At 41.8% G+C, this 72,089-nt stretch overlaps 1 protein-coding gene across 1 annotated transcript; it reads right to left on the reverse strand.

Annotated features, from left to right (window-relative positions):
- Nucleotides 1-29,402: 29,402 nt before the first annotated feature.
- On the reverse strand, nucleotides 29,403-37,338 carry LOC138870668 (uncharacterized). The gene is made up of 2 exons (XM_070148495.1): nucleotides 36,758-37,338; nucleotides 29,403-29,610 (listed from the first exon to the last, which is right to left on the reverse strand). The coding sequence occupies exons 1-2, from the start codon at nucleotides 37,336-37,338 to the stop codon at nucleotides 29,403-29,405; spliced, it is 789 nt and encodes a 262-aa protein (XP_070004596.1).
- Between the last annotated feature and the right edge of the window lie 34,751 nt (nucleotides 37,339-72,089).

Here is a 72,089-nt window from a genome sequence, read left to right on the forward strand (position 1 = left end):
AGAAATCAGGCGTCCATCTGGAGAATAAGGATGAAGAAGTTAAGAAGAAATCAGACGTCCACCTGGAGAATGAGGATGAAAAGAATTAAAGAAGAAATCAGGCGTCCACCTAGAGAACGAGGATGAGAATTACAGAAGTCAGGCGTCCACCTGGAGAATGAGGATGAGAATTAAAGAAGTCAGGCGTCCACCTGGAGAACGAGGATGAGAATTAAAGAAGTCAGACGTCCACCTGGAGAATGAGGATGAGAATTAAAGAAGTCAGGCGTCCACCTGGAGAATAAGGATGAAGAAGTTAAGAAGAAATCAGGCGTCCACCTGGAGAACGAGGATGAGAATTAAAGAAGTCAGGCGTCCACCTGGAGAATGATGATGAGAATTAAAGAAGTCAGGCGTCCACCTGGAGAATGAGGATGAGAATTAAAGAAATCAGGCGTCCACCTGGAGAATGAGGATGAGAAAAGAAGAAGTCAGGCGTCCACCTGGAGAACGAAGATGAAGAATTAAAGAAGGAATCAGGCGTCCACCTGGAGAACGAGGATGAGAATTAAAGAAGTCAGGCGTCCACCTGGAGAATGAGGATGAGAATTAAAGAAGTCAGGCATCCACCTGGAGAACGAGGATGAGAATTAAAGAAGTCAGGCGTCCACCTGGAGAATGAGGATGAGAATTAAAGAAGTCAGGCGTCCACCTGGAGAATAAGGATGAAGAAGTTAAGAAGAAATCAGGCGTCCACCTGGAGAATGAGGATGAAAAGAATTAAAGACGAAATCAGGCGTCCACCTGGAGAATGAGGACAAAGAATTGAAGAAATCAGGCGTCCACCTGGAGAATGAGGACAAAGAATTGAAGAAGTCAGGCGTCCACCTGGAGAATGAGGACAAAGAAAAAAAGCAGTCAGGCGCCCACCCGGAGAACAAGGGAATACAATTAAAGCAGACAGAAGTCAGGCACCCACCTGGAGAACAAGGGAATACAATTGAAGTGTTGAAATCAAAAACCCGCTCATATGAGAAAAGAGCACATTTAGAGTCAATAAAGCAGAGGAGTCCAACAAAGTCCCCAGCAGGAAACAACAAGAATCCCAAACAGATAAAGAAAATACGGGACACAATGAAAAGGAATACGGAATAAGCCAAATGCCCAAGAGTCACCAAGATATCAAGACAACAAGAAACGCAAGGGCATGATCAAGATAAGATTTTATAATTCATGTACCATAGTCTAGTTTAGCTTTTTGTATTACCTTTGAAGTAAGGTGTAATAAGGAGGTCAGCAAGCAGTAAAAACAGCACGAAGCAGCAGTAACATCACAGTCCCACGGTAGTCCCAGCTACCCAAAACTTCCCGAACTACATTGACCTGATTCCTTTATAGCCAAGGATATGTAGGAAACCTTTGAAGCAGAGGTTCGGTCAAATCTTTCAAAAAATGCTTCCCACGGAGTATTTGAACGGGCAAAAATCGCTCGTATCCGCTCACTTTATCTTTGCACGAAAACTCTTCGAGTTTCCGCACAAAGAGGGGCAGCTGTGAGCACGTGATTTTTGCCTTACGAAAACTACTCCAAAATAAATCAAAAATAAAATAAATTTCTTTTACTGTGCAATTTTTGAATTTGCGTGGTGTTTGTTAAATATTTGTCTTATATCCGTAAATGTTTACTTTGTCATAACAAAATGAAAATAAAAATAAAAATATATGTTTCATGCATATCTAGGATTTAATTATGCATTTAATAATTGATTCAAAATAAAATCACAAAATATGCATTTGTTCTATTTCACTGTGTGATAATGTTTGGTCTGTGTGTTAAATAATTGTTAAAAGGTAATTAATATCTTTGGAAGGGTAATTTTTGTTTTTATAATTTTAATTAAGATTTTAATGATTAATAATAAAATTAGAAAATAAAAAATATAAGTTGTAAAAAGAAAATCAGACCTGGACCTAAATCCAGGCCCAAACAAAATGAGCCCCATAAGCCCAGTCCAAACAAGCATGTCCGGTCCAATTTACACGAGCCAAAACGACAACGTTTGGTCACGCTTCATCAAGGACCGTTGGATTGAATCAATCCAACGGCGGAGATCTCACCCCCTTACCCGTAACCCTTTACCCGACCCTTTGACCCGATCCAGCCTGACCCCAAATTTCAACCAAACGACAACGTTTGGTTAAGTGGATTGATCTCAACTGTGCATCTTAATTGATCCAACGGATGAGATCAATCCACCCCACCCCTATATAAGGCCCAAACCCCTACCCCGGCCCCTAACTGAACACCCCCCTCCTCTCTACTGTTCATCATCCCTTCCGAAACCAAACCCCTAACCCTAGCCGCCCTTATTCCCCAAATCACCCCTAGGCTTCCCTCACCCTTGTGTCGTCTTTGGTTCCCTTCGAATCTACCCGAAAATGTTCGGATTTAAAATCCAAGATCTGAAACCCTAAATTTCCAATCTTGGAATCTTTTTCAATACAAATGAAGGATTGAGGTTTAATCGACCTTAGTCAAAGTATTTTCAGTTGAAAATACTTCGACTAAGGTCTGTTTGATTTCAAAAAGTCAAGTGGAATTCTAGTCTGAATAAATTTGAAGGATTCAGAGGTATTTTTCTATTTCTTTTGTGTATTCTACGTGTATTTTTGTTTGTTTTAATAACCTGTTAATTTTTCATATTTTTGTTTGATTAATTCTGTCATTTCTGTCTCTTGCCAGTCTACTTAATCAAATAAATGAATTGTTTCTGTTGGTTATGTTTGTTCACAATGTGTGTAATCGACTCGATTAAATTCGTCGATTAGTTATATTATGAATTCCCATTTGTGATAATACTGATTGAAATAATCTGTTTCTATAGACTGTTTGTTGACAATTGTTGTAAATAATCAGCTTAAGTTAATACTCGTCAGTGAAATCACCCTTGTTTGTAAATCAATAAGTCTGTCAGAATAATTGTTGTATGTATATTGTTTCCTGAACATTAAGTTTCAGGGCATTGTCAGTATATTGACAATGCTCCTGTTTGTTTGATCTTAGTTCAAAAGCTGAAGTTCAGTTTGAATTATTGTACGGAGTTCAGTGTAATGTTATTGTGATGCTAGGTTTAAACTCCATTTCACAAGTATTGATTAGATACCCTTGTATTAGAAAGAGTATATTCTCAGTTAAGATTCAATTCAGAACTTAAGAGAATTAGTTGTAGCTGTCTTAAATCAGATTAATAATCAGGTTTAAACAGATTTTAAAATCTGTATTGTTAGATTCTGATTTTAAGTTTGAAAGCAGTAATAACAGTAATTACAGTAGGATTTCTGGGGGCATTTCTGGGACAGAACAGTAAGCGTAATGTGATAGTATAGTGGGCTGAAAGTGGAATGTTAATGACTATAGTTTAATATGATAATGGGAAACAAATGGTAATGGGGCTGCTTAAAATCAGGATAAGATCACTTAAAGTATTTAAAAGCAGATTTTAATGGGACTTTCTGATTTTTAAAGAGGAAAGGGGTCCAGGCAGCACTTAAAAAGAAAGGGGCAGGCCTGTATAAATACAGGGAGCTGGACAGAGATAGAAGAGGAGAAAAAAATAAGGAGATATTAGGAGAAAAATCTGATTTGAAGGACAGATTTTAAAAGGGACTGAAAATCAGTTTTCAGAGAGAGTTTTTAAGAGAGGGAGAGAGATTTTGAGAGTCTGATTTTAAGGCATTAGAGATATACACAGAAATACATATACATAGAGAGAAATCTGGATAGAAGAAGAAAAGAAAACAGAAACAGAAAAATCAGAAATAGGAATCAGAAACAGGAAGAAACTGAAATCTGAAAAAATGTTATTCTTCTAAAATATATCCGTTGTTTGTTTGTGGATATTGTTCAGTTTGAATCTGAAATCTTTCTCTCAAGTTTTTGTCACTGTTCATCTGGGTTAACGGGTCTTGTTCAAGACTTGCTGTGTTATTGGTATATCTTGCCGGTATTTTGTTACTGCTGAAACTGCTGAAATTTACTCCTTCTATCTTCATTTCCAGGTACATATCTTTTAAATTCTATGTTGGAAAGAGATTCAGCATGACAAATCAATGAAGCTTGAATTGCAATTCTATTTTTATTTTGTCTAAGTTCATTATTTTAAAAGTTCAGTCTTGTTTCATGTTTGGTTAATATAGTAGTATGTTTGACATGATAATTAGTAGTTGATCATTCTCTTTTAAAACTCATATAAGTGCTGTAATAGTATTATCTATACCAGAATTTCTCATTAGTATAGTCATATTTGAGTTGTCAAAACAGGGAATATGGCATAAAAATGGGTCATTGATTACATCCCGTAATACCTTTAGCTAAATGTAAAGTAGAATGGAAGTATTAAGAAATTACATTATTAGTATATCTTGTAAAAATATGATTTTGTTTAGATTGATATAAGTTATATGTTCATATATGACATGATGACAGGTATATTTATAATCATACGAGTAAGGTGAGTTGGTATAGCTCGTTACGATGTTAAGAATATTATGAATGTTTAGGCGCACAACTATGTTGCATGTAATACAATTTTATTGAATCAATTCGAATAATAACCCCTTTCTCATCAATTTGATTATTTATCGTTATAAATAAATTAACTAAGCAATTATAATTTTGGATTAAAAACAAGCATGTGAGAATGAGATGATATGTATAAGCACAAATTGCAACACTTTATATCAATGGTAAGTAGAAATAAAATTTGCACTAAATAAAAATAATGAAAATTCTTGAAAAATATTTCTTCCCTTTATAAATCATTTTTTAGTTTCATATGCAATTCATTCTTTGGTAAATATATATTTTGTATTTTCCAAAAATAGCGTTAATCATATTTTTATTCTTTTCTTTGAACTTGAATAGTCTGGTTGAATATAATTTATACGCGGAAATTATAATCGACGGTCAACATTTAATAAATTGTGAATTCTTTTAAAAGAATTTAAAGGCATCCCTTGAATGTGAATTTCTCATGATTTTCATATAAAATGTGTAGTTATAATAAACAATTTGTGGAAAATCCATAATATTATTAAAAAGATTTTGCGCAATTAGGGATGCGTTCGCGTACCCTGATTATATTTTAAAAAGCAAATTCGGATTATGCGTACGCGCAATTTCGAGCGAATATTTAATAAAAAGGATTTCTCCAAAAATGTTAAAATAATTTCATATAACCCGGGATGTGCAGTTCACTGTTTAAATATAAGGGTGATGCCGTTCATAATTTTATTTTAAATCACGAACATATGAATTTGTAATAAAGGACATAATATGGTCAATTATATTGTGTACACATATGCGTGACATGATCCCCCGTAATTATGAAAGGTATATAATACGAATATACGTACGCGTAATTCGTTTATATAATTGTAAACAATAAGTAAAAGCGGTAGTAAAATCATGCAATAAAAAACGTATTTAGTAAAATCAAGATAATTAAGCCAATAAAAACAGTTGAGCGACCGTGCTAGAACCACGGAATTCGGAAATGCCTAATACCTTCTTCCGGATTAACAGAATTCCTTACTCAGGATTTCTGGTTCGCAGAATAACAAACAGAGTCATATTCTCCTCGATTCAGGGATTAGAAATTGGTGACTTGGGACGCCTTTAAAATTCCCAGGTGGCGACTCTGAAACAAAAAAAAAATCCCGTTTCGACTGTCCTTCAATTGAAGAATACTCCCTACGCACCCTCGCGGGCGCGAAAAAAGGAGGTGCGACAGCTCTGGCGACTCTGCTGGGGACATAAAACCCAGAATCTCTAGTTCAGGGTTTAAAGAATTCAAGCTTAAAATAACTGTTATAATTGGCTTTATTTATTGTCTGATTTTTACATGATATATGCTCAATGTGCTAAATGAAATTTTTACTGTTTTAATATTATTTGAATTATGCATATACAATTGCTACGAAACCTCCTTCTTTCTGAGTCTTCTGAATTTATGGTGCACACGTGCGCGTGGCCCACCTTTCTGTTAAAGTCATACCAAATAAGACGAAGTTGGGACAAGTAACTAGGCCGGGTAGACTTTCGTGCTCCCGGTACGTTGCCCCCGCTTCGGCTCAAACTGTCCGTTTGGGTAAGCCAGGTTTAGAACAATCAACCTCAGGTTTTTCACCTAGAATAACTCAGCCATGTACCGGATCCCTAGTAGGAACGTCTATTTGCATCATGTACATTTGGCCTTGGAGACTCAACACAGGGGTTGGGTCTGTCTAGGACAGGTGAACCCGAAACAAAAAGACCATCCTGATGCATCCTACTTGCTACTTGTGCATTCATTTGCCTCGAACATGCTTGTTGACCAGCTTAAATGAAATCATGGTAAGAACCGAGGAATAAAATGGGTTGTTTTAAAAATTTCCAAAAAATAGTTTTAAATCTTGAAATAAAGGTATTTAATAAATAAAAAAATTTGAAAATGATTTTTTAGTGTATATTTTCAAAATGAGTCTTGACTTTATTAAATTAAATTTCAGATACAAAATGAGCACCACGCAAAACCCCCCATCCACGAATACAGAAGAGTTTCTATTTCAGCTTCAAATGTGGTGGTATGATTTAGGCGAAGATGGTCAAAAATGGGTCGTCAAGCATTTGGGAAATCTCACGGATATTATGAAAGTTAAACCCCGTGATGATCTGATTGCGGCGTTAGTAACTTTTTGGGACCCTGTTCACAATGTCTTTCGTTTCTCTGACTTCGAGCTTACTCCTACATTAGAGGAGATAGCTGGATATGCTGGTTTTGACGGAAGTCTAAGAAATCAAAGCCTGATATTCACAAAGGCTCCTTCGGTACATCGATTCTTCGGTCTTCTGAACATCAGCAGTCAAATCAGGAAAAGCAATGTCATCAATGGATGTTGTTCCTTCAACTTTTTGTATTCAAGGTTCGGAAAGTCAGATGGGTTCGAAATTCATGAGAAAGGCCTTACTAACAAGCAAAACAAAGACACTTGGCAGATTCACCGTCCGCTTTGCCTTCATGGTGGCTTTTCTAGGAATCATGATCTTCCCAAACAAAGAGCGAACAATTGATATTCGCACCGCGAAAGTTGTGCAAATCCTCACCACCAAAGAAAATCACACCCTTGTCCCCATCATTCTCTCAGACATTTATCGGGCTTTGACTTTATGTAAATCAGGAGCAAAAGTCTTCGAAGGATGCAAAATTTTGTTGCAAATGTGGGTGATTGAACATCTCCAACAACAGCCCAAGATCATACAGTATGGGTCAAACAATGATAATTGCATCGAGAGTTATGAGGAAAGAATAAAAAATTATCAGGCTCCAGAAGGGATAGAAGCATGGGTATCTCATCTAAAGGCTTTAACGGCAAATCAGATTGAATGGACTTTGGGATGGCTCCCGATGAGGGAAGTGATACACATGTCAACCTCAAATAGTTATCTGCTACTATTGGGATTGAGAAGCATCCAGCCGTATGCGCCACTAAGAGTCCTAAGACAACTAGGGAGATATCAAGTAGTTCCTGATGATGAAGATTTGAGTATGCAAGTAATCGAATTACACCCAGAAGCCACTATTCCCGAGGCTCTACTTCAGCAGATGTGGAATGGATGTCGATACTTGAAAAGTGATACTCAAGTCCCAGACACTACAAAGGGTGAGATAAATCCTGGATATGCAAGGTGGTTTGAAAAACGGTCTCGCGTGGATGATGTACCAGAGCCTGAGCTAAGAAGGCCAACAAAAAGACCCCATGTTCAAAACTTCAATGATAAAATCCAAGAGCGGTTGATCTGGGGAGAAAAGGAAAAAGGGTACAAAGCAACTATCCATGCCCTAAAAGAAAATCTGAGAAGCCTCAGTTTGGAGAAAGATTTGCAAGCACAAGAAGCCGAAGGCGAGAAGAAGAGTCTAGCTTGTGAGAATGAAAATCTTCATGCTCGATTCCAAAAAATGAAAAGAGTTTCTGAGACACCAAAGAGGAGCTGGAAGGATCAAAAAACCATCGCCAATCTTTTTGAAAGAATGCAAGATTATGATTCCATTCTTGCGGAAAATGAAAGGGCGTTGAGCAAAGCAAAAGAAAGGATCCAACAATTAAACCAAGAGGCCAGATCTAACAAGGAACGCCAAGTAAGGCAATTCGAAGAAGACAGGGCACAATTCAAGAAGGAAAAAGACCATTGGATACGATCAGAAGATCAGCTTCGTGCACAACTAGAAGAGGCAAGAAGATGCAACAGAGAACATCAACAAGCAGACATCGACAGGGAAAGAGCGCATGCAAGATTAGAGCAGGCCAGACTCCGAGCTCTATTAGAGTCAGCTCTAGATCGTGAAAACCGTGTCAGAGATATAGCCACCACTCGCCAGCAGCAATTGCAGGACCAAGACCAACGTCTCCAAGATTTCAGGGCACAAATCCATGACCTGGCGGTCTACACCTCTCAAAGTTACGTAAGCTGCCAAGGAATGGATTATGAAAGGTTTACAGAGCATGCACCCATTTTTGCCCGTCATCTAGCAATGGAGTTGGAAAGGATGTATCGTACGCTGGGAGGTCATCCAGGTCAAGCCGCACATTGAGCAAATAATCTATTAATTTACAACACAAGTGGAAAGTGGGGCACGTTGTGAGATGTTAAGAATTGTATCTTTTATTTTGATTTAAGTGTGTGTGTTTCAAGCCATTTTCTTACAAAGTTTTCAAATGTAATGTCTGTTCATCTTTGTATAATGAATAAAAGTGTTTGCCTCATGTCCGAACTACGCAAGGTCTGCTTCATACGGGGACATGATACGATTCGACCACCACAATAAGGAATATAATAAATAAAGTAAAAGTGAGTAACAATAAAAATTTCAAGAAAGCTGGGACGACACAAGCAGCCGAGCAAATGCATAATAGAAAGGGGATATTTGTATAGGAGCATTGCATCTCAACGTGTAATTATATATGTGTTAAACTCTCAAGACTAACAAGTTTGTTCATTTCCAGAATTCAAGCAGTTAGTTTCTCTAAAGAGTATACTGGCATATTATCATTATCACACGAGATCAAAAGGACCAATACCCGAAAGTATGTCTATCCCAGATGTTGACACAGGTATGGAGCTAGAGGATATGGATGTCGGGAAAATGAAAGAAGAGATGTTTAAACTCAAGAAGCAAATGGCTGAGATGTACCAAGCCTGGTCTACAGGACAGTTACCCCCGTCTTACCCAACTAACCCTGCTCCATCAATGACCCAAACTCAGGATAATATTACCACTGAATTATCCCCAAATTTCCCCATTTACCAGCACTACCGAGGCACCACCTCTCAGACACCGCAGTCTCCACCTCCGAAACCAGTTCCATATTTTCCTCCACCTATGACTCCTGTTTTCGTAGCACCTCCCCCTGCTACATTCCACAAATCTCCTAGTGAGCCTACATTCCAGGCCCAGGACAACCAATATTACCCCCCGGAGCCCACCCTCAAAGCCTCCGAAATCCATTCAACTGCTCCTCGTTTTGATCTCCCAACCGAAATTGACAAGCCAGCCAAAAATGCTGAACAAGAAGAGATGTTCAGGAAGGTCAAGAGTTTAGAACAATCGTTCAGAGACATGCGAGGATTAGGTGGGCAAGTCAGTGTAGCATACAAAGATTTGTGCTTATTCCCCAATGTACAATTACCAGTTGGCTTCAAGATGCCCAAATTTGACCTATACAACGGGCACGGCGACCCAGTAGCCCACTTAAGGGGTTTCTGTAGCAAGATGCGAGGAGCTGGGGGAAAGGATGAATTATTGATGGCTTACTTCAGTCAAAGTTTAAGCGGATCAGCTTTGGAGTGGTATACACGCCAGGACCATGGGAGATGGTACACCTGGGATGACCTGGCACAGGCATTCGCATACCATTTCCAATACAATCTGGAAATCATCCCAGATCGACTATCTTTGACAAAATTTGAGAAGAAACACAATGAAAGTTTCAGAGAGTATGGTTTCCGGTGGAGAGAACAGGCAGCAAGAGTGGATCCTCCTATGAAGGAGAGTGAAATGGTAGACTACTTCCTCCAAGCCTTGGAACCGACTTACTATGCCCATTTGGTTTCAGCGGTGGGGAAATCATTCAACGAAGTGGTGAAGATGGGAGGTATGGTGGAAGAAGGCCTCAAGACAAATAAAATCATGAGCTATTCAGCGATTAAGGCGACTACTCAAGCTATTCAAGGCGGGGTAGGAGGAATCGGAAGAAAGAAGAGGAAGGAAGCAGCGGTAGTTGATTCAAGAATTTGGTCAGGACCCAGAGGTTCACCGCCTTACTATAATCAACAACGACCTCTCCAATCAACTTACCACCACGATTCATCCCAACACTACTATCACCCTTCGGAGCCTCATTTTTCCATTAACCATGCTCAAGCATACAATCAGCCACCTGTTCACGCCAATTGGCGTGCTCCTGCCATACCAAGTACTTACCCACGAGCCTATCCCGGACCAGGTTTCAGGCCTAGGCCAGCATTCAGGGGAGAAAGGGAACAGAAAAAGAAAACTTACACTCCATTGGGAGAGTCTTACACTAGTCTGTTCCACAGGCTGAGACAGCTAGACATGCTAAGACCAATACAATCCAAGCTACCCAATCCTCCTCCAAAGAATCTGGATTACACCATTAGCTGTGAGTATTGCTCCGGTGCACCAGGCCATGATACGGAGAAATGCTGGCATTTGAAAAATGCAATACAAGAGCTGATTGATACTAATAAAATCGAGGTTCAAACCCCCGAAGCTCCCAATATCAATAGAAATCCAATGCCAGCCCATCAAGAGGCCAATATGATAGAAATCATACAAGCTGATGGGGAGACAAAGAAGCCGTCACAAACTGTCATGATGATCAAGTCTCATGAAGCCAAGCCAGATAAGCAGTTAACAGAGGAGAAGCCGGTACCTAAGCAGAACAGAAATGGTGATGAACCATCTATGATAGTCGAGGAGGGATCATCGAGCAAAGTTGCCACAAAACAAGAAAGGCCGAAAGTGATAGTACCAGGGGTTGCTAACAAACCCATTGTATTCGTGGAAGGAGCCCGTACAGATCGGGTTATTATCACACCTGTAACCCAGCTGCCAGTCATCAACAACAAAGCCATCCCATGGAACTATGAACGGGTGACTGTAATGTACAAGGGAAAAGAAGTCAAGGAAGAAGTGTGTGAGGTGCAAGGCTTGACTCGTTCGGGAAGATGTTTTACGCCCGAAGAGTTAAGAAAAACTAAAAATAATCCAACACCAATAAAGAGAGCTGTGACGGAAGAAGAGGCGGAAGAGTTTTTAAGAAAAATGAAACTCCATGATTATTCTGTTGTGGATCAATTGAAGAAGACGCCCGCTCAAATTTCATTGTTGTCATTACTGATCCATTCAGAGGAGCACCGTCTGGCTTTGATGAAAATCCTGAATGAGGCTCATGTTCCTGAAAAAATCTCTGTAAATCATTTGGGAAGAATAGCCAACAGAATCTTTGAGACAAACAGAATTACATTTGCTGATGATGAATTGCCTGTGGAAGGTACCGAGCACAACAGAGCTCTTTACCTCACCGTGAAATGTGAAAACTCCGTAGTAACCCGGGTATTGGTTGACAATGGGTCAAGTGCAAACATCTGCCCTCTCTCCACTTTAAGCAAATTAAAAATTAAAGAGGAGAGGATCCAGAAGAATAGTATCTGCGTACGGGGGTTTGACGGTGGAAGCAGAGATTCATTTGGCGACATAGTGTTGGAACTAACAATAGGGCCAGTTGAATTCACAATGGAATTTCAAGTGTTGGACATAACTGTTTCTTACAACTTGTTGTTGGGTCGACCATGGATCCATGCTGCTAAAGCAGTCCCGTCAACACTACATCAGGCTGTCAAGTTTGAATGGGATCATCAAGAAATAGTTGTGCATGGGGAAGAAAGTTTAAATGCTCGCAGCAGTGCCATTATACCGGTCGAAGGAATAGAAAATGACCAGGGACCATGGGTATACCAAGTGTCCGATACAATGTAGGTAGAGAAAATTCCAGAAGGGAAGTACCTTCCGAATCCAAAGATAACCTCTGTGTCAGTCATGGTAACCTATGAAATGTTAAAAAACGGTTTTATACCCGGCAAAGGTCTGGGCTCATCTTTGCAAGGAATTATACAACCAGTATCTCTCCCCGAGAACTGAGGAACATTCGGTTTGGGGTTCATACCCACTGTCAATGACGTGATAAAGGCCAGAAAGTTGAAACACAAGGCATGGGTTCTTCCAAAGCCGGTCCCACGTCTGTCAAAGTCTTTTGTCAAGACCGGTGCTAAAAACTGCCCGATAACAATAATTCCTAAATCCCGGGTCAATCCTGAGGAGGAATTAATTGAAAGATTCGAGAAATTGTTTAATGATGTGAATATGTTGGAAAGCGGAGAAGGTTGTAGCAACGCAAAAGTTCAATTCGTTGGGCCAGAAACAAAGCTTAATAATTGGAAAGCCACTCCTCTCCCCATTCGAAAGGAGTCTTGGTAGTTTATTTTGATTTTCTTTCAGTTTGTTTGGGTTATCTCAGGGTTGTAATCCCAATGCTTATATTACAGTTTGTTTGAAGTGTGCAAACCTTGTTATCTTTCATCATCCAATAAAATACAGTTTCCTTTTTCATTATCATTCCTGATAGTTTTCTTTTTCCATTTCTTCTTTTTCTGTACAGTTCTTTTTACGCTGGCTCTAGTGATATGGCATGCATGAGGAATCCTCAGCCCAATCTTAAAAATCAATCTGGTTCCGAAGTAATAATTCAAGAAATATATTGTGATTATGAATCGGAATATGATGAAGATGAGGTTTTTGAAGATATTAGTAAAGAGTTAATTCACTTTGAGGAAAAAATCAAACCTAACTTGAGTGATACCGAGGACATCAATATAGGGGACACGAGTAATATCCGGGAAACTAAAATAAGTGTCCATCTCGAACCAAAGATCCGAGAAGAGTTAATTAAAGCACTCATAGAATTCAAAGATGTTTTTGCATGGTCATATGACGACATGCCGGGCCTGAGCACTGATTTAGTGGTTCACAAATTGCCCACCGATCCAACGGTGCCTCCTGTCAAGCAGAGGCTGAGAAAATTCAAGCCTGATATGAGTGTGAGAATTAAGGAAGAAATCACCAAACAGTTGGAAGCAAAGGTCATTCGAGTCACTCGATATCCTGTTTGGTTAGCTAATATCGTTCCTGTACCAAAGAAAGACGGCAAAATTAGAGTATGCGTCGACTACCGCAATCTCAACAAAGCAAGTCCGAAGGATAATTTCCCATTACCCAATATCCATATTTTGATCGATAATTGTGCCAAGCATGATATAGGATCTTTCGTGGATTGTTATGCCGGGTATCATCAAATTCTAATGGATGAAGAAGACGCAGAAAAGACGGCATTCATCACACCATGGGGAACTTATTGCTACCGGGTAATGCCATTCGGTTTGAAGAACGCCGGAGCAACCTATATGAGAGCGATGACCACAGTGTTTCATGATATGATACACAAAGAGATTGAGGTATACGTGGACGATGTGATCATAAAATCAAAGCATCAATCTGACCACGTTGGGGACTTAAGGAAATTCTTCTTAAGACTTCGCAGGTACAACCTCAAGCTTAACCCTGCCAAATGCGCATTTGGAGTTCCATCTGGAAAGTTACTGGGATTCATAGTCAGTCGGCGAGGCATCGAGCTAGACCCATCAAAAATCAAAGCCATCCAAGAATTGCCACCTCCAAGGAACAAAACTGAAGTAATGAGTTTGTTGGGAAGGTTAAATTACATCAGCAGGTTTATTGCTCAGCTCACAACAACCTGTGAGCCAATTTTCAAATTGTTGAAAAAGGATGTTGCGGTCAAATGGACCGATGAGTGTCAAGAAGCGTTCGATAAGATAAAAGGGTACTTGTCGAACCCACCCGTGTTGGTCCCGCCAGAGCCAGGAAGACCTTTGATTCTTTACTTGACGGTCTTGGAAAATTCATTTGGTTGTGTATTGGGGCAACATGACCTCACCGGCAGAAAAGAACAGGCCATCTACTACCTTAGCAAAAAGTTCACAGCTTATGAGGTTAAGTATACTCATCTGGAAAAGACATGTTGCGCCCTAACATGGGTGGCTCAGAAGTTGAAACACTATTTGTCGTCCTACACTACTTACCTTATTTCGCGTTTGGATCCATTGAAATATATTTTTCAAAAGCCTATGCCAACGGGAAGACTTGCAAAGTGGCAAATTTTGCTCACAGAGTTTGACATCATCTATGTGACTCGGACTGCAATGAAAGCCCAAGCACTGGCCGATCATTTAGCCGAAAACCCGGTCGATGAGGAATATGAGCCGTTGAAAACCTATTTTCCTGATGAAGAAATAATGGATATCGACGAGGTGGAGCGAATTGAAAAAACCTGGCTGGAAACTTTTCTTTGATGGAGCCGCTAACATGAAAGGAGTCGGGATAGGAGCTGTAATCATCTCTGAAACAGGGCATCACTATCCTGTTACGGCTCAACTGCGATTTTATTGCACCAATAATATGGCTGAATATGAAGCTTGTATTATGGGTTTAAGGCTAGCCGCAGACATGGGTATCCAAGAAATCTTAGTCATGGGAGATTCGGATCTTCTGGTACATCAAATTCAAGGAGAATGGGAAACCCGAGACTTAAAGCTCATACCATACCGACAATGTCTACATGATCTTTGTCAGCGGTTTCAATCAGTGGAATTCCGGCATATTCCAAGGATTCGTAATGAGGTTGCCGATGCATTGGCTACTTTGGCATCAATGTTGCACCATCCAGACAAAGCTTATGTGGATCCCCTACATATTCGAGTCCACGATCAGCACGCTTATTGCAATATGGTTGAAGAAGAATTTGATGGTGAACCATGGTTCCACGACATCAAGGAGTATATCAGGATGGGGATATATCCCGCACAAGCCACAGGAGATCAAAAGAGGACCATTAGGCGATTGGCAAATGGATTCTTCTTAAGCGGAGGAGTTTTGTATAAAAGAACACCAGATCTTGGATTATTAAGATGCATAGATGCCAGACAAGCTACAGCTGTCATGTCTGAAGTACATTCGGGAGTTTGTGGACCCCACATGAGCGGATATGTGTTGGCAAAGAAAATCCTCCGAGCTGGTTACTATTGGCTTACCATGGAGCGAGATTGTATCAGTTTTGTGCGCAAGTGTCATCAATGCCAGATACACGGAGATTTGATTCATTCTCCACCATCCGAGTTGCACACAATGTCGGCACCATGGCCCTTCGTTGCCTGGGGCATGGATGTGATTGGACCAATTGAGCCGGCAGCATCCAATGGGCACAGGTTCATTCTGGTAGCCATTGATTATTTTACCAAATGGGTTGAGGCCAAGACATTCAAATCGGTGACCAAGAAAGCTGTGGTCGATTTTGTCCACTCAAATATCATATGTCGATTCGGAATCCCAAAGGTGATCATCACAGATAACGGTGCTAATCTTAACAGCAACTTAATGAAGGAAGTATGTCAACAGTTTAAGATTACACATCGCAACTCTACCCCATATCGGCCCAAGGCGAATGGAGCAGTCGAGGCAGCCAACAAAAACATAAAGAAGATACTTCGGAAAATGGTAGAAGGTTCAAGACAATGGCATGAAAAATTACCATTTGCATTATTGGGATACCGCACTACTGTTCGCACTTCAGTAGGAGCAACTCCTTATTTGTTGGTATATGGCACTGAAGCAGTAATTCCTGCAGAAGTTGAGATTCCTTCCCTTCGGATCATCGCCGAAGCAAAGATTGATGATGATGAATGGGTCAAAACCCGTCTAGAACAGTTAAACTTGATTGATGAAAAACGATTGGCCGCAGTATGTCATGGTCAATTATATCAAAGAAGAATAGCAAGAGCATACAATAAAAAGGTGCGTCCACGGAAGTTCGAAGTGGGTCAACATGTGCTGAAACGTATTCTTCCACATCAGGTTGAGGCAAAAGGCAAATTTGCCCCGAATTGGCAAGGACCATTCATTGTGACCAGAGTATTATCGAATGGTGCACTATGCTTAACAGATATTGAAGGCAAATGCATAGACATGGCGATCAATTCTGACGCGGTAAAGAGATATTATGCATAACTTTTTGAATGTTTGTATTTAGCATTATTTCGAAGATTGGAAAAGGCAATTTATTCAGCTATCCAAACACTATACCCTTTGCTTCCCATTTTGAGCCACATTTATTTCTTTCTTACCCTCTCTTGGAATCAATGAAAATCAAATATGAAATTAAAAAAAAAAGTCACTATTGTTTGGTGAACTACGTTTGACCTGATTCTTCAAAGAAGGATACGTAGGCGCCTCACGGCTCGGTCATAGGGTGCACAATATGCATAATGTGTACAAAGGAAACATCAAGAGACCCCAATCAAGAAAACTGGGGCAGGAGTTGTATTGGAAATAAGAAAAAGATTCCAAGAGTTGTAATTTTAAACCCATACCAAAACTGTTTAGTTTTTGATACCTTTCCATTTCCCACCACATACCAAAAAGACCTTTCGACCAATCTTAGAAAAATGCTGAGTCAAACAAATGAAGATGGTTCATAACACTCTGGTACAAACAAGAAAAGAAAGTAAAAATGAGAGAGTCTTATAGGTGAAAACCCACACGGGCACCATAAGGCGATGGAAGTTGAGAGAAAGTAAAATGAGAGAGTCTTATTGGTGAAAACCTTCGTAGGCACCATAAGGCGAAAAATAAGTAAGAAATGAACAAATGAGGAAGGTTTATCGGTGAAAACTCTTTGAGATATTGCAAGTCCAACAGGTCTGTAAAATGAAAAATGAAATACTGGGTTGATTAATCCAAATTGCATACCATGATCATTGGCGCCAGTGACTCCAATCAGATAAGTCCTTTATTCTTTCGTCAACGATCATCCAAATTTGGATTTTTCTTTTTCATTCTATAATTGTCGAAATCAGCGTGTTTCGTCACTAATAATCTTACTTTTCTAAAGCTTTGAGATAAGTTTTATTCCAAACAAATAAGAAGGAGTGTCAAGGTATACTACCAAGATTCAAGGTTACATGATGCAAAATACGGCCATGAAAGGCGGGAGATAAAAATAATAAGATATGGGTGTAAGAAAAATGGAATCAAAAGCGGATCAACAATGTCAGGAGAACATATGATTACGGTTAAAAGGGTTTGAAGGAAAACATACAGAGGGGAATCCTATAGTTAAGGATCAATTATAAGGACAAACAGTCTTTCAACCATTTCAAGGCAACAAAACAAGACAAAGAAGCCCCACCATCGGGGAGAATGCCCAGTTAACCCTCCTGTTTTAAAACTAACAAAGTTTTCTTTGATTTTAAAACAGGGGCAAAAACAACATTTATGTCAGGAAAAACCCTATGAGAAGAATTAAAGAAGTCAGGCGTCCACCTGGAGAATGAGGATGAGAATTAAAGAAATCAGGCGTCCACCTGGAGAATGAGGATGAGAAAAGAAGGAATCAGGCGTCCACCTGGAGAACGAGGATGAGAATTAAAGAAGTCAGGCATCCACCTGGAGAATGAGGATGAGAATTAAAGAAGTCAGGCGTCCACCTGGAGAACGAGGATAAGAATTAAAGAAATCAGGCGTCCACCTGGAGAATGAGGATGAGAAAAGAAGAAGACAGGCGTCCACCTGGAGAACGAGGATGAAGAATTAAAGAAGGAATCAGGCGTCCACCTGGAGAATGAGGATGAGAATTAAAGAAGTCAGGCGTCCACCTGGAGAATGAGGATGAGAATTAAAGAAGTCAGGCGTCCACCTGGAGAATGAGGATGAGAATTAAAGAAATCAGGCGTCCACCTGGAGAATGAGGATGAGAAAAGAAGGAATCAGGCGTCCACCTGGAGAACGAGGATGAGAATTAAAGAAGTCAGGCATCCACCTGGAGAATGAGGATGAGAATTAAAGAAGTCAGGCGTCCACCTGGAGAACGAGGATAAGAATTAAAGAAATCAGGCGTCCACCTGGAGAATGAGGATGAGAAAAGAAGAAGATCAGGCGTCCACCTGGAGAACGAGGATGAAGAATTAAAGAAGGAATCAGGCGTCCACCTGGAGAATGAGGATGAGAATTAAAGAAGTCAGGCGTCCACCTGGAGAATGAGGATGAGAATTAAAGAAGTCAGGCGTCCACCTGGAGAATGAGGATAAGAATTGAAGAAACCAGGCGTCCACCTGGAGAATAAGGATGAAGAAGTTAAGAAGAAATCAGACGTCCACCTGGAGAATGAGGATGAAAAGAATTAAAGAAGAAATCAGGCGTCCACCTAGAGAACGAGGATGAGAATTACAGAAGTCAGGCGTCCACCTGGAGAATGAGGATGAGAATTAAAGAAGTTAGGCGTCCACCTGGAGAACGAGGATGAGAATTAAAGAAGTCAGGCGTCCACCTGGAGAATGAGGATGAGAATTAAAGAAGTCAGGCGTCCACCTGGAGAATAAGGATGAAGAAGTTAAGAAGAAATCAGGCGTCCACCTGGAGAACGAGGATGAGAATTAAAGAAGTCAGGCGTCCACCTGGAGAATGAGGATGAGAATTAAAGAAGTCAGGCGTCCACCTGGAGAATGAGGATGAGAATTAAAGAAATCAGGCGTCCACCTGGAGAATGAGGATGAGAAAAGAAGAAGTCAGGCGTCCACCTGGAGAACGAGGATGAAGAATTAAAGAAGGAATCAGGCGTCCACCTGGAGAACGAGGATGAGAATTAAAGAAGTCAGGCGTCCACCTGGAGAATGAGGATGAGAATTAAAGAAGTCAGGCGTCCACCTGGAGAACGAGGATGAGAATTAAAGAAGTCAGGCGTCCACCTGGAGAATGAGGATGAGAATTAAAGAAGTCAGGCGTCCACCTGGAGAATAAGGATGAAGAAGTTAAGAAGAAATCAGGCGTCCACCTGGAGAATGAGGATGAAAAGAATTAAAGAAGAAATCAGGCGTCCACCTGGAGAATGAGGACAAAGAATTGAAGAAATCAGGCGTCCACCTGGAGAATGAGGACAAAGAATTGAAGAAGTCAGGCGTCCACCTGGAGAATGAGGACAAAGAAAAGAAGCAGTCAGGCGCCCACCTGGAGAACAAGGGAATACAATTAAAGCAGACAGAAGTCAGGCACCCACCTGGAGAACAAGGGAATACAATTGAAGTGTTGAAATCAAAAGCCCGCTCATATGAGAAAAGAGCACATTTAGAGTCAATAAAGCAGAGGAGTCCAACAAAGTCCCCAGCAGGAAACAACAAGAATCCCAAACAGATAAAGAAAATACGGGACACAATGAAAAGGAATACGGAATAAGCCAAATGCCCAAGAGTCACCAAGATATCAAGACAACAAGAAACGCAAGGGCATGATCAAGATAAGATTTTATAATTCATGTACCATAGTCTAGTTTAGCTTTTTGTATTACCTTTGAAGTAAGGTGTAATAAGGAGGTCAGCAAGCAGTAAAAACAGCACGAAGCAGCAGTAACATCACAGTCCCACGGTAGTCCCAGCTACCCAAAACTTCCCGAACTACATTGACCTGATTCCTTTATAGCCAAGGATATGTAGGAAACCTTTGAAGCAGAGGTTCGGTCAAATCTTTCAAAAAATGCTTCCCACGGAGTATTTGAACGGGCAAAAATCGCTCGTATCCGCTCACTTTATCTTTGCACGAAAACTCTTCGAGTTTCCGCACAAAGAGGGGCAGCTGTGAGCACGTGATTTTTGCCTTACGAAAACTACTCCAAAATAAATCAAAAATAAAATAAATTTCTTTTACTGTGCAATTTTTGAATTTGCGTGGTGTTTGTTAAATATTTGTCTTATATCCGTAAATGTTTACTTTGTCATAACAAAATGAAAATAAAAATAAAAATATATGTTTCATGCATATCTAGGATTTAATTATGCATTTAATAATTGATTCAAAATAAAATCACAAAATATGCATTTGTTCTATTTCACTGTGTGATAATGTTTGGTCTGTGTGTTAAATAATTGTTAAAAGGTAATTAATATCTTTGGAAGGGTAATTTTTATTTTTATAATTTTAATTAAGATTTTAATGATTAATAATAAAATTAGAAAATAAAAAATATAAGTTGTAAAAAGAAAATCGGACCTGGACCTAAATCCAGGCCCAAACAAAATGAGCCCCATAAGACCAGTCCAAACAAGCCTGTCCGGTCCAATTTACACGAGCCAAAACGACAGCGTTTGGTCACGCTTCATCAAGGACCGTTGGATTGAATCAATCCAACGGCGGAGATCTCACCCCCTTACCCGTAACCCTTTACCCGACCCTTTGACCCGATCCAGCCTGACCCCAAATTTCAACCAAACGACAACGTTTGGTTAAGTGGATTGATCTCAACTGTGCATCTTAATTGATCCAACGGATGAGATCAATCCAGCCCACCCCTATATAAGGCCCAAACCCCTACCCCGGCCCCTAACTGAACACCCCCCTCCTCTCTACTATTCATCATCCCTTCCGAAACCAAACCCCTAACCCTAGCCGCCCTTATTCCCCACCGCCTGAAACCCGGCGGCATCAACGCCGCCGGTCACCACCTTAACACCCCAGAACCCCCTGAACACCCTCTATCCGAATATGTTAGCCGTTTGGCTCGAATCTTCCTGAAGGTTCTCGAATCTTCATTTGAAGATTCGAGCCAAACTCAGATCTAAACCAAACAGCCCCTAGTTAACACCATAGCACCCCCTAGCATGCCTCGTTATGGATCCGGTGTTTGTTTGGCTCGAATCACTTCAGAGCTTCTCGAATCTTCATTTGAAGATTCGAGCCAAACATGAACTCACCCAGATCTGTTCTAAACTAACACCAAATCACCCCTAGGCTTCCCTCACCCTTGTGTCGTCTTTGGTTCCCTTCGAATCTACCCGAAAATGTTCGGATTTAAAATCCAAGATCTGAAACCCTAAATTTCCAATCTTGGAATCTTTTTCAATACAAATGAAGGATTGAGGTTTAATCGACCTTAGTCAAAGTATTTTCAGTTGAAAATACTTCGACTAAGGTCTGTTTGATTTCAAAAAGTCAAGTGGAATTCTAGTCTGAATAAATTTGAAGGATTCAGAGGTATTTTTCTATTTCTTTTGTGTATTCTACGTGTATTTTTGTTTGTTTTAATAACCTGTTAATTTTTCATATTTTTGTTTGATTAATTCTGTCATTTCTGTCTCTTGCCAGTCTACTTAATCAAATAAATGAATTGTTTCTGTTGGTTATGTTTGTTCACAATGTGTGTAATCGACTCGATTAAATTCGTCGATTAGTTATATTATGAATTCCCATTTGTGATAATACTGATTGAAATAATCTGTTTCTATAGACTGTTTGTTGACAATTGTTGTAAATAATCAGCTTAAGTTAATACTCGTCAGTGAAATCACCCTTGTTTGTAAATCAATAAGTCTGTCAGAATAATTGTTGTATGTATATTGTTTCCTGAACATTAAGTTTCAGGGCATTGTCAGTATATTGACAATGCTCCTGTTTGTTTGATCTTAGTTCAAAAGCTGAAGTTCAGTTTGAATTATTGTACGGAGTTCAGTGTAATGTTATTGTGATGCTAGGTTTAAACTCCATTTCACAAGTATTGATTAGATACCCTTGTATTAGAAAGAGTATATTCTCAGTTAAGATTCAATTCAGAACTTAAGAGAATTAGTTGTAGCTGTCTTAAATCAGATTAATAATCAGGTTTAAACAGATTTTAAAATCTGTATTGTTAGATTCCGATTTTAAGTTTGAAAGCAGTAATAACAGTAATTACAGTAGGATTTCTGGGGGCATTTCTGGGACAGAACAGTAAGGGTAATGTGATAGTATAGTGGGCTGAAAGTGGAATGTTAATGACTATAGTTTAATATGATAATGGGAAACAAAGGGTAATGGGGCTGCTTAAAATCAGGATAAGATCACTTAAAGTATTTAAAAGCAGATTTTAATGGGACTTTCTGATTTTTAAAGAGGAAAGGGGTCCAGGCAGCACTTAAAAAGAAAGGGGCAGGCCTGTATAAATACAGGGAGCTGGACAGAGATAGAAGAGGAGAAAAAAATAAGGAGATATTAGGAGAAAAATCTGATTTGAAGGACAGATTTTAAAAGGGACTGAAAATCAGTTTTCAGAGAGAGTTTTTAAGAGAGGGAGAGAGATTTTGAGAGTCTGATTTTAAGGCATTAGAGATATACACAGAAATACATATACATAGAGAGAAATCTGGATAGAAGAAGAAAAGAAAACAGAAACAGAAAAATCAGAAATAGGAATCAGAAACAGGAAGAAACTGAAATCTGAAAAAATGTTATTCTTCTAAAATATATCCGTTGTTTGTTTGTGGATATTGTTCAGTTTGAATCTGAAATCTTTCTCTCAAGTTTCTGTCACTGTTCATCTGGGTTAACGGGTCTTGTTCAAGACTTGCTGTGTTATTGGTATATCTTGCCGGTATTTTGTTACTGCTGAAACTGCTGAAATTTACTCCTTCTATCTTCATTTTCCAGGTACATATCTTTTAAATTCTATGTTGGAAAGAGATTCAGCATGACAAATCAATGAAGCTTGAATTGCAATTCTATTTTTATTTTGTCTAAGTTCATTATTTTAAAAGTTCAGTCTTGTTTCATGTTTGGTTAATATAGTAGTATGTTTGACATGATAATTAGTAGTTGATCATTCTCTTTTAAAACTCATATAAGTGCTGTAATAGTATTATCTATACCAGAATTTCTCATTAGTATAGTCATATTTGAGTTGTCAAAACAGGGAATATGGCATAAAAATGGGCCATTGATTACATCCCGTAATACCTTTAGCTAAATGTAAAGTAGAATGGAAGTATTAAGAAATTACATTATTAGTATATCTTGTAAAAATATGATTTTGTTTAGATTGATATAAGTTATATGTTCATATATGACATGATGACAGGTATATTTATAATCATACGAGTAAGGTGAGTTGGTATAGCTCGTTACGATGTTAAGAATATTATGAATGTTTAGGCGCACAACTATGTTGCATGTAATACAATTTTATTGAATCAATTCGAATAATAACCCCTTTCTCATCAATTTGATTATTTATCGTTATAAATAAATTAACTAAGCAATTATAATTTTGGATTAAAAACAAGCATGTGAGAATGAGATGATATGTATAAGCACAAATTGCAACACTTTATATCAATGGTAAGTAGAAATAAAATTTGCACCAAATAAAAATAATGAAAATTCTTGAAAAATATTTCTTCCCTTTATAAATCATTTTTTAGTTTCATATGCAATTCATTCTTTGGTAAATATATATGTTGTATTTGCCAAAAATAGCGTTAATCATATTTTTATTCTTTTCTTTGAACTTGAATAGTCTGGATGAATATAATTTATACGCGGAAATTATAATCGACGGTCAACATTTAATAAATTGTGAATTCTTTTAAAAGAATTTAAAGGCATCCCTTGAATGTGAATTTCTCAGGATTTTCATATAAAATGTGTAGTTATAATAAACAATTTGTGAAAAATCCATAATATTATTACAAAGATTTTGCGCAATTAGGGATGCGTTCGCATACCCTGATTATATTTTTAAAAGCAAATTCGGATTATGCGTACGCGCAATTTCGAGCGAATATTTAATAAAAAGGATTTCTCCAAAAATGTTAAAATAATTTCATATAACCCGGGATGTGCAGTTCACTGTTTAAATATAAGGGTGATGACGTTCATAATTTTATTTTAAATCACGAACATATGAATTTGTAATAAAGGACATAATATGGTCAATTATATTGTGTACACGTATGCGTGACATGATCCCCCGTAATTATGAAAGGTATATAATACGAATATACGTACGCGTAATTCGTTTATATAATTGTAAACAATAAGTAAAAGCGGTAGTAAAATCATGCAATAAAAAACGTATTTAGTAAAATCAAGATAATTAAGCCAATAAAAACAGTTGAGCGACCGTGCTAGAACCACGGAATTCGGAAATGCCTAATACCTTCTTCCGGATTAACAGAATTCCTTACTCAGGATTTCTGGTTCGCAGAATAACAAACAGAGTCATATTCTCCTCGATTCAGGGATTAGAAATTGGTGACTTGGGACGCCTTTAAAATTCCCAGGTGGAGACTCTGAAACAAAAAAAAATCTCGTTTCGACTGTCCTTCAATTGGAGAATACTCCCTACGCACCCTCGCGGGCGCGGAAAAAGGAGGTGCGACAGGCGGCAGTCCTCGAGTCATCAAAAGTTTCTGGATCGAGAACCATTACTTGTAAACTTGGTATTGCCTTATTGAGGGCTTACGATTTCAGAGTTCCGACCCGGAGGTCATGTGGCCTTGAATTTTTGACGCCAGTACCCGAGTGTTCGAGACGTTTTGGCTCTGGGGCCGTTTTGTGATCTTGATGTTGCCTCACTGAGGGCTTACGAGTTTGAAGCTCCTACTCGGGGGTCATACAACTTCGAGTTGTTGACGCCAGTCCCCGAGTGTTCGGACATTTTTGGCTTTGGAGCCGTTTTTGCAAAAATACCGAGCTTCTTTGAAATGTGAAGTGCTTTGGAAAGTATTCTTTGATTACTTGGTACAAGTATACACTTTTAAGATGTTAAGGGATCAGTTATTCTATACGGACATGGTTCGTTCGACCATTTGGCCTGGTACATTATTTTCCTATCGAGACCCCATTTAGCGCATCTTGGCTTCTCCAAGTAGGTGACCTTCCGAGGGGGATGCCCCCAATATTCGAGGTTTATTGCAAAAGAAGCCTTGAATACTTGTTGAGTCTTCCTTAGGTAGCATATAGATGTTGCCTCGTTAAAAACCTTGCCGGTAAAACCCTTCTTAGGATAAAAACCCGGTAGAAGGAAAAGAGTGCAACGTACGCTTTTGGAACCTAAGGCCTTCGAGTTGGAAAGCGTTTTGGCCATTTCGATCGGATGCCTGCATCAGGTTAGCATAAAATGTAACTGAAAAAGGGAGATGATCATACCTTAGTGCTGACGGCGCTTCGGACCTCAATGTGATTCAATCGTTTATTACGAGGACTCAGTACGGTCCTTCTCTTTGTTTAGTTGGGCGTAGCTGAGAATGTAGCTTGTTATCACTATCTTACTATTTGCTTATCCTTCGGCTCCTTCAATGGTGGAGGTATTGGCATTGATGCCATATCGTGCATCGCGAATATCTCTTTTGCCGGATGCTGTTCCCCGTAGATGATTTTTACCCCATCCTTTGTCGGGAATTTCATCATTTGATGGAGGGTGGATGGTACTGCTCTCATGCAGTGTATCCACGGTCTCTCGAACAAGGCGTTGTATCTCATGTCTTATTCGATGACATGGAATTTGGCATTTTGGGTTGTGCCGGCCACATTGACTAGGAGGGTGATTTCCCCTTTCATTGTTTCGCTCGCCATGTTGAATCCGTTGAGGAATCGAGAAGCGGGCAAGATTTGGTCAAGTAGCCCGAGCTAATCTACCACCCTCAACCTGATAGTATTGGCCGAGCTACATGGATCCACAAGTACACGTTTAATTTGAAATTTATTTACAAGGGAAGAGATTACTAGTGCGTCGTTGTGAGGCTGAGACAAGGTCTTGATGTCCTCATCATAGAATGTGAGAGCATCCTTGGGTATGTAACCTCGAGTTCTCTTTTCTCTGGTGATGGATATTTTTGTTCTTCTGATCATGGGTTGTTGTGGAGCATCGATGCCTCCTAAGATCACATGGATGACATGTTGCGGCTCATTTGTTTCATTCTTTTTCGTTGCCTCTCTTTCCTGGAACTGATATTTGGCTCGATCGCTGAGGAATTCTCGGAGGTGACCTTTTCTGAGTAGTCGAGCTACTTCTTCCCCGAGTTGTTGGCAATCTTCGATCCTGTAACCGTGCGTGTTGTGAAATTCGCACACTAAGTTATGGTTCCTTTGTGAAGGATCTGACTGTACAGGCCTTGGCCACCTGGTGTCTCTGATTTTACTAATGGCATGTACGATGTCTGAAATGTCAACATTGAAGTTGTATTCCGACAAGCGGGGCACCTCCGTCGGCCCTATGTTCCTATCGAATCCAGCTCTATTAACAAGTCACCGAGGATTCTGGCCTCGGTCCATTCTCCGGTCATTGCGGGGTATGTTACGCCTTGGGGCATTTCTCCTGTCTTTAGTGTATAGTTGGTATCTCTCTTTATTCGGTTTTGACTTCTTTGCCGAAAGCCTGCTAGGATATCGAGCCCGAGGGGGATTCTAGTTGGTCTTCTTCGACCCTGATCTTTGATTGGTATTGGTTGTGGACGTTCGACCAAGTCACGGCGGGATATTCGACTAAGTTCTACTTCAGCTGCTTCGAAGCTACCGAGCTTCGCTCGTTCAAACCTTGAGTGAAATCCTGCATCGCCCAGTCGTCGGAGACCGGTGGTAGTTCCATTCGTTCCATTTGAAAGCGATATACAAATTCTCGCAGTATCTCGTTCTCCCTATGCTTGATTTTGAAGACGTCCGATTTCCTTGTAGCTACTTTGATGGCATCAGCATGTGCCTTTATGAAAGAATCTACCACCATGGCAAATAAATCTATCTAGTTTGGGGCCAGGTCGTGATACCATATCATTGCCCCTTTTGAAATTGTCTCTTCGAACTTTTTCAGTAAGACGGACTCGATCTCGTCGTCCTTTAGGTCGTGGCCCTTCACTGCACAAGTGTAAGCAGTGACGTGCTCGTTGGGGTTTGAGGTTCCGCTGTACTTCGGAAGGTCGGGCATTCTGAACTTCTTTGGAATGGGTTTTGGGGCCGCTTCTTGTGGGAATGGCTTTTGTACAAACTTCTTCGAATCTACACCTTTCAGAATAGGGCGTGCGCCCGGAATTTTATCGACCCTAAAATTGTAGGTCTCTACCTTCTTGTCGTTGGCTTCTATCTTCTTCTTGCCCGACTCGATCCTCTTTGTGAGGTCCTCGAGTATCTTAATGATGGCAGGGTCGTCTGCTGACCCGTTGTTGCTTGATCTTTTTGGTACCTGCTCGGCTCGGGGAGCTGTTTCTCGAGCTACCGTGCTGGGAGTCTTTTGGTGGCTTTGCAACTGAGCAATCGCCAGCTGTTGTGCTTGTAACATTTTGAAGATGACGTGAAGGATAACCCCTTGTTCTTCCTGAGCCGGGGTTTTTTCTACTTCTTGTTGATCTTCCTAGTGTATGCTTCTATTGGTGTGAGAGCTTATTTCGATGTGTTGATCGTTGCGTGAGACCACATCCACGGGAATTGGTTCTGGTGCATTCTCAGGGTTTCGTGGTGGTACACCAACACCTGGTACATCCACACCATTCTCTCCATGGTCCTCAAGATTGTTGTTTTCACGTGCATTTACTGAGTTAGTCATTTTGACCTGAAATAAAAGATCTTGGACAAGAAAAAGTGTAAAAGGTAACTTGCATTATGTAGTAAACCAACAAGAAAATAATCACTATAATTTTTAGCCCCACGGTGGGCGCCAAACTGTTTACCTTGAAAATGGTAATTTCAATTAGATTTGATTTTGTAGTTCTAAATATATGTGATATATTTTTATGCTAGTTGTTAGGCAATTGATGCTAAGTGAAAGACTTGGAAGCACGATAAGAGCTTGAAAACAAGGTGATAACCAAACCAAATGGCTAATAATCAGGGCCTAGAGCTTGCTTATTCGGGGCCTCGAGGTCGAGTCTGATGCCTTGCCGAGGGTAGTCAACGGATGACTACCAGTTATGATAAAATCAATAATGGCTCTTTATGGCCAATAATAAGCAATAAATGAAGAACAATAAATAGAACACAATGAATATAAGTAATAAATACAAGCAATGAGATCAAGAGAATATGTTAGAGGGAAAAGAGAATGTTCTAGGGTATTCAATATTAAGCATCAGGTGTTTACAAAATGACAAGGATCCCCTTTATATATGAGGAGGAATCCCCCCATAGTACAAATACATTTATTGAAAAGATATAGGGCCGGTACAACCATTTAATGCCCTGATTCGGGTCTAAACTAGCCCACTAGACTTTGTAAGCTCTAGTCGCGTGCCTTGGGAGCCTCCCACTTTTTCACCATAGCTTAATCAGTCCATACTGCCTCAAGGCTGGACGTCGATAACCTCTCGGGTGTTAATCTCGACCATAATCTCGAGCCTATAAAAACGTGCTTATGAAGCGTCGTAGTGACCGAAAATTGGACCCTCCAATTTTACCGTATACAAATACCTTCTCTCCCACCATATATGCAACATCACTAACATTCCGATCAGCATAACTCTTCTGTCTAGATTATGTTGTATGAAGTTGATCCTAAATCAACTTGATTTTCTCCAAGGCATCCCGAACCAAATCAATACCCAACAACCTAGTGTCTTCTATCTCAAACCAACAAATTGGAGATCGACATTGCCTCCCATATAAGGCCTCATAAGGAGCCATATGAATGCTCATTTGGTAGTTGTTGTTGTAGGCAAACCCTGCAAGTAGTAGAAACTGATCCCAAAAACCCTCGAAATCCATAACACAAATGCGTAGCATATCCTCTAAGATCTAAATGGTACGCTCTGACTGTCCGTCTGTGTGGGGGTGGAATGTTGTACTAAACTCAACCTGTGTTCCCAACTCTCACTGCACTGCTCTCTAAAACTACAATATGAACTACGTTTCTCAATCAAAATTAATGGACACTGCCATGCCATGAATACAAAAAATCTCACAGATATAGATCTCAGTCAGCCGCTCTGAAGAATAGGTAGTCACAATCAGAATGAAATGTGAAGATTTATCCAATAGGTCTACAATCACCCAAACTGCATCAAATTTCTTGAAAGTCCATGTGAGTCCCACAACAAAGTCTATGGTAACACGCTCTCATTTCCATTCGGGAATCTCAAGTCTCTGAATCAAACTACCCGGCCTATGATGCTCGTACTTCACCTGCTGATAGTTCAAGTATCAAGCCACATACCCCATTATATATTTCTTCATTATCCTCCACCAATAATGCTACCTCAAGTCCTGATACATATTCGTGGCATCCGGATGAATGTATACCACGATCTGTAGGCCTCTTCAAGAATTAACTCACGCAACCCATCCACATTGGGCACACACATCTGACCCTGCATCCATAACATCTCCAATAGAAGCCTCATTTGCATCACCGTGCTACACCGTTTCCTTAAGGACAAGCAAATGGGGTTCGTCATACTAACGCTCTCTTATGCGTTCATACAAAGAAGACCGAGAAGACATGCAAGCTAGAACCCCACTAGGCTTTGAAACATCTAACCAGATGAACTGATTGTCCAAAGCCTGAACATCTGGTGCTAGAAGTCTCTCACCAACAGGAATATACGCAATGCTACCCATACTCACAGCCTTTCTACTCAAGGCATCGGCCATCACATTGGCCTTCCTGGGATGATATAAAATTGTGATATCATAGTGTTTTAACAGCTCTAACCACCTCCTCTACCTCAAATTTAGATCCTTCTTCTTAAACAAGTGTTGTAGTCTCTAATGATTTGTAAATACCTCACAAGACACACTATAAAGATAATGCCTCCAAATCTTCGATGCATGAACAATGGCTTCCAACTCTAAGTCATGAACGGGGTAGTTCTTCTCATGGGGCTTCAACTTGCGTGAAGCATAAGCAATCACCCTACCCTCTAGCATCAAGATACACCCAATACGAATCTGAGAAGCATTACAATAAACCGTATATGAACTCAATGCTGAAGGTTGTTTACCGTGAAAATGATAACAACAATTAAATTTGTAAATTAGATTCTAAAAATATGTGATCTATTCTCAAGCTAGTTGTTTAGAGCAGTTGATGCTAAGATTATGAAGTTTATGGCAAAATACAAGCTAGAAATAGAGCGATAACCACACCTAAAGGCTTACTGTCCAGGCTTGTTTACCAAGGGGATACAAGCTAAAACGGGGAGTTTAACGAACCGATAAACCTGCTGCCCGAGTGTAGGATTAGTCGATGAGGGGCCTCGGGGTCGATGTCCGGCCCGATCTGGAGTTATCAGGGTTAATATTTGGCTCGGGTTCGAGGTGTCGGAGGTAGTTGGGGATGGGATAACAGTTAAGATATGATCTTAAAAGGCTCTCTATGATCAATATCTGGCAATAAATGAAGAACAAATAAGAAAAAAATAAAATACTAAAGTGGTCTCGAGCCAATAAGAACAAGCGAGTTAGAGAGAAGAGAGACATATTATTGAACTTGAGTAGAATGGTTGGAGCTCTTTTTACAGGGTATTAGCGACTCCCCTTTTATAGAAGGGGTGAGCCCAAACTTAGTACCAGATACATTGCGTGATAAAGGAAATAGGATGGGACAACCGGCAAGCTTTATGATGTATACATGGGCCGATGTCGAGCTTCTCAAATAGACATGATCGACCTCGGATGCATTCCTCGAGAGATTCTTACGATCGTCGGGACTTCGGTCGGCATTATCCTTGGCAGGGCATCGACGAATCTTGAAGGAAGTGACCGGATCGAGATCCCGGGCCTCCGGGGTCACCCTCCGAAGCACTTTGTCAAGGAGAAATCGGCCTCCCAGATTTCAGCGCGCACATATAGTCTTTGCGTTTCTTAGAGGGAAGTGTTAAGAAATGATTTTGACATCCCACTTCTTGGGTTCCCATAACGACGACATGCTGATGGTGTAGCCCCCCTTTTACAAGTGCCGAGGCATTTCGCCTTTCCACTTCTCCAAGATCATCTGAAATGTCAAGACTCTTTGTTCTTCGGGGTTGTGTTACTGCTATCGACTCAGCTTCCATGAACACATTGATTGCGCCTGCTGTTACACTTTTCGAGGGCGGTAATGGCACCGCCGGTTACTTTGCTCTCCCCTATAAATGGGGCTTCTTATGGTCGGCTTCTCATTCAAACTTCACTTGATACCCATCTTTTCCTCCTTTCCTGCTATTTTTAGTTTTTGCCATCTCATTATATTTGAGGCATGTGGCCTCAAGATCTTACATCATATGTGCCTTGGCCCAACTCTCGATCCCTTTTCGGTTGGGCGAAGTTATGCCGCTGTGATGTTATTGTCGTTGTTGTTGTTGTTTTTGTTGCTGTTGTTGCAGTCGCCGTTGGCTCGGGGCAATGAGGCAGAGGGCCGATTTCCTCTGACCCTGGGAGATACTTTGGATTATGTACCGCTGCTCAAGTGGGGGCTTGGATTATACACCGCTGCTCACCCTTCTCTCTCGGCTTGGCGCGTTACACCCCTTTTGGATTCCTATGGGGTATGGTGACAATCTTTGTTGGCTGTTGCCTCCCGGGCCGAGGCAACATCTCAACAAGTGGCTTCAAAATAGTAGTACTGGCAAAGCTCGTACTAGCCAAAATTTTCACCCAGCCACTTCTTGTCTTCTTCCGACCTCTCCTTTGTTAGTTTGCTCTTTTCCCCCGCCTTCCTCTTATATATCCTTCTTTTTGAAGAGGTCATTTCGGGAGGATTAGGATGAGGTTCCTGAGGGGATTGGATTTGGAAGATATTGTCTTTGAGGTCATACACCTGAGGGGATGATGACGGAGATGCCGCATTTAGGGAATGGGCTAGATTCTTAGGCTCTTGTTGTATGCATATCCTTGGAACTTCTTCATTATACGTAAGGATCCCCTGCGGGCTTTTGTAACCATATGTAAGGACCCCTCGAGGGTCGTTGTAAGCGAATATGTTTATAAATACAGAGATATTTCCTTGATTCCTTGCTTCAATACTTGTTGTATTTCTTTATGTTTTAATGCACGATCTTGTTTTGTTGTCTGTGATACTAATCTCGGATGTGAATATTCTTTCCGGCCTTCGGTCGATAAAAACGGCTTCGCGCGAGGTCCTTCGTGGTTTCTCGAACTGGACCCAAAAAAGGCCAATAACCTCGGGCCGCCGGGACCCTATTTTTGCGTGGAGGTGTGGATAATGTTATCGGGTCTCATAATAATCCTGAGAAGAAATTTGCTCGAGGACCCGCTGACCAGGGACGCCGATGACTTCCGGAAGGCGGTCTCTGAACGGAGGCCTGCTCGTGCTCGGACCATCCTGGACAACACCCGGAGCTCGTTTCGTACGGGTGCTTGTTAAAAAATGCCTATTTCTTCGCAAGATAGTTTCCCTTGGCGGAGGCCTTTAAAGCCGTGTGCCAATTTGGTGAAGGCATTATTAGCCCTCGAGAGCGCCGTCTTGCTATTACGGAGGTTTCCGGAGTTGAGTATTACCTCGAGACTGGAGGTGGTGTTGATGGTTGGTGTCTTTGGTCGACTTTGAGTCATTGCTGCTCTTCCCATATGTGACGTGAGTCTGCTTCCGCCTTTCTAGGGGTCATCGGGGTCTGCTGACTCCATGGCGCCGGTGGACCTTGCCCTTAACGGCTGTTATTTGGAGGACGGTGGAGACCGGGCATGGACAAGTCACTCTGCTCAGGAGCTGACTGCTGAATCAATACCTTTAGGACCTGCATTACTTGTTTCAAAAATGGAACAATACTCTTTAGGTGGCGCGCTCCGCGCTTTGCCCGTTCTGCCTACGGCGATAACGAATTCAGCTTTAGGCTTTTGCTTTTTTTAGAAAAAGGCGAAGGCTCAGGGGTACCTTAGGAGTGAAGCCGGCCGAGTCAGGAATGTTTGTGGTGAACTGAAGGTTCAAATGCAGGCTCGAGCTTTGATTTGAGTGGTCATGATTGCAAAGCTGTAGTCTGATTCCTCGAGGGCTCTAGTCAGAAATAACCGGTGTCCGGACTGATGTAGCACTAAATCGGACCGAGGACGATGAGGGAGTGGCGACCCATTTAAAGGATGTTACTATCATCCGAGCTGAGTTGGAGCGGGCCCTCGATTGTGAGAAAAGGAATAAGGGATACGTTCGTCGTAGATTTCGGGAGAGGCGCTTGAAGAGACCCACTCCAGGGGTTCCGTCCTCCTGGAAGGGTTTGCTTGAGTGAAGGCAGTTGAGCGTGATGCTCAGTTTCTTTCTTGCCGATGCCACGGAGAGCGAGGTTGGGGCTGGTAGGCCGTAACCTTTTGGGGTGAAGCGTAGAGCCATCTTGTATTTGCTGTTTGCAGAGCATGTTTATAGATAGAGAGTGCGCCTTTCGCGCATATATAAAATAAGAGAAAACTTGAAGCTTTATCTCCTTTGTACCTTTTTCTGCGTTGCCTTTGACCAGGTGGGCTGGTTTCGTCGTTTGGCGGTAACCTCGTGGGTTCAGAGCTAATTAGGAAGGCCTAGAGGCTTTTGAGTGCGACTTTTGTCGTAAGTAGGTGTTGGGGCCTCTGTGCATTGCCCAACTGTTCAGGCTCAATCTTTGAGCCCATCCTTGACTCGAGCTTACCGGACATCCGGTCTCTTGTGCCTCCATGAGCTGATGATAATCGTTTTTATTTCTCGCCCTCGGGCATTTGTTGTTTCCACTATTTTGTGTTTAGACTCTGAGTCGCGTTGCGACTCGAGCTTCAATTGAACCTCAAGTGTTTTTCGTGCCTGCATGGGCGGAAGACGATGGTTTTTATCTCTCGCCCTTGGTCGTTTGTTGTTTCAATTATTTTAGGTCCATTCTCTGAGTCACGTTGTGACTCGAGCTTCAATTGACCCTCAAGTTTTTTTGATTTTCAAGCTGGCGATAGTGGCTCTTACGTTGTTTTTGGTCATTGAGACCTTTTGATATGTGGCCCAGAGGCTTGCATAGTTAACTATTTTGGATCCGCTCTCCGAATTGGGTTACGACTTGAGCTCATTTTAATCCTCAAGTTGTCAATTTTCAAGCTGGCGACAATGGCTCTTACGCTATTTGGTTGTTGAGACCTTTTAGTGTGTGGCCCGGAGGCTTGTTTGGCTGGCGACAATGGCTCTTACGCTTTTTGCCCGTGGCCATTTTGTAGGCTTTGTTTTCCTCTTGTTAAGGTCTTATTGAAATGATTTTGCCTGACCCGTCGTCGGTTCTTGGAGAACCTTGATTTCTAGTTGTTATCGGTGATGTTTGAGCACCTCAAAAGGTTCTTAGCTCGTAGGCTGAGTAGGTTGAAGCCTTGTAATTTGGAGACAACGTGGTCGAAGCTCGTTTGCTTGTTGAGGAAACTTGTTTTAACCGGTTATTTCTGAAGTATATTCAAAGTAGTGGCCTGCAATTTTGTTTAGCGACGGTCGGGGGTCCCCGAGTCACGTTAATTTGGTTGTATCAGCCGTTTTGACCGTAGTCATATGTGTTTGGCCGAAGCCATTTTTTATCCCGAGTGATATTTTAGGCGTCTACACCGAGGGTATGCCCTTTCGGGATTCTTACAAATGCGATGTATAGCCTGAACTTTGAGATTTTTGAGTTTCATGCCTATTGAGGTCTTACAGTTTGTCATGCCTGTTGAGGTCTTACAGTTTGTGTTGCTTTGGAGAATAGATATGGTTATACCGAGTTTGCCCGCTCGGGGTCTTACGGCCTCGGGTTTTCCAGTGTAAAGCGATTGGCGACAGTCTCCGAGTCATCGAGTTTGCTTAGGCTCGAAAGCCGTTATTTGTGAGCTTGGAGTTACCTTACTGGGGCTTTATGAGACCGGAGTTCTGACCCTGGGGCCGTGCAGGTAACAAATTGTTGATGCTAAGTCTCTGAGTATTTCGGGATGCATTCGGTGGAGGGGCCCTTGCCGTAAGCATGTTAAAATCCCCTTTTTCTGGAGTACGAGATGCCGAAATATATTCTTTGTTTCTTGGATTAAATATATAATGTAGTGTTGGATCGATGTGTATTAGATCGTATTTGATCGCTCGACGATTTCCATGTTGCCTTTCCTGAAGTTTTTGTGGTTTCAGAGTTTCGACCCGGAGGCTGTCTGAGCGTTTTGAGTTGCTGGCGTCCGTTCCCGATTTTTTCGGGACATTTCTGGTGAAAGAATTTGTTACCTTACTTTGAGAAGGAGTCCTTTTTCTTTTGACAAAAGGTATTCTTTGATTGCCCGATACAATAATATATGTGTCCGCCGACGGGCGCCTGACTATATGGACATGGCTCATTCGACCGTTCGGTCCAATACATTGTTTTCCTACAGGAACCTTACTTGATGTTTCAAAACTCCTTCGAGCGAGTAGCTTTCTGGGGGAATGCCCTTCGCTATCCAAAAGTTAGATGCAGGGGAAGTTTTAGCATTTTGCGGAGTTCCTTCTTAGGCAGCTCGCAGACGTTACCTAGCTAAAAACCTTGCCGGTAAAAACCCTTCTTTTGGGACAAAAATTTGGTCGAAGGAAAAGAGTGCAACGGATGCATTTTTAGAGCCTTGAGATCTTCAGATAATGCTATCGTTTCGGCAGCGCCGATCCGGTGCCTGCACAAGGGTTAGTTCCAAATTCAAAATGAAAAGGGGGATGGTCGTACCTTAAAGTGAGGTATGCTAGCGATGCCTCGGGATTGGTTCGTTATAATTGCCTAGGGCGGAGACGCGACGTGGATTTCTATTGCATCAAGCTCGACCGAGGTCGACGTCCGATTCGCCCTTTGGCTTATCTGGGGGCGGAGATATGAGCGTTGGTACCACATCGTGTATTGCAAACATTTCCCTTGCCGCATGATGTTTCCCGTAGACGATTTTGATCCCGTCATTTGTTGGGAATTTCATCATCTGGTGAGGGTGGATGGTACCGCTCTCATGCAGTGTATCCAAGGTCGCCTAAATAAGGCGTTATACCTCATATCTCCCTCAATGACATGGAATTTGGTGTCTTGGGTCGTGTCGGCCACAATAACCAGAAAGATGATTTCTCCTTTCATCGTTTTGCTCGCCACGTTGAATCCATTGAGGACCCGAGTGGCAGGCACGATCTAGTTGTGCATTCCGAGCTGTTCTATCACCCTTGATGTGACAATATTGGCCGAGCTACCTGGGTCCACGAGTACACATTTTATCTGAAAAGAATTTACAAGGAAGGAAATTACCAGGGCATCATTGTGGGGTTGAGACAGGGTCTCGGTGTCCTCTTCGCTGAACGTGAGGGCGTCTACGGGGATATATCCTCGAGTCCATTTTTCTCTTGTGATGGATATTTTTGTTCTTCTCATCACGGGTTCCTGCGGGGCATCGGCGCCCCCCATGATCATGTGGATGACATGTTGTGGCTCGTTTGCCTATTTTTCTTGGTTGCCTCCCTTTCTCGGAACTGGTTTTTGGCCCGATCACTAAGGAATTCATGGAGGTGTCCTTTGTTGAGCAGCCGAGCCACATCCTCTCGTAGTTGATGGCAATCCCCGGTTCTGTGACCGTGCATGTTATGGAACTCGCATACTAAGTTGTAATTCATCTACGAAGGATCCGACTATATCGGTTTGGGCCATTTGGTCTCTCTGATCTTACTCACAGCGAACACGATGTCTGACACATCGACGCTGAAGTTGTATTTCGATAGGTGGGGCGAATTTATTGGTACTATGTTTCGATCGAACCTGGTCCTATTGACAAGCCCTCGAGGGTCCTGTCCTCGATCGATCCTTCGATCATTGCGAGGTAGGTTGCGCTTTGTGTCATTCCTCCTATCTTCGAGGTACGACTGATACCTTTCTTTGTTTGGTTTCGATTCCTTTGCCAGGAGTCTATTTGGGTACACTGAGCCCGAAGGGGCTCCCAGCTGGTCATCCTTGGCTCTGATCTTTGATTGATATCGGTTGTGGACGTCCGACCAGGTCACGGCCGGATACTTGATCAGGTTCTGCTTCAGCTGTTTTGAAGCCACCGAGCTTCGTTCGTTTAGGCCTTGGGTGAAGGCCTGTACTGCCCAGTCGTCAGAGACTGGCGGTAGATCTATCCGCTCCATCTGAAAGTGGGACACAAATTCCCGCAACATCTCGTTCTCTTTCTGCTTGATATTGAAAACGTCAGACTTCCTTGTTGCTACCTTGATGGCTCCTGCATGTGCCTTTATGAAGGAGTCTGCTAGCATGGCGAATGAATCTATGGAATTGGGAGCCAAGTTATGATACCATATCATGGCCCCCTTCAAGAGTGTTTCTCCGAATTTTTTCAGCAATATAGATTCGATGTTGTCATTCTTTATGTCATTGCCTTTTACTGCACAGGTGTAGGCGGTAACATGTTCGTTAGGGTCGGTGGTACCATTGTACTTAGGGAGTTCCGGCATTCTTAACTTCTTTGGAATGGGCTTCGGGGCCGCTTCCTCGGGGAACAACCTCTGTACGAACTTCTTCGAATCTAAGCCCTTGAGGATCAGGTGCGCACCCGGGATCTGATCAACCCTAGAGTTGTAGGTCTCGACCTTTTATCGTTGGCTGCAATCATTTTCTCACCCGATTCAATCGTATTGGTGAGGTCCTCGAGCATATTTACTATGGCAGGGTCAGCTATGGACCCATTATTGCTTGATCTTTCGAGTACTTACTCGGCGGGGAGAGTTGTTTCCGGTGCTGCTGTGCTACGAGTCTTCGGATGGCTTTGTAACTGAGCAATGTCTAACTGTTGTGCCTGCAACATTTCAAAAATAGCATGAAGACTAACTTCTTGTTCTTTCCGGGCTGGGGTCTTTTGGGCTTCCTGTCGGTCGATGTGTCGTATTCTCCTGTCGGTGTGGGAAGTTTTCTTGACCTGTTGTCTATCATGTGAATCCGCATCTGCTAGAATCGGTCCGGGTGCGTTATATGGATTCTGAGGTAGTGCTCCGGCGGCCGGGACAACCACACCGTTTTCCCCGTGGTTTTTGAGGTTGTCGTTCTCGACTTTGTTTACCAAACCAGGCATTTTGACCTGAAATCAAGAGATCTTGCACAAGAAAAAGTGTGGAAGATAACTTGTGTTTGTGCAATGAAACCAACAAGAAAATCATCACTATTATTTTTAACCCCACGGTGGGCGCCAAACTGTTTACCGTAAAAATGGTAACAACAATTAAATTTGTAAATGAGATTCTAATAATATGTGATCTATTTTCAAGCTAGTTGTTTAGAGCAGTTGATGCTAAGAAAATGAAGTTTATGGCAAAACACGAGCTAGAAACGGAGCGATAACCAAACCTAAAGGCTTACTGTCCGGGCTTGTTTACCAAGGGGATACAGGCTAAAATAGGTAGTTGAACGAACCAAGAAAACTGCTGCTCAAGTGTAGGATTAGTCGATGAGGGGCCTCGGGGTCGATGTCCGGCCCGATCTCGAGTTATCGGGGTCGATATCTGGCTCGAGTTCGAGGTGTCGAGGGTAGTCGGGGATGGGATAACAGTTAATATATGATCATACAAGGTTCTCTATGATCAATATCAGGCAATAAATGAAGAACAAATAAGAAAACGATAAAATACTAAAGTGGTCTCGAGCCAATAAGAACAAGCGAGTTAGAGAGAAGAGAGAGATATTATTGCACTTGAGTAGAATGGTTGGAGCTCTTTTTACAGGGTGTTAGCGACTCCCCTTTTATAGGAGGAGGAGCCCAAACTTAGTACAAGATACGTTATGTGATAAAGGAAATGGGATGGGACAACCGGTTAGCTTTATGACGTATGCGTGGGTCGATGTCGAGCTGCTCAGATAGACCTGATTGACCCCGGATGCATTCCTCGAGAGATTCTTGTGTTCGTCGATACTTTTGTCAGCATTATCCTTGGCAGGGCATCAGCGAATCTTGAAGGAAGTGATCGGCTCAAGATCCCGGGCCTCCGGGGTCACCCTCTGAAGCATTTTATCAAGGAGAAATCGGCCTCCCAGATTTCACCTCACACAATAGTAAAACTAAAACAAGAGTTGTGGTCAAGGAAGTCTTCAGCTTCTGAAAGCTCTCCTCACACTCATCAGACCACCTGAAAGGGGCACCCTTCTGGGTCAATCTAGTCAAATGTGCAGTAATGGACGAGAAACCCTCCACAAAACAGCAATAATATCCGGCCAAACCAAGAAAACTCTAGATCTCAGTAGTTGAAGACCGTCTGGCCAACACTGAACTAACTTAATCTTCTTCGGATCTACCTTGATCCCCTCACTAGACACCACGTGCCCTAAGAATGCCACGGAATCAAGCCAAAACTCATACTTGGAGAATTTAGCATATAGTTTTGTCTCCCTCAAAGTCTGGAGTATAATGCTCAGATATTGCTCATGATCCTCCTAACTGCATGAGTAACCAGTATATCATCAATGAATACCATGACAAAAGAATCAAGATATGGCTTAAATACATTGTTCATCAAATGCATAAATGCTGCTAGGGCATTGGTTAGCTCAAAAGACATCACATGAAACTTGTAGTGGCCATAGCGGGTCCTGAATGTTGTCTTCAGAATATCAGAATCCTGAATCTTCAACTGGTGATACCCATACCTCAAATCAATCTTAAAGAACACTCTAGCACCCTAAAGCTGGTCAAATAAGTCATCAATGCACGATAGTGGGTACTTTTTCTTAATTGTAACTTTGTTCCACTACCTATAATCAATGCATATCCATATAGTACCATCCTTCTTCACAAATAGAACCGGTGCACCCAAAGACGACACACTAGGCCTAATGAATCCCTTATCAAGTAGTTCCTGAAGTTGTTCTTTTAATTCGTTCAACTCGGCTAGTGCCATAAGATATGGAGGAATAGAGATGAGTTGAGTGCCCAAAACTAAGTCAATACCAAAATCAATGTCCCTGTCGGGTGGTATGCCCGGCAGGTCTGCAGGAAACACATCTGAAAAGTCTCGTACTACTGGAACGGAATCAATAGTAGGAGTATCAACACCAACATCCCTCACAAAGGCCAAATATGCCAAACATCCTTTCTCAACCATCCGTCGAGCCTTCAAGTATGAAATTACTCTACTGGGAACATAATCTAGGGAACTTCTCCACTCAATCCTAGGCAATGCTAGCATTGCCAAAGTCACGGTCATAGCGTGACAATCCAAAATAGCATAATATGATGACTACCAATCCATGCCTAATATCACATCAAAATCAACCACACTAAGCTGTAAAGATCAACTCTTCTCTTCAATACCCCAATAGTCACCACACACGACCGATACACACGGTTCATAAAAATAGAATCACCCACTGGTGTAGATACATGAACATGCATACCTAAAGAATCATAGGGAATATCCAAATAGCGAGCAAAGTACGATGATACATATGAATAAGTGGAACCAGGGACAAATAATATGAAAGCATCCCTGTGGCACACTGAAATAATACATGTGATCACTATGTTTGAAGCAACTGCCTCTGTCCTAGCGGGAAAAGCATAGCATCGAGCCTGAACACCATCTGATTGACCTCCTACCCCGAGCTGGCTGAGCGGGTAGCAAAGTAACTGGTGCTGAGGACATAGCCTGACCTCTCTGCTGAACTAGACCTCCCATAAGAAGGGGACAATACCTTCTCACATACCTTAACTCTCCACACTCGTAGCAACCTCAATCCAAAAATGGTGGCGGGGACTGAACCGGACCTCGAGAATCAAAATAGCCACTAGAAGAACCTGGTACTAATAAACCTTGAACTAATAGAGAATGGGATTAAATCTGAGCTGGGAGGACACTGAAAGATGACTAACCTCGATGAACAATGTATGAACCATGACTAGCTAAGGCACCACGATGAATCAGACGAGCCATCTGAGCATGCCGATAAGGACGACCCCTACTTTGATGGGACTGTCCTCCAGATGAGGCACTGCTGAAACCACCTGAACTACAAGGCCTTTTTGTCACGACCCAAACTGAAGGGCCATGACTAGCAACCGACCACACTTGTCGAGCACCAACGTACATTTCATCTAACCTTCATTATTATCTTTTAAGGTTGACGAGATCAATATAAATGGTAGACCTAGATCATGGACAACCAGCAATAAAATATGACGGCATGAACATACATAGCAGGGGATGACCAGACAATCAAGAAACTACGTATAAGGTATGAGCTACCACGCTACTATGAAAGACTATACAACAAAAACTAGCCGACAAGGCATACCAAACTATACATGAGCCGACACCTGTCTATGAGCCTCTAAAAGAACATAAGTGTTGCAACATAGCCGGAACAGGGCCCCGACATACCCATAATGTCTATAACAAAAATTGCATACCAAGACCAAGGCAAGTCCGGAGAAGGGATCTCGCCAATCACCGCTGAACTGGACAGTCTACTGTGGTGGGGGAGCTGCACCTGCCTGTCTATCAGGACCTTTAAAGCATTCGCCTCTGTGGGCATCATCATCATCATATCGTACCCGGCCATAATAGGCTCGGTAGAATCGTACCCGGCCACGTGGAGCTCGGTAAAACCCAACTGATCAGTGGTTGCACAATAGGTGCCGTACCCGGCCAACTATAGCGTGGCTCGGTAGAGTAAAATAGATACATATATATAATGCATGCTCGACTCATGGAATCACATTCTAAACCTTTCGGAGTGACGTAAGGTCGGTATCCTCTGTACACGTTATTAGGACTAACTCTTCACTATGAACCTTATAAGAATCAGGAAGTACCAATAACATTGATAACATAAGAATAAGAGAAGCAACATTAACATCAATCGTTCCATAAGAGGGAAAACAATGTAAGTACTGCTAGCTTCTAAGAGTAGAGTATCTTTGGAAGCTCGTTCATTACATTATGTACAATCGGAGTCGTGCAAAAGAAGGAAAGGGATAGCCTCACATACCTTGTATATACTGCCCCAATCTCAAGCTATGCAATTGTCAAAACTCCTTAGTCTACAATAAGAGAAACGATACTATCGTTATCATTTAAGCGTCATAACTATTATGTATCGACCACAACCTATTTTACGATGAAACGGACAGCACCTCCCCTATATATATGACCTCACACCATTCAAAACAGTCACCAAACAGCCCAAACAACATCAATAATAAACGTATTGAGCCTCCCAAAATAGTCCACACACAGCCTAATCACTCCATACATACGACGACCACCGTAGTCGTGTCAAACAACCTGGAAATGTTACGAATAACTATCAGCCCATAACCCTACATATATATGGTGTTTCTCCACACCCTTCCTCATCCAAAACTCCACAAGATAGTAGTAAAATACGCAGCCCAACAACAACGCAAAACAGTCCACAAAACAATAACATTACTACCAAACCTTTCGATATATATCTCACAAGTTCTAGCTTCAATGGCTTAGCCGCAACTTGGATAATCTTAAATACATATAGAGTAAGAGGTTCCTTACCTTTATACAGAAAGAAAAACTCCAATTTGACCTTAAATTTCCATGAAATATCCCTCCAATGCTGCCACAACAACAAAAGAGCGAAACTAGCGATCAATTAGTGTTTTTCGGCACTAGAATCACTTTAGAAGGCTTGAAATCACCTAGGATTGATATTAAGAACATGAGGGAGTATTTACAGAACATAAACCCTTTAAAACAACCTCCCACACGAGCTGAAACGACACAAAAATGAGCAACAACAAGAAGAACAAGAGACTTACTAGCGCCACGGAATTCCCGACACTTGATTTGTGTTGTTTGCCCTTTTTTTGGGTCTTGAATCTTGAGAGAACCTTGAGAGGATGTTCCTAGGGTTCTAAGGTCTGAAAATAGTGAAAAGAAATGACTTAAAATGGGTTGGAGGCATCCTATATAGGTCCAAATATCTTAAACCGACTTAGTGGGCCCCATAGAGAGGTGCTTGGCGCAGTCTCGCAAAAACGCGAATATCTCGCTACTTCGCTATCGTATCGATGAACGGTTTAATGCGTTGGAAACTAGACTCATATATCTTTAATTTGGTTGGTAGATAACCCCGTAATTCCTTGTAAATTATGAGAAAAGATTAGAAACATTTGACCTAATGTTTAAGTAAAATTATGAACCTAAGTTGCGACAACTTTTGTCGACTTTTGTTTCATAACTCGTTTGACTTCAAGACTTATGATACGGATATTATATGATTAAAATACCTTCATAAATGACCTCTTGAGTGTATTAAGCACCGCTAGATTACCTGAAAATTCGAGTTACAACATCCTTGATTCGTTTAACTTCTAATACTGGTTAATCACCCTTATACACTCTTGTATCACTTAAGACCAATAGGATAGACTTCTTATCATCTCAAAGATAATTCCTTCTTGGATTTATGTTAACTAATATATGGCATGAACTAACACATGTGGATATGGGTTGTAACACCCTCCCCCCTTAGGAACATTCGTCCTCGAATGTAAGGGTTTATGGGGAGTTTAAATCATCGTGGATTCCAATGGAAATTTCCGATCAATTTTCCCCTATAAAATGGTCACTAGCAAAACTTGCAAGTAATTAATCCCAACATATGGCTTCACAAGGCTACACAAAGCATTATGTGTATTTACATTATCTACATATCACCATTTTGTATTAAGGAGGAGTATTCTCAAATTATTGCGTACCTCATAGAGCCGTTTCTTCTTCCAATGTATCCTGTCTTCCACCAGCATCCTTGTTATCTTCATTCTGGAATAAGTAAGGGTATTTAGACTTCATCTCCTCTTCTGCTTCCCATGTCATTTCTTCCATATTTTTGTTCCTCCACAATACTTTGACGGAAGCTACATCTTTTGTTCTCAGCTTGCGGACTTGCCGATCTAATATCGCCACTGGCACTTCTTCATATGATAGGTCCTCTGTAACTTGTACATCTTTGATAGGGATGACTCGAGAAGGGTCTCCAATACATTTTCTCAACATAGATACATGGAATACCGGGTGGACAAATTCCAATTCGGATGGCAATTCTAACTCATAAGCAACCTGTCCAATCCGTCGAAGAATTTTATACGGCCCGATATACCTTGGACTCAGCTTACCTTTCTTCCCAAAACGCATAATACCCTTCATTGGTGAGATCCTCAGGAAAACCCAATCACCAACCTCAAACTCTAGATCACGACGTCGGACATCAGAATAAGATTTTTGCCTGCTTTGTGCCGTCCTCAATCGCTCCTGTATCACTTTCACCTTCTCAATAGCTTGGTGAATCAAATCTGGCCCATATAATTCTGTTTCACCGACTTCGAACCATCCAACTGGTGATCTACATCTCCTCCCGTATAGTGCCTCGTATGGGGCCATTTTAATACTGGAATGGTAGCTATTGTTATAGGCGAATTCTATGAGTGGAAGATGATCATCCCAATTCCCCTTAAAATCTAGAACACATGCTCGTAGCATATCTTCCAGTGTCTGAATGGTACGTTCAGCCTGTCCGTCAGTCTGCGGATGAAATGCAGTGCTGAGATTTACCTGTGTGCCTAAACCCTTCTGGAAAGACCTCCAAAAGTTAGCCGTAAATTGAGCTCCTCGGTCTGATATAATAGATATGGGCACACCATGAAGCCTAACAATCTCCTTGATATACAACTTTGCATAATCTTCAGCCGTGTAAGTTGTCTTCACTGGAAGAAAATGGGCACATTTTGTAAGTCGATCAATTATCACCCAGATGGAGTCAAACTTATGATAAGAGTGAGGTAATCCAATAATGAAGTCCATATTAATCACCTCCCACTTCCAGGTCGGAATCTCTATATTTTGAAGCAATCCACCGGGTTTCTGATGTTCTATCTTTACTTGTTGACAATTGGGACACTGGGCTACAAATTCTGCAATAGACTTCTTCATATTATCCCACCAATATTGCTCCTTGACATCATGATACATCTTTGTCGAGCCGGGATGGATGGAATATCGGGATTGATGAATCTCATTCATAATCTTCTCTCGCAACCCTGCCACATTAGGCACACACAATCGGCTCTGGTATCTCAGTGCCCCATCTTTTCCGATCCCAAAAGCCATACTTTTACACTGTTGAATGCTTTCTCTTAATCGTACTAAGATAGGATCTTCATATTGTCGTGCTTTTACCTCTGCTACCAAAGATGATTCTGATGTATTCTGTACAGTAACACCTCCATCATCAGAGTCTAACAATCTGATTCTCATATTGGCTAGCTGATGAAGCTCTTTAATCAACCCCCATCTACCTGCCTCAATATGTACTAAGCTTCCCATTGATTTACGGCTGAGAGCGTCTGCCACAACATTGGCTTTACCGGGATGATACAATATCTCGACGTCGTAGTCTTTCAATAATTCAAGCCACCTACGCTGCCTCAAATTCAACTCTTTCTGCTTGAAGATGTATTGTAAACTCTTGTGATCTGTGTAGATGTCAACATGGACGCCGTATAAGTAGTGCCGCCATATCTTCAAAGCATATATTACTGCAGCCAATTCCAAATCATGGGTTGGATAATTCTTTTCATGCTTCTTCAATTGTCTTGATGCATAAGCAATCACATTCCCATGCTGCATCAATACGCACCCCAAACCTATACCTGAGGCATCACAATATACCACATAATCTTCTGTTCCTTCAGGAAGAGTGAGCACTGGTGCAGATGTCAATCGATTCTTCAGCTCCTGAAAACTACGTTCACAAGTGTCAGACCACTGGAATTTGGTAGCTTTTTGTGTTAACTTAGTCAATGGTGATGATATAGAGGAAAATCCTTCTACAAACCGCCTATAATATCCTGCTAGTCCTAGGAAGCTGCGGACTTCTGATGGTGTTGTAGGTCTCGGCCAATTCTTTACTGCATCGAATCTTCTGAGTGTCGACACTAATACCCTCATCAGATATCACATGGCCAAGGAATGCTACTGAGTTCAGCCAGAATTCACATTTGGAGAGCTTAGCATATAACTTACGATCCTGAAGCGTCTGTAATACTATCCGCAAGTGGCCCGCATGTTCCGCCTCCGAACGAGAATACACTAGAATGTCATCAATGAATACAATCACGAACACATCAAGATAGGGCCTGAATATAGTATTCATGAGATCCATAAAAGCTGCTGGGGCATTTGTTAGCCCGAACGACATCACCAAGAACTCAAAGTGCCCATATCTTGTCCGGAAGGCCGTCTTTGGAATATCTTTCTCCCTAACCCTTACCTGATGATACCCTGAACGTAAATCAATCTTGGAGAAATACTTGGCACCCTGGAGTTGGTCAAACAGGTCATCAATTCTTGGAAGTGGATACTTGTTCTTTATAGTAGACTTATTCAACTGTCGATAGTCGATACACATCCGTAACGACCCGTCTTTCTTCCGCACGAATAGGACTGGTGCACCCCAAGGTGAAGTGCTAGGCCTAATAAAGCCCTTATCCAGCAAGTCCTTCAACTGCACCTTCAACTCTCGCAACTCTGCCGGGGCCATTCTGTATGGAGGAATAGAGATCGGTTGAGTGTCAGGCAACACATCAATGCTAAACTCAATCTCCCTTTCAGGAGGAAGGCCTGGGAGTTCATCTGGGAAAACATCTGGGAATTCGTTGACCACAGGGATTGATTGTAAAGTAGGCGGTTTCGCCTCCGCATCCCTAACGCGAACGAGATGATAAATGTAACCTTTTGAGATCATTTTCCTTGCCTTAAGATAGGAAATAAACCTACCTTTCGGTGTAGCAATGTTCCCTTTCCATTCAATGACGGGTTCACCTGGAAATTGGAACCTAACCATCTTCGTACGACAGTCAACATTTGCATAGCATGAGGCCAACCAGTCCATTCCCATTATCACATCAAAATCAACCATTTCTAACTCAAATAAATTTGCCGAGGTTTGACGACTACAAATCATCACAGTGCAACCTCTATATACCCTTCTAGCAATCACAGAATCTCCTATCGGAGTAGATACCGCGAGGGGTTTACTTATCAATTCAGGTTCAATGCCAAACTTATTAGCCACAAAGGGTGTAACATATGATAATGTAGATCCCGGATCAATCAACGCATATACATCATAAGAAAACACAGATATAATACCTGTAACAACATCTGGAGACGACTCGAGATCCTGTCGACCTACTAGAGCATAGGTTCGATTTTGAGCACCACTCGAACTCGGCACTGCACCTCTACCCCTACCACGACCTGTCGACTGCTGAAAACCCCGTGCTGGAGGTCGAACTGATGAGGAAGAACCAGACACAGATCCAGTCGGCTGAGCCATACCATCACCTCCTCTATTAGGACAATCCCGCATCATATGGCCAGGCTGCCCGCACGAATAGCATGCATCAGAACCTCGACGACACAGTCCAAAGTGGGCCTTGCCGCACTGATCACAATGTGGTGTTGGGGGTCTCATCTGACTAGTATCCCTGTGATGTTGCGAGCCAGATGCCCGCGAACTCTGACCTGGACCAGAATAGGATCGATCATATCGAGGCCTCTGAAACTGTGGAGGAGCACTAGCTACAGGTGGCGCCGAACTCCTCGAAAACTGTGGCCTGATGCGGCCTCTGAAGTCATCAGAATACCCTGCAAATCTCGCCCTCTTATGCTGGCCTCTATCCTGCTCCCTAACTGCCCTCTGCTGGCGCTTACGATCCTCTAGGGTCTGGGCATAAGCTTGAATACGGGAAATATCCATGCCCTCCACCAAGGAGGCTGTCGTACACTCATTTATCAGATGTGGTCCCAACCCATTCACGAACATATGCACCCTATCACTCATCTCGGCCACCATATGGGGAGCATACCTTGCCAAAGAATCAAACTGCATACTGTACTCTCGCACACTCATATTACCTTGTCTAAGGTTCAAGAACTTATCAGCTCTAGCTCGTCGTATCTCAACTGGCAAGTAGTGACGAAGAAAGGCCTCAGAAAATTCCTTCCACACAGCTGGAGGAGGGTTCGGACCCCTGGATCTCTCCCAACTATCATACCAGAGAACCGCTAAATCCCGTAGCCGATAAGAAGCCAACTCTACTGCCTCTGTATCACTAACATGCATAACCCGAAGTGTACGATGAACCTGGTCAATAAAAGTCTGTGGGTCCTCCTTGGGGTCTGATCCGGTAAACACTGGAGGGTCTAAATTAATAAAATCACGAACTCTTGTACTAACTGGTTTCTCAGCAGCACCTGTATTCTGCCTCTGAGCCTGAGCAGCTACCAAGCTAGTTAATAACTGCAAAGCACTCTGCATATCCTGGTCTGGAGTGCCATACAAATGAACTGGAGGCGCTGGGTGCCTTCTAATACCCTCTGGAGGAGATGGAGTAGATAAGGTATGAGAGGGCATCTCACTTTGAGCCTCACTTTGTCCTGCTCTAACTTGGGGCACCTGACTGGTACCCTCTCCCGCTGCTGTATCAAGCCGTCTAATAATCGTTTGCTTCCTAGTCGAAGGCATCACTAAAAAAAACAAGGTGAATATTAGAGACGAACACTTACGACTCAACTCTACGCACGATCTAGATTCAGGAAGAAGGTAACAACCCTAGATGTCATGTAGCCTCCTGATTATAAATGTGGTGCGCTACACATCCATAATCAAGACTCTACTAGACACGGCTCATAGACAACCCCTAGGACAGACTTGCTCTGATACCAAGTTTGTCACGACCCAAACTAAAGGGCCATGACTAGCACCCGACCACACTTGCCGAGCACCAACGTACATTTCATCTAACCTTCATTATTATCTTTTAAGGCTGACGAGATCAATATAAATGGTAGACCTAGATCATGGACAACCAGCAATAAAATATGACGGCATGAACATACATAGCAGGGGATGACCAGACAATCAAGAAACTACGTATAAGGTATGAGCTACCACGCTACTATGAAAGACTATACAACAAAAACTAGCCGACAAGGCATACCAAACTATACATGAGCCGACACCTATCTATGAGCCTCTAAAAGAACATAAGTGTTGCAACATAGCCGGAACAGGGCCCCGACATACCCATAATGTCTATAACAAAAATTGCATACCAAGACCAAGGCAAGTCCGGAGAAGGGATCTCGCCAATCACCGCTGAACTGGACAGTCTACTGTGGTGGGGGAGCTGCACCTGCCTGTCTATCAGGACCTGCAGCACGACATGCAGCGTCCACAAATAAAAGGACGTCAGTACGAATAAAGTACTGAGTATGTAAGGCAAGGAACCATAAATACGATCAGTAATGTAAGCAAGGATAGAGAATATACAACCTGTAACATCTTAGTACCTCTGAGGGCTACTTACATGAAATGCATGATACATATGTATAAATACATAAACCTTTAAAGCATTCGCCTCTGTGGGCATCATTATCATCATATCGTACCCGGCCATAATAGGCTCGGTAGAATCGTACCCGGCCACGTGGAGCTCGGTAAAACCCAACTGATCAGTGGTTGCACAATAGGTGCCGTACCCGGCCAACTATAGCGTGGCTCGGTAGAGTAAAATAGATACATATATATAATGCATGCTCGACTCATGGAATCACATTCTAAACCTTTCAGAGTGACGTAAGGTCGGTATCCTCTGTACACGTTATTAGGACTAACTCTTCACTATGAACCTTATAAGAATCAGGAAGTACCAATAACATTGATAACATAAGAATAAGAGAAGCAACATTAACATCAATCGTTCCATAAGAGGGAAAACAATGTAAGTACTGCTAGCTTCTAAGAGTAGAGTATCTTTGGAAGCTCGTTCATTACATTATGTACAATCGGAGTCGTGCAAAAGAAGGAAAGGGATAGCCTCACATACCTTGTATATACTGCCCAAAATCTCAAGCTATGCAATTGTCAAAACTCCTTAGTCTACAATAAGAGAAACGATACTATCGTTATCATTTAAGCGTCATAACTATTATGTATCGACCACAACCTATTTTACGATGAAACGGACAGCACCTCCCCTATATATATGACCTCACACCATTCAAAACAGTCACCAAACAGCCCAAACAACATCAATAATAAACGTATTGAGCCTCCCAAAATAGTCCACACACAGCCTAATCACTCCATACATACGACGACCACCGTAGTCGTGTCAAACAACCTGGAAATGTTACGAATAACTATCAGCCCATAACCCTACATATATATGGTGTTTCTCCACACCCTTCCTCCTCCAAAACTCCACAAGATAGTAGTAAAATACGCAGCCCAACAACAACGCAAAACAGTCCACAAAACAATAACATTACTACCAAACCTTTCGATATATATCTCACAAGTTCTAGCTTCAATGGCTTAGCCGCAACTTGGATAATCTTAAATACATATAGAGTAAGAGGTTCCTTACCTTTATACAGAAATAAAAACTCCAATTTGACCTTAAATTTCCATGAAATATCCCTCCAATGCTGCCACAACAACAAAAGAGCGAAACTAGCGATCAATTAGTGTTTTTCGGCACTAGAATCACTTTAGAAGGCTTGAAATCACCTAGGATTGATATTAAGAACATGAGGGAGTATTTACAGAACATAAACCCTTTAAAACAACCTCCCACACGAGCTGAAACGACACAAAAATGAGCAACAACAAGAAGAACAAGAGACTTACTAGCGCCACGGAATTCCCGACACTTGATTTGTGTTGTTTGCCCTTTTTTGGGTCTTGAATCTTGAGAGAACCTTGAGAGGATGTTCCTAGGGTTCTAAGGTCTGAAAATAGTGAAAAGAAATGACTTAAAACGGGTTGGAGGCATCCTATATAGGTCCAAATATCTTAAACCGACTTAGTGGGCCCCATAGAGAGGTGATTGGCGCAGTCTCCCAAAAACGTGAATATCTCTCTACTCCGGGATCGTATCGATGAACGGTTTAATGCGTTGGAAACTAGACTCATAGATCTTTAATTTTGTTGGTAGATAACCCCGTAATTCCTTGTAAATTATGAGAAAAGATTAGAAACATTTGACCTAATGTTTAAGTAAAATTATGAACCTAAGTTGCGACAACTTTTGTCGACTTTTGTTTCATAACTCGTTTGACTTCAAGACTTATGATACGGATATTATATGATTAAAATACCTTCATAAATGACCTCTTGAGTGTATTAAGCACCGCTAGATTACCTGAAAATTCGAGTTACAACATCCTTGATTCGTTTAACTTCTAATACTGGTTAATCACCCTTATACACTCTTGTATCACTTAAGACCAATAGGATAGACTTCTTATCATCTCAAAGATAATTCCTTCTTGGATTTATGTTAACTAATATATGGCATGAACTAACACATGTGGATATGGGTTGTAACACTTTTGGGCCCATGCCCCTTGCTAATGACTGAAAACCAACTCTAAGAGTCTATCAATATTGACGACATGGTCAAACCTCGCACCCGTCGTCACCTCCTGAGCCATAATGAAGCATAATCCATAGTTGAGGCCATAAATGAACCTCCTAATCTTCTCCCAATAAGTCAGAACCAACCATACAGCATGACGAGCCAACTCTAAAAACCTCATTTTATACCGAGTCACGGTCATACCCTCCTAGCGTAGTTGCTCAAACTGCCTATGCAACTCCTCTCTGCGAGTCTGTGGGACAAACTTCTCTAAGAAGAGAACCGAGAGCTCATACCATGTAAGCGGTGCTGCATCGGTTGGCATGTCCAACTCATAGGCCTGCCGCCATCTGTAGGCTCCCTCTATCAGCTGAAAAGTAGTAAATAGAACTCCACTAGTCTCTAAAATACTCATTGTACGAAGGATCCGCTAGCACCTGTTTATAAAATCTTGAGCATCCTCTGACTCTACCCCACTGAACTCTGGAGGCTTAAGTCTCCCAAATCACTCTAGTCTTTTTTGCTCGTTATCACTCATAGGTGGGCCAACCTAGCTCGAGCAGCTGCAACCAGCCGGGCTGGTAGTACCCTCGGTGTCTAGAGTCCCTGAGTTACATGCTCTAGAGTACGGGCGCAGGGCGTCTGAGCACCTCCCCCATCTTGTGAAGTGGCTAGTACAGCTGGAACTGATACTGCTTGAGACAGGCTCGTGCACACAGTCAAAATTTGGGCTAAGGCCTCCTGAAGGTCTAGGAACACAATGGGCACAACTGGTGCCTGAGCTAGTCCCACCGGCTTAACAACATCCAGTGTGCTGCTCTAGCTGTAGTACGAGATGTACCTCAGACTCTACCAAGACCCCGGCCTCTTGCGGCCCTAGATGGTGGTGCCGGTGGCTATTTGCCTGATCCGGTCGTACGTGTCCTCACCATCTATGAGAGAATAAAAGAATAGAAGTTTAGATTTGGAAATCAATAAATCTGCATGACAATAGTAAAAGAAAGTAAAGTTTCATAATGGTTTGGTAGCATCTCGAAGATAAGTACAGACGTCTTCGTACCGATCCGCAAGACTCTATTGAACCTTATCATTGATAACTAGGGATTATGATGCATTTTACTCTCCTTCTTGCTTATGTTTTGATTAGAAATATGTACAAAATAGTCCCAAAGGCTCACATGTTGTACTTGATTGCAGGGTTTGATCAACAAGGTGACAATTTATCAAAAACCAGCTCAAAAAGGAGTGAAACATGCACAAGTACCAAGACCAAGGCCAAGTTCAGTCAAACAGGGCCAGTGCGGCCACACACCATTTTGTGCGATCCACAAAGATGAAGTTCAGAGAGCAGGCATTTCAGGCAACCAAGCAATGCGGTCGCACTCGATTTTGTGCGGTCCACAGAGCCCATGATCAGAGAGTTGCCAATTGGAGGATTATGCCTAATGTGGTCCGCGGTCCATTTTGTGCGGACCACAATAGAAGCCACCGCAGCCGCGGTGCATTTTGTGCGGTCCGCGGTGGCCAACTTCAGAGAGCACATTATCTCAGCCAAGAGCCTTAGTGTGGCCGCACTCGATTTTGTGCGGTCCGCACTAGCCCCGCAAGGGTATTTTTGTACAGAATTTTTAGCCTAGTATAAATAGTTTCTTTTCCCATTTTTAGGTTATCAAATAGATTTTTGGGATAGAGCTGCACTCGTGAACACTTCTCCTTTACCATTTTGCGTAATTTTAGCTTATTTTCATCATTGAATCTTCAAGTTTTATCTAGTAATTAATTATTATGGGCTTTTCTTCATCTATTTCTTTGCTTTCTTCTATAATCATGAGTAGCTAGACCCATTAGCTAGGGTTGTGGCTCAACCCTAGTGTGGGTAATTGATGGGTCTTGTATTTTGATGCTTGATTGTCTATGGGTGTTTGATATTTGGACTAATTTAGGGTTTTAATGTTGAATTAGTGGTTGCAAACACTAGTTTATGCTTAGTAGACTTTGGCTCTTCTTGAGAAAGAGAGCCTAAGTCCATGAAATTGGTCCAACAAGGAATTGGGGCATACTCAAGAGATTGATAGCCCCTATTAAAGGGTTAAATCTAGAGATAGTAATACCCGACTTGAACCTCAATTGCTTGCACAAATTATCATACCTAATTGGTCTTGAGAAAGTTAATTCGGGCAAAATCACTCGAACTACCGAGAGGCATAGAGTGAGTAGAATCGTGCAATAGTTATATCATACTCCCCAAATGCGACAATCTAGCCTTAGACTCAAGAATCCGTCAATTAACCACCCAGGAGAAAGTCACTACCCTAGTGCCTTTTATCTATTTGAACAACTATCAATAGTTTAATCTTAGCTTTACTTAGCTTAATTTAGCATCATAGCAGCATAAAATTAGAAGTAAAATCAAAACCAACAATGTTTAGAAGTGCAATTAGGAACAATTATACAACACCAATTTAGATAGAAACTCAACTCCAATATCTAGCTCCCTGTGGAAATCGATCCCGACCTTCTCGGGTAAAAGCTTCTTCGACCTCTCTTGCTGCTTCATAGTAGTACAGGGTTGGCCTCGATCACTTTTTGGCACCGTTGTCGGGGAGCTAACGGTTTTGGCTATCTATGTAAATAGTTTTGTGTATTGTTCTTCTTTCCTTATGTGTTACTAATTTGTGTGTGTCACAACTTCAGGTACAAATGGCAGCAAACTTAAACAACGCACCTCTTAGAGATCTTCCACTAGGGGAGGAGGTAGATGACAACGTTGATGATGAGGTCCCTATTATGCCTCAAGGACAAAGGAGAGGCCGCTAGGACAATGATAATATTCCAGACCCTCCCCCGCCACCTCCAAGAGTGGCTCCTCGAGTTCTTCCCAACCAAGGCTATGCAAGTGCAATTGTCCCACCCTGGATCCGGGGGCAATTTTCAAATTACCAATGTGATGCTGACATTGCTGGAGCAGCGGAGGTATTTCACGGGCGCTGCCAATCAGAATGCTTACAAACATCTCAAGGGTTTTGTGGATGCTTGTTGGGGAACAAGCAAACTAATGTGTCCGAGGATACACTTCGGTTGAGACTCTTACCATTATCACTTAGAGGGAAGTCATTGGATTGGCTCGAGCGACTTCCCAACCATTCCATCACTATCTGGGATGAGTTGACGGATAAGTTCATTGCAAAATTTTTCTCATCAGGGCATATGGCAGCATTGAGAGATTAGATCTCGGCTTTCAAGCAGAAGCCCACTGAACCATTGCATGATATTTGGGAGCGCTATAGAATAATGGTAAAGGAGTGCCCCAATAATGATATGACTGAGGTGATGATCCAACAGACTTTCTACCGGGGCATTAACATAACAAACCAGTGCATAGTGAACCAACTTGCTAGGGGCAACTTCATGAAGCTGTCTTATGATGAGTCTTGTGACATTCTTGACGAGATGGCTGACAATTCTTCTGCTTGGCAAAGTAGAGCCAATGTGCCCCAGGGTGACCCCACGGTCACTCATTTGCACAAGGAGTTACATGATTATGGGCAGGCTATAGCTGAGTTGACAACTACAATGAACCAACTAGCAAGGGCACAGCTGCAACAAGTTCAAAATCCTTGCCAAGTGAATGATATGGAGGGTGTCAACATGCTAGTCAACAAAAGAAGACAAAGAGGTCAACAAAACCAAGGGAATTCGGAGCAATTTGACAATGATTGTGGTGGATTCCAAGATGTTGGTTATGATGGGCAGAATGAAGAGGTGCAATACGTGAACAATTATCTAAGGCCAAAGGTAAAATTCTTCCAACCAACAACAATGGAGACCCCAAGGCAATTGGGGCAATCAACAATAACAAGGCAATGGTAATTGGGGGAACAACAACCAAAATTCCAATTGGGGCAATCAGAAAAATAATTAGAACAATCAGGGTAATTGGAATGGTAACAACAACAAATCCAAATATATCCTACCCGTCCCGCAGCCTACATTACAACCAAATAAAGTCCTACTTGATCCTAGACTAAATGAGCTCGATTAGTAGAGTAGTACACTACGGGCAAGTTTATGGTGCAACTTTTGTGGCATATGAATGTTATTTCTGAAAGTGAGTGAATTTTTTCTATCTTGAGTTCCTAAGTGTTCTTAAATTTTATTGTGTGGAACTACTCTCTTTTGTGTGTGAGGGCACTTGATTCATGAAGGAAAGGTAATGTCAGTGACCTCTCTGTTAGAGTAAGTGGGTGAGTTGCGAAGAATGCGTGATACTTGTGAGTCAAATCTTGAGGTGAAGATGTTATGCTTTTGTGCTTAGTCTATTTTAAATACTCTTGGTGTGATGAGTTAGGAGAATTGTTTAAAAAGGTCATGTCTATAAAAAGTGTAGTTTGATTGCTCGTGGACGAGCAATGGTTTAAGTGTGGGGTGTTGATAGTAGCCTATGTTATGCTATGTAGATGCTATTTATGCTCTAAATTAACCATACTTTATTGATGTTTTAAGGGCTAAATGATATCAAAATGCTCTAATTGAGGTTTTTATGCTCTGCAGGAGTTGCTCCGAGTTAGGAGGAGGATATAGAGTGTTGTGGAGTCAAATATGTAGATACAAGGCCAATTGAGAAGAACCCGGATGAAATGAGAAAGAAAAGGTGAAGAAAAACTGGGCAACATTCCACTGCGACCGCGGCGGGACCGCGGTTGGAACGCGGTAAGAGAAGGCGAAAAATAGAACAGTCATCATTCACTGCGGTCGCGCCGCGGTCGACTGTGGTAGATCTGGAGAATGCCAAGAAGTTTTAGGGCTAAAGTGTAAAATGTGGGAAACTTATCCTAACCCTATATAAACTTAACAAACTCGCCCAAGTGAAAAAAAAAACTTTTTTTTTACCTAAAGAGGCTGAGGAGGAGACATACTTTTTACATAATTTAGACCTAAGGAGGAGAGGAGACCAATTTTTGACACAGATTCGATCTAAGGAGGCAGAGACACAATAGGAGCAAGGCGGAGAATTCTTCTACGAGTTTTTCCTTCCTCTTCCTATTTTTTTCATTGTGGTTATGACTTTTAGTATTGTAGTTTTACATACTATTATGAATAGCTAATGTGTTATCTAGGGTTTTGATAGAATATTTTGTAGGATAAATTCTTGTTATGTTTTTATATAATTGAGACGTTGGATTTCTCTACTTGTTCAACTACGTGTTTGTTGTTGTTGATTGAATGGCCATCAATTGACTATGCCTATTTAGTGTGTAATGCTCGAGAGAGAGTACATATTTGGGTAGTTGTTGAACAACGTCACTCTTAACGTATGTGAGAAATCAATACAATGGGTTTAAAGGCAGGTTTAGAAATAACAAAGCCTTAATGTAGTCATAATGAGCGGTTAGATAAAGCCAACTAGCGTAGCTCGAGAGAATATGTCTAGTAAATTATTGTAGTTGCTCGAGAGAGAATTACGACACCTAAAGTGCTCACGATCAGTAGAGAATACATTGGAAAAATTGTAGGGAACATAGCTACAAGGATTCCGACAATTGGAAAAATCATAACTCAAGACCACCTTAATTTAGTCTCCAAACATTTGTCTCGTTAGTTGATAATTTTACCTTTTTCTAGTATTTGCTAGTTAATTAGTTACAAAATATAAATCTCAATCTTTATAATTTAGAAAATTGTTCAAACTTGTCTTTTTATTGATATTAAACAGATATAGCTAAGCCTTAGTTCTCTGTGGGATTCGACTCCGGACTTTTAGACCGGATTATATTTGCAGCGACCCCTTATCCTTTTTAGGACTAGAGTTGGGCGTGATCACTATACATACCAAGAACATCAAATTCGGACCTCAATTGCCCCCTCAAATTCCCAATTTACACTCTCCAAATTCAAGCTCTAATTCCCCAATTTTTAGGCTTAATTTTCATGATTAATTAGGTAGAATTCACACAAGAATCGAGTATTGAGTTCAAAAATCTTACCTCTAGGTGTTATCTCTTGAATCCCTCTTCAAATCCTCTCAAAAATCTCTAAAATCGCCCAAAAATGGTGAAAGTTAGCCCCAAAATTGCGGACAATAGCTATTTATAAATTCTGCCCAGGCATCAAAAACCTTCTTCGCGAACGCGGTCAAAGCCTCGCGTTCGCGAAGCACAATCCAGCTTTGACCAAAAATCCTTCTTTGCAATTGCGTCTTGCCACTCGCGAACGCGATGCTTCCTCAGACTAACCCTTTGCGACCGCGTAACCGCTCTTGCGAACGCGATGAAGAAATACCCTGAAGCTCAGCTGCCCAATTCCTCTTACGCTAACGCGGTCCACTTCACGCGAACGCGATGACCAATCACATAGCCCTTCGCAAACGCGGAGCCTGCCTCGCGAACGTGAAGGCTAAAATTCCATCCTTCACCAGCTAACCCTTCGCAAATGCGACGGCCTACCCGCGAACGCGAAGACCATTTCTCTGCAACACATATTAACAATTTTCTGCAATTCCAAACAATATGAAATGGTCCGATTGACCACCCGAAACTCACCCGAGGCCCTCGGGAGCTCAACCAAACATGCCAACATATCCCATAACCTCATTCATACTTGTTCCAACCTTCATATTACTCAAAACAACATCAAAACACCAAAATCCCATCAGATTCAAGCCTAAGCATTTTAAGAACTTCCAAATTATGCTTTGATCAAAATCCCAACCAAACCACGTCCGAATGACCTGAAATTTTGCACACACGTCACAAATGATATAACGGAGCTACTGTAACTTCCGGAATTCCATTCTGACCTTTATATCAAAATCTCACCTATCAACCGAAAAACGCCAAAATATCAATTTCGCCAATTCAGGCCTAAACCTTCCATGGACTTCCAAAATGCATTCCGATCACGCTCCCAAGTTCCCAATCTCCTAACGGAGCTAACAAAATCATAAAAATTCCAATCCTAGATCATATACCAACAAGTCAAATCTTGGTCAAACCTTTCAAATTTCAAGCTTTAAATTGAGAACTGTTCTTCCAACTTCATTCAGATTACCCTGAAAACCAAAACCAACAATTTACATAAGTCATAATACATCACACGGGTCAAATCATACCCGAGGACTGGCAAGAAAAGTGCAAAAGCTCAAAACGATCGGTCGGGTCATTACATCCTCCCCCACTTAGACATATGTTCGTCCTCGAACGTGCCCAGAGTTGTTCCAAAAGCCAACCAATCGCTAAATAACCTTACCATGAACATACCCGGGGGTGATCCCACGTCACCCTATCTCATATAGGTCCGATAACACAATGTAACTGATATTTCACCATCCAACCTAGACCATAAACCCCAGGACCACATTTCTAATTCTGATATCATCCACAAGATCAAAATCTCACATTTATATCCCGAATAGGCCGGAACAAGCTATAATAACCCATACCTGCAACCATCAGGTGCAATTACATGACATACCACATAACTCAAACACTTGTAGCGATAACTTCTAATCACAGCAGTTGCACACAACAACCTTGTCACACCTCCTTTTTGCGCGCCCGGCCCCGAAGGGTTAAATGCGCGGGTGGAGTTTTTCCAATTTAAGTGACAATATTTGAAATGGGATTATTTATTTAATTCAGAGTCGTCACTTGGGAAAGGTTTGTCTTTTGGTGTCCCAAGTCACCGGTTTATCTTGAATCCCAAATCGAGGAAGTTTTCGACTTTTCCAAATGAAGTCTGCGAACCAGAAATTCTAAGTAAGGAATTCTGTTGACCCGAGGGAAGGTGTTAGGCACCCTCGAATCCCGTGGTTCTAGCACGGTCGCTTAAATTGTTATAATGGCTAAATATCTGATTTAAATACAGGTTGTGACTTATGTGCTTTTATTAAGTTTAAACCGCTTTTATTATTATCATTTATTTTATAGAATTGCAACGTCGTGAAAATGCGTCTTGAACCACGTCACAATCAATGCACCCGTAGTTGTTGACACATTTTGACTCCGTTGAGACTTGGGTTTGGGTCACATCAATGTGCACCCGATTTTAAGAATATAATTCACTTAAAGTCGCGCCTAAAGAATATAAACACGTTATTATCTTTGGGGAAGGCAGTAGAATTCACTAAACAGTCCGTCCCAAATTCTAAGTATTTATCATGATCAATTATTTAGGGCCTCGCAATTTGCATTTTTATTCGGCGAGGCTCGTCTCATTATTTTAGAAGGGTACCCTACAGTGGCTACATTGCTACTACGTTTATCTTTAAAGAGAAGGATGATGCCGAACTTTGCTTGTTTGAACAAATACAGACTGAATCCTTATTATGTTTGCCGAACCTAAACTTGTTTGATTACCTGATTGATTGTTTATGAGGTGAGGGTTACCTCATGCTTTGTCTTCATCGAGTGAATACGCTTATTGATTGGCTAAGTGAGATTGCAAACAAACTGACAACATATATTGAGTTATGTTTAACGACCTCCAAGTTCTATTTTAACATTCTAACCTATTTGAAATTGATAAACGAAATCGGCTGTTTATTAGGGAAATTACTACTAATTGAACTCAAAATGACTATTAGTTTTCTTCAACAATCATCACATCATTTCGAAACAGAGAATCTATACCGAAACCCAATATCGAACCTGCATTGGAACAAATAAACTGACAGGAGAACTGTCATTCATAGACAGACTCTTAATGTGACCGCATGAGAGTTTGTTTGGGATACATTTATCCCAGAACTAATACCACAGATTTGTCAATTCAGTGATCTAGGCAAAAATACATACAAGTGCTTGCCATGACTCTATGTTATAGAGTCATAACTAAACCGAACAAAGCGTTATACTGAACTGAATGTATACTAAATCAAACATGCTGTCTATGTCATACTATCATTACTATTGAATAGTGCTATCTAACAGTCCATCTTAAACAGAATGTATGCTAGTTTATACGAAGTATTTGCAGTTTGCAGTAAAAATACAATCCCAACTAACATTCGACCTATTTTTAAACCCAATGTTATAACATGAACAGCTGTTCGTTTCTTTATTTCTGCTTCAACTTCAAACTTTCAACAATACAAGGTTTCAGAGGTTGTGTACCTGGAACTATTTGACAATTGAAGAAAAGGGGAGTCAGCAGAGTATAATGACAGCAAAATGCAGCAGCAATCACAGCACTATCAGTAGCAGCAGGGCAGAATAGCAGCAGGCAAAGCAATACAGCAAGAAACAGGCTCGAGTGCAGAAATGCAACTATGGCCAATAGAAAGCAATAGCCAAATAACAGCAACACCCGGTGGAGTAGAATCAAAACTCCAGACAGACCAAACCAGTAGTAAACCAATGAAAACACTCGACTAATAGACACAACTGGAATTTCAAAGAATCAGAATTGATTTGAACAAGTTGAACAACTGAAACCCAATAATAATAGGAGGAGAAAGTTTCTGATTGTTGGTTGTATCCCTTCTATCCCTTAATCTCTCTCTATCTATGTGTATCTATTTTGTATGTATTTCAGCTCTCCTTTCCAAACTCCTCACAGTGTGTTTTTCTTTTACAACCCTCAAGGTCTAGTCCTCTTTCTGTATCCCCCCCTCCTAATTCTGTATCTCCTTCCTTTTATAAGCCTACATCCTCCTCTTTTTAACAGCCTCTTTTTAATATCACAGTACCCCTCCCATGTGCCCTTTCCCTTTTCAGATTCCAATTAGTTATTTAAGTATTAACCCCCATCAACATTCCTTGGCAGATTTATTCTTAAAAGGGCTTAATATTTCTTAAACTAAAGCAAGGTATGGGGCAGTAGAATACATCTGACAGCATATGCTGTCAAACCATTTTAAAATTAAAAGCCCCTTTATGCAGAAAACAGGTTGTGCCCAAAGCACATGAGGTGCACCAATGCACATGCTGTGCATGAGTGCACATGCCCTCCAATTCAGAGTTTAAACCAAACATCCCTTTCAAATCAAGCAGCTATAAGTAAGCAAAACTAGTTCTTAATTGATTCAGGAAAATGTTCAACAGAAGCAAATCGATTTAACTTTGTTCAAACAGTTGAAACTAATTGACGACGCATTTCGACTCGACTATATTAATCACAACACATACAACCGTAACCAAAAATCAAACATTCAATAGTATCGACATATGATTTGAATTGTACTGGCTAAACAAAGTGGTGCTCGAGAAGCCAATTGATCAGTTCAATGTTGAGAATCAGCTAATTGCACACCACTTACATACACATTATCAGGGCAAATAGAAAGACTCATTCAAACAAACAGAAGTTCAAGCAAAGTGGACAGGGCACAGTTGACAAAATTCAAAGACACACAATCAAAGCATGAACAGACTTTAACACAATCAAAATGGGCCAAAACAAATAAAGAAAAGAAATAACTCACCTTAAACCTTGAAAAATCAGAAACTCAACTCGGGCTCGGACAACCTTTCTTAAAGTTGAACGGACTTTAATCGATGAGAAACACTTCGATTAAAGTCCATCAGACCTTAACCTCTTCGGTTTGAAACGGTTTGAACCAGTGACGAGGGACCTTGTGGTTTCAAAACTCAGATCTAATATTCGTGCTTCCCTGGTTATATTCGGACCAAACCAAGTATGGTTTGGTCACGAGGGGGTCTGGGGAGTGTCTGGTATGAGTTTACGGTAGATCGGTGTAGGTTAGGTTCCGACTCAAATCTTCAAATGAAGATTTGAGAAGGTGGGATAGGATTCGAAGTGTGTGGTTGGTAGATTTAGGTTCAGGATGGCATGGGGGTTCTATGGTGTTCAGGGGAAGGTCACCGGCATCCATGCCGCCGGCTTTCATGGCGAAAGTACGCAGGGGCGGCTAGGGTTTTAGGGCTGTTTGTTTGGAGACGAAGGCTGGGGTTCAGATAGGGGGGCAGGGTAAGATTATGGTCTTATATAGTTAATGGGTGGATTGATCTCGACCGTTAGATCAATCTAGATCTACGGTCTGGATCTGATAGCTTAAGTGGAACGGTGTCGTTTCAAGGGTAAAGGGTTGGGGTCGGTCCGGGTGAGACGGGTCGGGTTTATTGGTGGGTTATGGGGAATTGATCTTGGCCGTTGATCAATTTGAGATCAACGGCCCAGATCAACCTGTACCAAAACGACGTCGTTTGGATTCTCTGGGCATCAGGTGGTCTGGACCGGGCAGGCCTGGGTTTTGGGCTGTTTGTTTGGGCCAATTTTAATAAATTGGCCCAAGTCTGGGAAGGCAGGGTCCTTTTATTTATTTCCTTTTTCTTATTTATTTTAAAACAAAACTAAGCCAAAAAATCAAATTAAAATTAAATACACACTCAATACAATTATTTGCACACACACTAAAATATTTCAAAACAGGTAAAGTCAAACAAAATAAAATCACGGACGAAGATGCCTATTCATGATTTTCTATTCAACGACCGGATTACGGTTCGAATTATGCAGGACACATATTTTTTGAATTTTGTTTTAATAAAGTAAATAAATAAAAACGGGCTGAAGTCACAAATAAATCAACAAAGTGCCGCACAGAAATCCAAAAATTGTACAGCAGGGCCAATTATTATTTCTTATTTCTTTTTGGAGCGATTGTCGTCTGAAACAAAAATCACGTGCTCACAGCTGCCCCTCTTTGTTCGGAAACACGAAGAGTTTTCGTGCAAAGATAAAGTGAGCGTGTATGAACGATTTTTGCCTATGGACCACTCCGTATGAAGCATTTTTTTTTGAAAGATCTGACCGAATCTTGCTTCAAAGATTTCCTACATATCCTGGGCTAAACAGGAATCAGGTCAATGTAGTTCGAGAAGTTTTGGTAGCTGGGACTACCATGGGATTGCGATGCTTGCTGCTACTGCTGCTGCTGTTGTCACTGCTACGTTACTGACCGCCTTATTACAACCAAACAAAAATTGGAAACTGAACTAACTACTTATATGCATGTCAACTGCTAGTTACAAGATTCTTATCTATGATTTTTTTACAACTTGATCTTGGGTCTTAGCTGATTTTGCTTGTAGACTTCGACCTGAATCTTGATGCTTGCGAGTTGCGGCGACTTGTTTAATCTTCGGGATACTGAGTGAGACGCGATTGGTAGGGTTCAGGGCCTTAGTCAAATGTGGGAGTCGATCTGCTCTCCATTCACTCTGATATCTCGGGATGTCTTCTTTTGTCTTTTTCTTCTTTGATTCTGAGTTGAGACTCATCTCGTAGGTCATTTCAATTCATGTGGCTCAAGGTTAGACCTGCGGAAAAAAAAAACAAACAAACAAACGAAATTTTCTGCCCCAGTTTCACTAGGAAAATTTCGTTAATTATTCACCAGGAAGTTCATAAAATTGATGAAAGAGGATATGCATGCTCAGTTCAGGGTTGGAGCCCTAACACCGGCTAGCTGGGGAGAGGTTCGGTTTGGGGTTTAAAACCCTAACGCCGAACAAAGGAAGAATTCAGTTTAGGGTTTAAAACCCTAATGCTGATTGCATGGAAAAGCTCAGTTTAGAGTTTAAAACTCTAATGCTGGCTGAAAGGGAAAAGTTCAGTTTAGGGTTTAAAACCCTAATGCTGACTAAAAGGAAAATTCAGTTTAGGGTTTAAAACCCTAATGCTGATTGCATGGAAAAGCTCAGTTTAGAGTTTAAAACTCTAATGCTGGCTGAAAGGAAAAAGTTCAGTTTAGGGTTTAAAACCCTAATGCTGACTAAAAGGAAAATTCAGTTTAGGGTTTAAAACCCTAATGCTGATTGCATGGAAAAGCTCAGTTTAGAGTTTAAAACTCTAATGCTGGCTGGAAGGAAAAAGTTCAGTTTAGGGTTTAAAACCCTAATGCTGACTAAAAGGAAAATTCAGTTTAGGGTTTAAAACCCTAATGCTGATTGCATGGAAAAGCTCAGTTTAGAGTTTAAAACTCTAATGCTGGCTGAAAGGAAAAAGTTCAGTTTAGGGTTTAAAACCCTAATGCTGACTAAAAGGAAAATTCAGTTTAGGGTTTAAAACCCTAATGCTGATTGCATGGAAAAGCTCAGTTTAGAGTTTAAAACTCTAATGCTGGCTGAAAGGAAAAAGTTTAGTTTAGGGTTTAAAACCCTAATGCTGACTAAAAGGAAAATTCAGTTTAGGGTTTAAAACCCTAATGCTGATTGCATGGAAAAGCTCAGTTTAGAGTTTAAAACTCTAATGCTGGCTGGAAGGAAAAAGTTCAGTTTAGGGTTTAAAACCCTAATGCTGACTAAAAGGAAAATTCAGTTTAGGGTTTAAAACCCTAATGCTGATTGCATGGAAAAGCTCAGTTTAGAGTTTAAAACTCTAATGCTGGCTGAAAGGAAAAAGTTCAGTTTAGGGTTTAAAACCCTAATGCTGACTAAAAGGAAAATTCAGTTTAGGGTTTAAAACCCTAATGCTGATTGCATGGAAAAGCTCAGTTTAGAGTTTAAAACTCTAATGCTGGCTGAAAGGAAAAAATTCAGTTTAGGGTTTAAAACCCTAATGCTGACTAAAAGGAAAATTCAGTTTAGGGTTTAAAACCCTAATGCTGATTGCATGGAAAAGCTCAGTTTAGAGTTTAAAAACTCTAATGCTGGCTGAAAGGAAAAAGTTCAGTTTAGGGTTTAAAACCCTAATGCTGACTAAAGGAAAATTCAGTTTAGGGTTTAAAACCCTAATGCTGATTGCATGGAAAAGCTCAGTTTAGAGTTTAAAACTCTAATGCTGGCTAAAAGGAAAAAGTTCAGTTTAGGGTTTAAAACCCTAATGCTGACTAAAAGGAAAATTCAGTTTAGGGTTTAAAACCCTAATGCTGATTGCATGGAAAAGCTCAGTTTAGAGTTTAAAACTCTAATGCTGGCTGAAAGGAAAAAGTTCAGTTTAGGGTTTAAAACCCTAATGCTGACTAAAAGGAAAATTCAGTTTAGGGTTTAAAACCCTAATGCTGATTGCATGGAAAAGCTTAGTTTAGAGTTTAAAAACTCTAATGCTGGCTGAAAGGAAAAAGTTCAGTTTAGGGTTTAAAACCCTAATGCTGACTAAAAGGAAAATTCAGTTTAGGGTCTAAAACCCTAATGCTAATTGCATGAAAAAAAAAACTCAGTTATACTACACGATCTATTTTTGAGTTTTCTTGTTTCAAGGGAGTTTTGCGGGAACTTACCTTTTGAGTGAATTCCTTATTGCCAAAATGTTTCTTGTACCCGTGTACCTTCTTCTTTGGGCGACACCCGCTTCTTGCATGGTTGTCTTGGATCATTCCTGTTTCAACTTTTTAGACAAACAACAATTGTTAGTTCGGAAACGACGGTTGGTTTGGTGACCTTGACCGTTCCCAATTGCTTTGTTGCGTCTCTATTTCTGTTGCGAAGTCCCGCCGTTGATTTGATTCGAATGGCGAAACCTTTAGACTGCTCAGGCTTGTATTTCCGAATTCTGTGATGATTTGCCTCGTAAGGCCTCATTTTTCTTTTTGTCTCGTTTTGATTGAAGGTTCTCAACGGGGATTTTATTGGAGGTGTTCTGTGGGAACTTGTACAAAAGGAAGCTATGTGGGGGGATATTTACAAAATGGATTCTTTGTGCGGATTCTGTACAATGGGGTATGCTGGGTTTTTGTTTCAAAACGGGTTTCCCAGGGTTTGTAAGCTTGTTGGGGAATATTTACAAAAGGACTCGCTGGGGATGTGCTGATGAAATTCCAACGGGAATTTTTTTTTTTTTATACTGGGGAGACTTTGTGGGAGATTGTACAAAAAGAGAAACTCTGTGGGGTTTTGTACAGGGGGAGACTCTGTGGGGATTTGTCCGAAGGTGGACTTGCTGGGGGAAGATTTCAAGATTCCTCTCTTTCTTCTTTACTCCGGAACACCATCAAACGTCATGATTCATCATGCTTGGGTAATCATATCAACGAGATGAGGTGCTTTCCTTCATGAGACGGGATTCCGTGCAAACAAACCTGCCACCTGTCCTTTCCGGTGTGTCCTGAACTCGGGGTTAAAATGCAAAAGGGATTCGAAAAGAAACAAAGAAAGGGGAAAACAAATCAGAAAAGGAATACCCTTTTCGGGATGAGAAAGACTTATCTGAGGAAGATAACGCTGGCTTTAAATGACATGACATGCTTTTTGGACTGGACGTCTGACCTTCTAAGAGCTTGCGTTTTCCTGAACCAGAACGGATCTGTGATTCCAAACTGGTGGCACTCTGCCGAAACTTTCTTGGGATGGCGTCATTCTTTTTCGGTCAACAGCGCCCTTTGCGGGTTTTCGCTGGCTGACCTCTCTCATTTCTCTTCCTGTCATCGCTTGATAGCACTCTTTGCGAGTTTTTACTAAGCAAGCTCTCTCATTTTGGTTTCTCTTCTCCCGTCGCCTCGTGGTGCCCGAAGGTTTTCACCGCCGAGACTCTCTCATTTTATCTCTCTCAATTCAGAGTGTGATGGTCTTCGTTTGTGACGCTTATTGATTCCCCACCATATTTGGTAATTGATTTGAAGGCTTGTGCTTGGTAAAGAGAGGTAGTGATACTAACTTCTCAACTGCTCGACGTGCCCCGGTTTTCAATTTCAGGGTGAATGGGATTTTATTGTTGGTGTGACTGAACCTCAAGGAGAGGCTGCCTACGTATCCTTTCGGAATCAAGTCAAACGTAGTTCAGGCCTCAATCAATGTTTTGTTTTTGCTGTTTTTTTTTTCTTTTTTTTTTTTTGTTTTGTTTTGTAAGCGGCTCAAAAGTTGGTAGAGAGAATTGGGTAGTTTTTGGGGAGTAGTGGGGAATAAACACCTTCGTCATTTTCAACGTGTCAGGACTATTGGAGTATGATTTAGACGTAGTACCTCTTGACCGCATCTGCATTTACTGCTGTGTCGGGGTCATTTCCTTCGATATCACCTAAATACAATGCTCCTCTTGGCAATATTTTCCTTACGATGTATGGGCCTTTCCAATTTGGGGCAAACTTTCCTTTTGCTTCTTCATGATGCGGCAGAATACGCCTTAGTACCAGCTGACCTACTTCGAAATTCCGGGGTCGGACTTTCTTGTTGTAAGCACGGGCCATCCTTCGTTGGTATAACTGTCCGTGACAAACTGCAGCCATCCGCTTTTCATCAATCAACGTCAATTGCTCTAACCGAGTCTTAACCCACTCGCTGTCCTCGATTTCTGCTTCGACAATGATTCGAAGTGAAGGAATCTCTACCTCTGCCGGTATTACGGCCTCGGTCCCATAAACCAAAAGATAAGGAGTCGCTCCCACCGATGTGCGTACCGTAGTGCGGTACCCCAATAATGCAAAAGGTAACTGCTCATGCCACTGTCGGGAACTTTGTATTGTTTTCCTCAAAATCTTCTTGATGTTTTTATTTGCAGCTTCCACAGCACCATTGGCTTTTGGCCGATAAGGAGTGGAATTCCTGTGTGTTATCTTGAATTGCTCGCACACATCTCCCATCAAGTGACTGTTCAAGTTTGCTGCATTATCTGTAATGATAGTCGCAGGAATACCGAAGCGACAGATAAGATTTGAGTGTACAAAATCCACTACAGCTTTCTTGGTGACCGACTTGAGAGTGACAGCCTCTACCCATTTCGTAAAGTAGTCTATGGCAACTAGTATAAACCTGTGTCCGTTTGAGGCCTTTGGTTCAATTGGTCCAATGACGTCCATGCCCCAGGCGACAAATGGCCATGGTGCGGACATGGGATGCAGTTCCGTGGGAGGTGCATGAATCAAATCACCGTGCACCTGACACTGATGACACTTCCGAACGAAACTAAAGCAATCCTTTTCCATGGTCATCCAGTAATAACCTGCTCGAAGGATTTTCTTCGCCAAGACATACCCGTTCATGTGAGGTCCACACACACCTGCGTGTACTTCGTGCATGATCTTTCTTGCCTCCTCGATATCGACGCATCGTAAGAGATTGAGGTCCGGGGTCCTCTTATATAACAATTCACCGCTTAGAAAGAAACCACTTGCATGTCGCCTAATGGTCCTCTTCTGATCTCCAGTAGCATGCTCTGGGTATTCTTGCGTCTTCAGGAACCTCTTGATGTCATGGTACCAAGGCTGCGTATTTGATCCCGCCTCGATTACACTGCAGTAACCGTGTCTTTCCTTGATTTGGATTTCCAAAGGATCGACGTGGGCGTTGCCCGGGTAGGGTAGCATAGAAGCCAGAGTAGCAAGTGCATCTGCCAGTTCATTGTGACACCTCGGAATATACCTGAACTCTATTGAGGTAAAGCGCTTGCTGAGGTCCTCCACATGTTGTCGGTATGGGATAAGTTTGACATCCCGAGTTTCCCATTCGCCTTGAGCTTGCCGGATGATCAGGTCAGAGTCTCCCATAATCAGTAAGTCTTCGACATCCTGATCGATTGCCATATGCATGCCCATAATGCAGGCTTCATACTCAGCTGTATTATTTGTGCAGAAGAAACGAAGTCTAGCTGTGGCGGGATAATGCTGACCGGCAGGTGAGATCAAAATTGCCCCAATCCCTATACCCTTGGCGTTCACGGCTCCGTCAAAGAACATCTTCCAAACATGAGCTTCCTCCGAGATCACTTCTACGGTGTTTACCTCTTCATCTGGAAAGTAGGTATCCAATGGCTGGTATTCCTCATCGACCGGGTTTTCGGCCAAATGATCTGCTAACGCCTGGGCTTTCATTGCCGTGCGAGTGACATAAACTATGTCGAATTCCGTAAGCAAGATTTGCCATTTAGCCAGTCTCCCAGTAGGCATTGGTTTCTGAAATATATATTTCAAGGGATCCAACCTGCTTATGAGGAATGTAGTGTGGGCTTGGAGATAATGCCTCAGCTTTTGAGCAACCCATGTGAGAGCGCAGCATGTCTTCTCCAACAGAGTGTATTTGGCCTCGTAGCTGGTGAATTTCTTGCTCAGGTAGTAGATCGCCTGTTCCCTTTTCCCGGTCACATCGTGTTGCCCGAGGACGCAGCCGAAAGAGTTCTCCAAGACTGTTAGATACAAGAAAAGTGGCCTTCCCGGTTCTGGAGGGACCAAGACCGGGGGATTCGAAAGGTACTCTTTGACTTTATCAAAGGCTTCTTGACATTCAGTTGTCCACTTAATCGCCGCATCTTTCCTTAACAGCTTAAATATGGGCTCACACGTGCTTGTCAGCTGGGCAATAAACCGACTGATGTAGTTCAACCTGCCCAAAAGACTCATCACGTCTTTCTTTGTTCTTGGAGGAGGCAAATCTCTGATGGATTTTATCTTAGTTGGATCTAGCTCGATACCTCTCCTGCTTACGATGAAACCCAAAAGTTTGCCCGACGGAACTCCGAAAGCGCATTTGGCTGGATTTAGCTTCAAGTCATACTTCCTTAGCCTCTCGAAGAATTTCCTCAAGTCTTGGATGTGGTTATCCTGCGTCCTGGACTTGACTATCACATCGTCCACGTACACCTCTATTTCCTGATGCATCATGTCATGGAAAATGGCGGTCATGGCCCTCATGTAAGTAGCCCCAGCATTCTTTAGACCAAATGGCATGACCCGATAACAGTAGGTGCCCCAAGGCGTGGTGAAAGCAGTTTTCTCGGCGTCCTCTTCATCCATCAGCACCTGATGATATCCAGCGTAACAATCTACGAAAGACTGTATCTCGTGTTTGGCGCAATTATCAACGAGGATGTGGATGTTAGGCAGCGGGAAATTATCTTTAGGACTTGCTCTGTTCAGATCTCGGTAATCTACACATACCCGAGTTTTCCCGTCCTTTTTCGGTACTGGAACCACATTCGCCAGCCATGTTGTATATTGGACTACCCGGATCACTCCTGTTTTCAGCTGCTTGGTGATCTCCTCTTTAATCTTGTCACTGACCTCAGTTTTGAACTTTCGTTGCTTTTGTTGAACTGGAGGACAATCAGGATGAATCGGCAATTTGTGAACCACTAGATCAACACCTAGTCCCGGCATGTCATCATATGACCAAGCAAACACGTCTTTGAATTCAAGAAGAAGTTGAATTATCGCCTCTCGCGTTTTCTTGTCCGTGTGAATGCTTATCTTGGTCTCCCGGACTTCTTCCGGGGTTCCTAAGTTTACCGGTTCAGTGTCATTCAGATTTGGCTTAGGTTTATTCTCGAAATATTCCAACTCTCGGTTTATCTCCCTAAAAGCCTCTTCCGCATCATATTCTGGTTCTGGGTTCATTAATTCGCAGTTAAATAGCTCATTGTGATCTGGGCGTGAAGTCCGCAAGCATGTCATATTTAAAGCCGCATTATTAGGACTGAAAAGGAAGATAAGAGGAAAAGTAATAAAAATCAGAACAAAAGAAAGAATAGGAAAGCAATGATGATTTTTTTTTTTTTGTATTTTTGTATATTTTCTTTGGGAAGTTGGAGGACAACAACGTTTACAACTAGGAATTCAAAACAACAATTGAAAAGAAGAAAACGTTCAAGTTATGTCCCGGAGATAACTTGTGATACAGGAAAGGTGGCAGGGCAGGTCTACCCGGACTTCCGTCTAGTCGGGAATGGCGTGGCCTCCCAGTTTTGAAGTTGGGCGTTCGGTCCCATGTACAACATCTCAGCAGTGCTTGTGCCTTCACCTGGTTGAACCATGTGGACCTCGTAGAGCATTTCTCTCATCGCCCCACATATTTCCTCGATTTCCTCAGCTGTGAAGACCTCATCATCTTTTTCTTCAGCGTACCTTGGCCTGACGAAAGTCGCATATAAATCCGGCAGTGGTTGAGGCAACTTCCAGACCTCATTTCTCCTTTTCTTTGCCCATTTTTCATCTGTTGGAGTAGGTTTGAAACCTAGTCCAAAAGGTTTCTTGATGACTGTTAAAGTAATGGGTTCTGTTATTCCCTGAAGGGCTCGTCCAAGTCCCTTCCCTGGCCTAAATCCGTGCCAGATCATCTCTTTGGCCACCATGACCGAAGCGTTAGACAAGAAAGGCTGGGGGCAAGGTACTCCCTCTTCATGCTGCTCTGCCAGTACCACCTCGAAAGCTTGGTAGACCGTATGTTCGCTCCCTTCTCTTGGTTCAAGATACGGGATGGATGGGTCTCGATAAATGGCATGTTCGTCTTCCCCATGGACCACGATCTCTTGGTCTTCGTACTCGAACTTCACCATCTAGTGAAGAGTGGAAGGCACGGCTCCTGCCGCATGGATCCAAGGTCTGCCGAGGAGAAAATTGTAGGATGTGTCCATGTCGATCACCTGGAAGGTTACTCGAAATTCGACTGGTCGTATGACCAACATCAGGTCTATTTCTCCCATGGTATCTCTTTTGATGTCGTCGAAAGCTCTTACGCAGACATTGTTGGGTCGGATTCTTCCGGTCCCAATTTCCATCCTTTGTAGCGTGGAGAGCGGGCAAATGTCAACGCCTGAGCCTCCATCCAACATTACCCGCTTGACATAGTAGTCCTCGCATTTAACTGTTAAATGCAAGGCCTTGTTGTGTGCCGCTCCTTCCGGGGGTAAATCATTCTTGCTGAAAGAGATTTGGTTGACGGCGAAGAATCTTTCTGTCATCCGCTCTAGTTGCTCCACCGAGGTTTCAATCGGTACATATGCTTCATTCAGGGTTTTCAGTAGGATCTTTTGATGCTCGGTTGACCTCATTAATAATGACAGCATGGATACTTGCTCAGGGTGTTTGCGCAGCTGATCTATCACTTCGTAATCCGGCATCTTCATTTGTTGGAAAAACACCTCCGCTTCTTCAAC

The sequence above is a fragment of the Nicotiana sylvestris genome, chromosome 6, assembly GCF_000393655.2.
Source record: "Nicotiana sylvestris chromosome 6, ASM39365v2, whole genome shotgun sequence".
Classification (NCBI taxonomy): domain Eukaryota; kingdom Viridiplantae; phylum Streptophyta; class Magnoliopsida; order Solanales; family Solanaceae; genus Nicotiana; species Nicotiana sylvestris.

What these genes read in the sequence shown, in the direction of transcription:
- LOC138870668 (XM_070148495.1), bottom strand. Translation starts at nt 37,338, where the DNA reads ATGCCGGAACTCCCTAAGTACAATGGTACCACCGACCCTAACGAACAT. An exon ending in TCGAAACCAAACAAAGAAAG is followed by an intron (nt 29,611 to 36,757) that starts GTATCAGTCGTA and finishes ATATCATCCCAG; the next exon opens with GAAGGCCAATGTGATGGCCG.